This window comes from Gymnogyps californianus, chromosome Z, assembly GCF_018139145.2.
Source record: "Gymnogyps californianus isolate 813 chromosome Z, ASM1813914v2, whole genome shotgun sequence".
Taxonomy (NCBI): domain Eukaryota; kingdom Metazoa; phylum Chordata; class Aves; order Accipitriformes; family Cathartidae; genus Gymnogyps; species Gymnogyps californianus.
In genome coordinates this window covers 882,435-946,719 of record NC_059500.1, presented here as the reverse complement: position 1 = coordinate 946,719, position 64,285 = coordinate 882,435, and the positions used below count along the sequence as shown (strand labels likewise).

At 44.2% G+C, this 64,285-nt stretch overlaps 2 protein-coding genes across 5 annotated transcripts; both read left to right on the top strand.

Annotated features, from left to right (window-relative positions):
• Window positions 1-5,957: 5,957 nt before the first annotated feature.
• RFESD (Rieske Fe-S domain containing) lies at window positions 5,958-10,512 on the top strand. 4 transcript variants are annotated; one of them, XM_050912961.1, is made up of 5 exons: window positions 5,958-6,344; window positions 6,489-6,630; window positions 8,982-9,162; window positions 9,253-9,287; window positions 9,519-10,512. In XM_050912961.1, the coding sequence occupies exons 2-5, from the start codon at window positions 6,607-6,609 to the stop codon at window positions 9,867-9,869; spliced, it is 591 nt and encodes a 196-aa protein (XP_050768918.1). In that variant the 5' UTR covers window positions 5,958-6,344; window positions 6,489-6,606; the 3' UTR covers window positions 9,870-10,512. The 4 variants fall into 4 exon arrangements, with proteins under 4 accessions (XP_050768918.1, XP_050768917.1, XP_050768920.1 ...); XM_050912963.1 differs by lacking the exons at window positions 5,958-6,344; window positions 6,489-6,630 and adding exons at window positions 8,109-8,141; window positions 8,653-8,734; XM_050912960.1 differs by lacking the exons at window positions 5,958-6,344; window positions 6,489-6,630 and adding an exon at window positions 7,946-8,141.
• A 22,693-nt stretch (window positions 10,513-33,205) lies between these two features.
• On the top strand, window positions 33,206-62,980 carry RHOBTB3 (Rho related BTB domain containing 3). Its single transcript, XM_050913582.1, has 12 exons — window positions 33,206-33,213; window positions 33,383-33,599; window positions 42,790-42,982; window positions 45,350-45,501; window positions 47,391-47,502; window positions 48,332-48,700; window positions 51,477-51,589; window positions 53,244-53,355; window positions 56,593-56,766; window positions 57,915-58,084; window positions 58,950-59,046; window positions 62,865-62,980. The coding sequence occupies exons 1-12, from the start codon at window positions 33,206-33,208 to the stop codon at window positions 62,978-62,980; spliced, it is 1,833 nt and encodes a 610-aa protein (XP_050769539.1).
• The last annotated feature ends 1,305 nt before the right edge of the window (window positions 62,981-64,285 follow it).

Here is a 64,285-nt window from a genome sequence, read left to right as displayed (position 1 = left end):
AAGGCAAAAGCCCCCTAATGCCTTCCTGCCTCCGTTTGCAATAAACGATCTACCTGTGTTGGTACAGAACTGAGCTAATTTAAGTCCAAAACAGATACATTTAACAATGTGGTCATATTCAGTTACTCTGTGTTAGTTATGCTAATGCATCTGCATTATTGTAACACAAATCAAATGAGGTTTGCAACATGCAAGGCTGGCCAGCTAACAAAGGAAAAAAATCTGTTTTTCAAACATGCTAAATGAGTTAGGCAGTATTAACATTGAAGAGGCGTTGGGGAGTGAAAGGGAGAAGGGGGCAGGCTGGAATGCTGATGGGTTCAAAGTTATTTATTAGATGTAGCCGGGTCAACATAGCCTCTTGAGATTTACCTGAGACTACTAAGGGCATTGGCCTGATGATTGGCTTCTGAACCTTTCTTTTATCTTCAAGTGCTTAAAAAGGCAGGAGAGGTATCACTGTCCTGATGAACAAAAAAATGGGAATTATTTTTGTAAATAAAAGGTTCCTGTGATCACTGGAGAGGTAAGAGACTGCCACTGTGAATTTGCCAACAAATCACATGAAAATAATCATCTGCTGCCTTTGTCAGGATAACTAGCTTAGTCGGTAAGGAAAAAATCAGTGGGGAGGTCCAGACTTTGAATGCACTTGGGCAGTGGCCTATCTGATCTTACTTTAAGCAAGCTACGGAAATAGAGTCTAGATAAAACGACTGTAAGTTAGGTTCACAACTGGCTAAAATCAAACTTAGTAGTAGATACCAAAAATTAAAAAGTGGGAAGGCTGATCAAATAAGGTCTGCAAGAATTTGATGTGGTACTGTTTGGTACTTTTTTAGTAAGTACTTTGAATGCAGGAGTAGGCGCTTTTTTCTTATTAAACGTGAGAAAATACACCCTGGGAGAGCTATCCGCACTTCTGAGGATAGGCTAAAATTCAAAGTAGTCTTGATTAGCTGGAAAAATGATCTGAAATCAATCATGTAAAATTTATCATGGATTAGTTAAAGGTCAGAATAAAAGGGAAAGGGGAAAATACTGAAATGGTGAAAAACAAACTGTCTAGGCTGCAGTTTTGCAGGAAAAAAAAAAGCTCCACATGCCTGGAGATTTTAGAGAACCAGAAGCAGAGTATGAATCAACAGCATGATGTGGTGATGAAGGAAACAAGTGACGTTTGAGGGTGATTTAAAGGAGTTCTGTATGTAAGACACAAGAGGCAATTATTTTTATTCTTCTTAATACTAGTGAATCCTCAGGGTATTGTCTCTGCTTTGTGGCTTTTGTGTTTTAAGGAGGACATAAACAGATGAGAGGATTCGGAGGAAAATAATATAAATAAGTGACTTGTGAATCATATTAGGTTTATTTCAGCCGTCAGAGAAACCTTGACAAGTCCTCAACTATGAATAAGGCTCATACAAGAGGACGGCAAACGCTGCCACTGAGAGCAGAAAAAGAAATGTCTCTTTTTCAGGCAGGGCTGTTCTGATGAGCTATTTGGAGAAAAAAGAACTATAAATGGTTAAATATTAAAACAGCCTGACTAAAGAAGCCATCTAAACTCTGTCACTGGAATTTATTAAAAATAAGTTGAAAATATTCATCAAGAACGGCCAAGGTATGTGTGATCCTGCAGCAGATCAGGGAGCCAGACCAAATGCCCCCGGGATGCTCTTTACAGCCCCTTTCTGCGTGCTGGGTGGTGATATAGGCTTCACCACTATTTATTTCTTACTGAACAAAGTTTAGTCCCATTTACACAGGACTGTTTCAGCTTTACCCACCTTTGTAATAACCCTTTATCAGCAGCAGTAATTATGAGTAGACATGAATCATTGTAATGAGGTTCTGCAGAAACATCACATGAGGTCGCTGTTTTTGGAGTAATGTCGTCTTCTAAGAAAAGTCACCTTAAGCCTAACTTCCTCGGAGGCGGCTTGTTGAGATTGAGATGCTACAGCCTGCCAGACAGCATCTGGTACCTTTACAAGTAACTCCGGTACAACGCGAGCACCCACCAAGAGACAGTTTTGATACAAGACGTGATACCCATAGAAAAGACTGAGACGTAGAGAAAAAAATCCAAGATTATTGGATAGGTTGGTGAGAGCAAGGATAGAATGAGCCTCAGGTCCTGTGTCGCTGAACCGGTGCTGATTTGTCAGCCAGAATAAGCAAGGAAAAGCCTTGCTGAAGAGCCAGCGAGACCCTGCACGAGTAGGAGCCTTGCCCTGAACTGACCTTCCTCATTCCCCGTGTGAGCAGCGCTAGTGAGAGCCTAAATGCACGCATGCCGCTGCAGACTGTAAGAACTGAAAAGCCCTGCTTCGCAGCTTCCCCTGAAAAAAGCCGTAGCCAGTAAAAATGCTGTGCAGCCGCTGAAACCTGCACAGAGGGCCACGCTGTTCCCCACGCCGGTAGTACCTGCACAGAAACGACAGCCAGGGTCTTCGGGGGAGAAACAGCTTCACACCATCAACAGCGTGAACGCATTTCGGTTCGTGTTGAGCCCCTCGGGCTCCTCGAGGGTGTCAGTCGGACTGGGAATCCACCGCGGCAACCAGATGTGGGGACGCAGGGGTACCTCCCCGCTCTGTCAGGTATCGGTGAGGTCCCTCCCGGGTCCGATGACAGCATCCAACACGGCTGCCGTCCGCAGGAGCGGAGCGCTCGCTGTTACCTGCTCTGGTTTGTCAACGCCTTTCATATGTGTGAGCTATCATCACCACATTGCGGGTATTGATACGCATATGCTACCAGCTATAAACGTGGCACATCATTCGTGCCCAGCCCTACAGAAACAGAGCTCTCATATCGCAGAAAAATGTAGGTTCCGCTTAATTTGTAGTGTCAGCGTGACAAAAAATATTCAGCTGGTGAAGTGGGTGTAATGGAAATCTTATGAATAAAAAGGGAGCTAAATGAGAAGGATACGGTCTCAGAGCAGTATTCCTCCATTGCCCTGCCTTAAAATGTGCTAGGCAGGAATAAATACCACGTTTTAGAAGACTTTTGCCACAAGCTGGGGTGCGTTTTGCACGCGTACACCCCGTTGCAGCGTGCCTGTTACAGCCCCCTGCTCCGTCTGTACAGCTCATTAGTTAACTAATGCCAGGATTACACCAGCCCGCCTGAAAGGAAACGGTCACATCCATACTTTCCTAGGGGATTTAACCAACAACAACAGCAATGACCAAAAAAAAAAAAAAAAAAAAGAATTATTCCTTGGACTGACCGATTTTATTTCTGAATGAGGTATCACGAAATCCACAAATAAATACTCATAAGGCTTTGTAAGGATGACAAGTCAGTCGGGCTCTGAATGGGAACATCGTTCGGGCAGTTTGCATAGCAACAGCCATCCTGCTGGTTTTGCCCTCTTCCGTACGCCTGTTTAACACGAAAACACACCAAAAAAAGTAAAAAAAAACAAAACCAAAGATATCCCCGAAGCTTAGCCATCGCTAAGGTGAAAGCCCGCGGGCACCATGACGCGGCTGCCCAAACGCCCCGCAGCGCACGGTCCCGGCCCGGCCCCTTCTCGGGACGAGAGCTCTGCCGGGACGAGTCTCCGCCGCGGCGCCCACCCGCGCGTGTCCCGGGCCCCTCCGCTCCGCTAACGCCGCGCCTGCGGCGGGGCCGGGCCGGCCGCTGCTGCTGCGGGCGCCGGGGTGCCGGGGGAGCCCGGGGTGCCGGGGGTGCCCGGGTGCCGGGGCAGCCGGGGGAGCCCGGGATAGCGGTGGAGCCGCGGGTGCCGGGGCAGCCGGGAGAGCCCGGGGTGCCTGGGGTGCCCGGGGTGCCGGCGCGGCGGCGGAGCGGGCGGCGGAGCGTGGCCCCGCGTCGCCCCTGGCCGTCGGGGCCGGGGTAGCAGCAGCAGGCGGCGGCGAGCGCCCTCCCGGTGCCGGTCCCGCAGAGGCCCCGGCGGAGGCGGCGCGCCCCGGGCCGGCGGCTGTGGAGCAGCAGGCAGGCGTAGGGGTTGAGGGCGCTGTTGGCCGCCGCCACGATCCCCAGCGCCGCCAGCGCCTCCCGCCGCTCGCCGCCGGGCGCCGAGGCCAGGCCGAGCTCCGTCGCCCAGCGGGGCAGGCGGCAGAGCGCGAAGAGAGCCGCCAGCACCACCGGCAGCGCCAGCGCCCGCGCCCGGCCGCGGGGAGGCCCCCGCCGCCCCCCGCCCCGGGCAGCCCCCCGCCCCGCCGCCGCCGCCGCCGTCGGGCGGCCCCGAGGGCGGCCAGGCTGCGGGCGGAGGCCCAGCAGAGCAGCCCGGCGGGCGCCAGGAAGCCGGTGGCCGCCCCGTAGGCGGCGAAGGCCAGGCCGTGCCAGCGGGGCAGCTCCTCGAAGACGCTGCGGCAGCGGGGCCCGCCGGGGCGCGGGGCCGGGCGGAAGGCGAAGGCCTGGGGCAGGGCGAGGAGCGGCGCCAGCAGCCAGCCCAGGGCGGCCAGGCCGCGGGCGGGCAGCGCCGGCCGGTGCCGCTCCAGCGCCAGCAGCACCAGCCCGTGGGCCGAGGCCAGCGGCCCGCAGCGCTGCAGCAGCGGCAGCAGGCGGCAGGCGGCGGCGCCCGGGGGCCCGGCAGCGCCGTCGCCGCCGCCGCCGCCGCCGCGGAGCTCGGCCGCCAGCCCCGGCAGCAGCGCCAGCCCGCAGCCCGCCAGGTCGGCCAGCGCCAGGTGCCCCACCAGCAGGTCCCTCCGCCGGCGCCGCCGGCCCCCGCACAGCCGCCGCAGCACCAGCCCGTTGCCCACCAGCGCCAGCAGCAGGACGGCGACCGACCAGACCGCCCGCGGGCCGGGCAGGGGCGGGGGGGCGCCGGGGCCGGAGAGGTTGAGGCCGGGGGGGAAGGGGTCTTCCTCCATCGCGCCCGCCCCGCCTGCCGCGGGGCAGCCGCCGCTCGGGCCCCCGAGCTTCCCCGGCGGCGGCGCCGCGCTCCCCGGAGGCATATATAGGGGCTCGCCGTCACTCGGCACCGGGGGGTGGGCTGCGCGCACGCCGGATCGCACGGCCCCCCCCGCCCCCGGCACCGGCGGGCATCTTCCCCCGGCGGTCCTCATCCCCTACGCCGCCCGGGACCGGCGGGCATCCTCCCCCGGCGGTCCTCATCCCCTGCACCGCCCGGGACCGGCGGGCATCTTCCCCCGGCGGGCATCATCCCCTGCACCGCCCGAGACAGGCGGGCATCTTCCCCCGGCGGTCCTCATCCCCTGCACCGCCCGGGACCGGCGGGTATCTTCCCCCGACGGCTCGGTAACCTGCTCCCGCCCGATGCCGGCAGCAACCCCCGGCGGAGCGGGGCCCCTTCCGAGCGGCCCCGCCGCTGCCCGCCCCCGGCACCCCCGGCGGAGCATCCTCCGGAGGACAGCCGGGGCGAGCGGCGGAGGAGTCGGGGAACCGGGGGGGGGGGGGGGGGGGGGGGGGGGGGGGGGGGGGGGGGGCGGGAAACGCGTCGCCGCTTGTTCAGGTCTCCGCACGGGAGCTGTTGGGACCCGGTGCAGCCCCCGACGGCTGCCCGCCCCGACACCCGTGTCTCCGGGGCACGTCGGGCCCACGCCCCGCACGACAGTGATATTTTTTTCCCTTTCCCCAAAGCGGGAGAAGGAGTTAGAGCAGGGTACAGCCATGAATTACTACGACTCGTAAACCCAGCTGTATTTCTAGCTCAAGACGAAACCTTTCGCTGCTCCCAAATCCCTTTGACTGTCGTTCCCACCAAGATGGCACTTGGCTGCAGGGACGCCTCCATCCAGCGCGGTGTGGAGTGACTCAGAAAATGTCGAAGCAGCCAAACTCTCAAGAAAACATGAGGAAAAATCTAGTAGAAAATCAGCTTAAAGTGTGTGTGTGTGTGTGGGGGGGGGGAATAACCTTTTCTCTTTTTGATTGAAGTGTTTTGACTTCCGTTGCTGTGTGCCGCTCTGGTAGCCGGTTGGTAGCTCAGGATTCTGTCGTGGGACCCTGGGGGGGTTTTGTGGGCCGTTGTACTCCATGTCTTCTTTGAATGGATGGTTGTAACATGGTCATCAGCCTGGAAAAAACAGGAGCAAGCAAAACTGGCTATTATTTCACCTTAGAGTGTGATGGGGAGTGCATTTCCCAAGGGGCTGTGAGAGGCCAGGCAGACAAGTGGACATTTTAATGTGCTTTTGATAGGCAGGCGTTGCTCACCGGCTCAGCTGTCTCCTGATCCGCGCTTGACGCCCGTGGCTGTGCTGTTTGCAGCAAGGGAGGAGAAAGCAGGTCTTCGTTTGTCTTTTATAGGTTCCGGCTGTGGAGGCAGCGTGGTCCAGGCGGCACCGAGCCAGGGGCTGCGATGGAAGAGGAGGAGGTGACGTTGGGTGAAAACCACCCCGGAGGTCTGTTGCCCTTCCCTTATGCCGCGTCCCGTCCCAGACTCAGGGGACTCCTCTAGGCAAGGGGGTGCTGCCTCCTCTGGGGCTTTCGCTGCCTCCTGGGCTGCTCCAGGTTGAAATCTCTCATGTTCTGTTCATACTTTGCAGGCATGAACTTACGCCGCTTGGGCCGTGTCGGGTCCACAACATGCTGACAGTCCGAGCCAGGTTTCAGACCGGGGTGCCTGGATAATTTGTGGATACAAAATCCAAGCTGGCTGTAGAAATGTCGTCGCTAAATGAGCTGGAGGTTTGGTGCCAAGTGTTATTTTAATACGATTTTGGACAGACGTGTATATGTGTGTGTGTGTTGATGTATGTAGATATATGTGTGTGTGTCTGTATTTCTGTATGTGTATGTATATAGATATACAATTTTTTAGAGGTGTCTTCATAAGAGTGTTTCTAACGACAGGCTTCTGCGTTTTAAGATTTTGGCCAATTTGGAAAGTTTACAGGCAGAGTCAGCCAAAAGGTGATAGTAAAAAATTGGGGATTGCCTACCCCAGTTCTTGTGACTAGTTTGCTACACGCTATGCTTATTTTCTGAAGAAAATTTTCTGAAGAAAATAAGCATGAATGCCTGATTGGATTGTCCTGTGAGTCTGACAGTGACGTTTCACTTTCTAGGTAAGACTGGGTGGAAGTTCCTGTAAACTGCAAAGCAGAGAGTCGGTCCTTACGATTGATCATGTGTAAATCGGGTAACAACTGGCCTTGAAAATGCCACACCGTTACTGTCGTCGTTTAATCCCAGCCAGCAACCAGTGGGGTGGGGAGGAGGGAAGGAAAAAAAAATGTATAACTTGTGGGTTGAGAGAAGAACAGTTTAATAACTAAAGTAAAAATAAAAATACACTACTAACTAAGAAGAATAATAATTGTACTGAAAAAGAATACAACAAAAAAAAGGAAATAAGAAAAGACAAGTGATGCACAATGCAGTTGCTCACCACCCGCTGACCGATCCCAGAGCCGCGATCCGCCCCTCCCAGCCAGCTCCCCCCAGTTTATATACTGGGCAGGATGTTCCACGGCATGGAATATCCCTTTGGCTAGTTGGGGTCAGCTCTCCTGGCCGTGCTCCCTCCCTCCTTCTTGCAGACCTGCTTGCTGGCAGAGCATGGGGAACTGAAAAGTCCTTGGCTTAAGATAAGCGCTCCTTAGCAACAACTAAACCATCAGAGTGTTATCAACATCATTCTCACACGAAATCCAAAACCCAGCACTGCACCAGCTACTAGGAAGAGAGTTAACTCTATCCCAGCCAAAACCAGGACAGTTATGTATACCAGTCTTGCCAGTGTAACGGTTTATTAGGAAACATGCAGTTGCTGATCCCGAATAACCACGTAATGTAATGCGTGGTTCTGAGCAGGGTTTCGGTTCGGCACGTCCCACTTGGAGGGAGGTGGTGGTGGCACGGGCTCACGGGGAGGACGGCAGCAGGAGGAACCCGGAGCTCTCTTCTGCTGTTATCAGGCCAGCCGCAGCGTGTCCCTGCTCCTTATCAGCCCTGGCAGAGCTGGCTCCTGCCGTGCTGAGCCTCCGTACGTCCTGCCTCTGGTGCTATAGGGGCCAGCCCTGCTGCCTCCGGTTTGCACATAAAGAGGGGCTGCGGCGCACGCCGTTACATATGTGACCGAGGCAGGACAGTTGCGACAGGCACAGCGAAGAGGGGCAATGCTGGACCTCATCATCCTGAGCTTCCATTTCTTCATCTGCTTTCTCATCTTCGTTGTGATCTGGCGTGGACCTAAGGTACGGTGCGGGTCTTCGTGGCTCTGCACCCCCCTGCAGCGGGGATCCCCCCCCAGCCCGCGGTTCCCCTTTGGTCTTGGCGCATACAAAGACCTTTTTTAGCCTGATTTTCTGAGGAAGCAAGGGTCATATGGTTGTGCTGGGGACTCGGAGGGAACTGGAACACAGTAGCTAGTTGTAAGCAAATTTAATAGGAAGGCAGGTTTTGTGATAAAACTACTTACGTCCTCTGCTGGGAGAGGGAGAGGCTATTAGGCATTTGAAATACGTAAGACGAGGAAGGGAAAGGCAGGACACATTTGCTAAAAGGGCCGGGTTGAATACAGCTTCTCAATAAACATTTTTTTTTTTTCCCTTTTGCAGATGAAATTTTTTGTCAACTTATATCAGTTTGTATTTCTAGCCATAATATTATTTAAAGAGTGTTGGATTTACATGTAGACGCTACCCATTGCATAGCTAAATTGTATAGTATTTTACATTTACCATCCTTGTATTTGTTTGCATATAGGTTTTGAGGGGAGGTGGCGATTAAAGTGCAGAGTAAATGAATAGTGATTGAGAATTTATCTTGCCTCAGCCTCAGGAATCAGGTTTGCAACAGCTGGTTTTGCTAGTCCTGGTTCTGTTAGTGAACACGTTGGCTAAACTTTTTATCACCAAATGCCTGTGCTTTGCCTCGTGTGCGTGTTGATAGTCTTTTGCTAAAACTTCTGCTCCTTTCACCTCACGTGTTAAATGGGTCGGGGTTTTCTCTGGGACCGAGACATCCATTCTACACATAGAAATCCAAACGTGAACTGCTTTCTAAGTGGCTTTTTGAATTTTTTGTGTTTTAAGGATGTGGATTTGCACAGCTCAAGCACAGAAACAGTTGAAATGGAGCCAGATGGTCTTATATTAATTGGCAAAGAAGACGACATAAAGAAGTCCCGAAGAATAACAGCCAAAGTCAATGGCAGAGAAATTGTTGTTTTCTACCATGAAGGGAAATTTCATGCTTTGGACTCTCGCTGCTACCGTAAGATATTTGCATATATGATCTCAATGTTGCAACAATTAGGCATAAAATCTGCTGCATAAATTAATACTGTGTTCTACCATGTTTCAGATGAAGGAGGCCCTTTATGTCTTGGAGAAATAGAGGTAGGTAGGCAAAATAAAGATAATGTAGCAGCATAGAGTCATGTGAAAACTCTAATGCATTTTTTGGAATACTTTTATCTGAACATAACATTGAAGGAAATGTTTATATATGTAAAATAACAGGCAGCCATACAGCCAAATCACCAAACATGTCTTTTGTCCTAGAGGTTCTTCCAGGAGAAGAATCGGAGGCTGCTGACTTGCTATTTTTCCTTCTTCTTCTTCTTGCAGGATATCAATGGTCAAGCATGTATTATTTGTCCTTGGCATAAGTATAAAATTACTTTGGAAACAGGAGAAGGATTATATGAAGCAATAAACCCTTTGGAGCCATCACCAACACCACAGTGGCAATCAAAAGGAGTCAAACAAAGGATTCATAATGTCACAATAGACAATGGAAACGTTTATGTGAGTCCTCCAGATTTGTCTGTAAGCTTTGACTCCGATTATTTTGCTGACAAGTACAAAAATAGTGGCGATTTAGCTATGCAAAAACAAAGGAACTCACAAGCAGAAGAGGAAGTCATGGCCAGAAAGCAGAATCCCAGTGAGTGCCCCAACGAAGAACCATTGTCGTGAAATAAAAATGTACTGTGGCCGTGAAGATTGTCTCCAGATTAAGTTCTAGTGTTAATATTATGTTAAAGCATTGAAACACGTGGAATTGAGTAAGATAAGAAGCTCTGCATTGTCAGAAATGTGACTGATCTTGTGCCAATGATTTTTTTTTTGCACTTGCATTTCAAAAAGACTTGTTTACAGCAGAGTGCTTCGTAATATTTGATATTTTAGAAATCCTACTTTGCTAGAATTGTTTTAATTTTTAGCGGGGAATGTAGCATGTTTCTGCTTATAAAACCCACTACATAGTTTAAGGTAAATAGTCAGGTGTAAAGGTTATGTTTATATACTTAACAGTTTATACTTATAATGCCTTCGGTATAAATGACATGGAAATTTTTAACTTTTTAGATATTTGAGCAATCTCTGGATTAAGTGCCACAAAGAGAAGTACAAAACTTGAGCATATTTTAGTGAGCTTTTTTATGCCTATTTGTGTATTACTACCATGAGTCCATAGAAGTACTTATTTTCCTTCTTATCATCGAAATCCTTTTGGTAGTTCATCAATCATGTGACAAGCATTTGTCATATATAGCTTGTTCTTCCTGATTCTGTTGGATAAGGAAGAAGCTGTTGGATATAAAAACCTGATACGTGATGTAGTGGCTCTTGTTTGTTTGTTTTTATTTATTGTAAATACACCTTTATACATTCATTTGAAAAAGTGTGCTTTCGGTGTAGAGCCAAAAGTTAGGTTTCTCTCTGTGCATTCACTGTGTAATATCAGACCTGCCCCAATAACCCCTCCGAGAAAGTTTCCCTCCGAGCTGTGCTGGGTGAGGAGCAGGCTGGGCTCTGGGACGCGCTGGGTTCTCCTGCCCCAGCCCGTGGGGTCCAGAGTGCAGAGATACTGTGCGAATGCTTAGCATCGTCTTGCACAGCTGCAGTTCTTTGGGGTGCATTTTTGGGTGATTTGTTGGCTGTTTGCAAAGTCCGGTCATAATCAGGTTCAGTTTGAAGTTGCCTGGCCTTCGTCTGTAAGTTTCTCTTGCGCATGCAGTGGGTTGTCTTGTATGCGAAGGGTAAGTAGGTCTGTGCCAACACCACTGTTCATATAAATGTATTTAAAAGCAGTGAGGCACAGGGAAGTATCAGAGGAAAACATCTGTGCCCCACTGATCACAATGAAAAAGGCAAAGCACACAATCAATTTATTTCACCGCGTTTAAATCTAGACGTCCACCTCTGATGGTGGTGATGCCTCCTTACGTTGTTTTCGTGGTTGATAGGGAGAAGTGGCACCTTCAAAGTGCTGTTGAGCTGACCTGTTTCAGTTTTGTATTTTATAAGAGCTACAGCACAGAAACGCTTCTCCTCCTCCTCCTCCTCCTCCTTCTCCTCCTCCTCCTCCTCCTCCTCCTCCTCCTCCTCCTTCTCCTCCTTCTCCTCCTCCTCCTCTTCCTCTCGCTGACCAGTCACCCAGCGAGTGCCGATGAGATCAGACGCAAATGCCTGCCTTCTGAATCACATCTCGATCATCTGCTAGAAAATGCTGTTATGTACTGACCAGTTCTGTGGGGTTTGGGGCTTTTTTGTTGGTTTGTTTGTTTGTTAGCTTTTTAAGGGAATACGTAACCTTCTCTTTCCCACTCCTCTTGCGGCCACAGGGTAGATGGCAGGAAGGTGAGGCAGGTGGGGAGGTGATACAGCTGATACTCCAAGGGGCCTGGGGCGCGCATCCCTTCGGGTGGTGCAGAAGGGGATGGAGAATTGCTTCCCTTCCCTCCCTCCTCCCCCAGCTACCTGCACCTGCGGCGAAACTTAGCCGTGGGTGTCAAGTCCTCTTGAAAGACATGGATCATATGAAAGAAAAATATTGCAAGATCTTCAGATATACCCGCACTGACTCATGTGGTTGCTTAGGTAGTATTTGTATTGCTTTTTGTTTTTGAAAGTGCTGCATTAATAGAAATTGACTATTTAAATTAATAAAGAGGCAGTTCAGCTTAAGAAGGTACCAATTATACGTAAGATGCTATTGTCTGTATGACATTTAGTAGAATGTTAGTAGTAGGAAGTTTTACTTTGAAGCTTTATAAACATGTTTGTGTTAGTGGAAGAGTGCTTAGGCTGTTGCAGAATTGAATATTCTGGGTAAAATCCAGCAAAGTGTTTAATCATATGTTTACTGTTAATCATATGAAATCAGTAGAACTGCATGTCCAGGCTTAGGCAAGTCCCTTTTCTTCAGTACTTCTCAAGCATAACAACTATCTGCAAGCTTTTAAGGTGTTTTTGCTTTTACTTTAAACGTGTTCTCATTGTCAGGGAGATCACATTAATTTAATATCTAAAGTTTGTCAGTTAGTTTGCTTTCCCCTCCATTTCCTTGTTGACGATCACAGAAGGAACAGAGAATTATTAACTCAGGTGGCTGTGAACAAAGGAGGGAGAGTTGGCTGGCTGTTAGATTTTCTTTTTCTTTTTTTTTTGTTTTTTTGACAGCAGAGAGCAAAACCTACAGCGTGTTAAAGTTGCCACCTTTGAAAAAACATACGCACTATTCCATTTTATTTGTCTGAGCTTTGAAGTGCTAGATTCACCTAATTTGAAAATACAGTGACCATTTAATGTCCCAGAGTTGGACATTTCTGAGTGTCTTGTCCTGCCAGCCCTTTCTAGGTCTCTAGTTATACTGATATATCGCGTGAAGGCATGGAAAATGCGGGGGCTATCCTGAACGGGAGCCAGTCAGGAGGCTGGTGGGGAGAGATGGAGGGGGGACATGGGGGGGATCTTGGATGTGATGGGAGAGCAGGGATGGCAGGCACCGGAGCGGGGTGAGGAGTGTCAGGACAGGTGAGAAGAGGCGGTGCTGGTACTCATGGGGGAAGGAAACTTCAGTGGGGAAAACCAGAAAAGGCAGCAAAAGGCACTTTTTGGGAGCAAGGGGACTGAAGCAGGGTGGGGGACCGAGAGCCGTCCAGGGAACCGCCGGCGGGGATGGAGGAAGGCAGGGACCTGGCTGTTTGCAATTGGAGACTAATAGCGGGGACAAGGAGGGAGACAAGGAGTGGTTAAGTTAAGGCAGTGAGGCTGAGGTGGCGTTTAAGGGACGATGAAGAGGCAGACGGAATGAGTAGTAATGGGCAAGAGACCAAAAAAGTGACTGGCTGGATAATTAGAGCTTCCTGGAGAGATGTGTTAATGAGAGCAATGTTAAGATCAGCCCTCCAAATCATTCAGGAGGAGTGTTTTGTTGGTGATAGTTTTGGGGGCTTAGTTTAATTTGACAAATGAGCAAACACCATCTGTTTTCCCATCATTAATCAGCCAGGCGAAGAACAAAGAAATATATTTTGTGCTTTGGATTGAAAATTTTCATGATGACTCTGCGAGACATTCAGGCTCTGTAAGCTGCTTTCACAAGCAACTTGAACAGAATAAACAAGTTATATTTATCCTATCATGGAGGCATCTTTTCAAGAAAGACAGGCGAAAACTATGACTGTAGTAGTCTGAACTGCAGCTTGAACCTTGATCTGATGTAGCTGCACCATAAACCTTAATTAGACAGCATTAACTGTAAGGGTGAATGCTGTACGTTTTCCTTCTGCATGTAGTGCCTTGTTCTGCAGTGTCCCCTTGACTTCATTTAGTGCTGCACGTGAAATAAAGGACACCTTCAATGTAAAAAATGTTATAAAGTCAGGATCGAGACATTCATGAACGTACCCCATATGGAGCACATACGTTGGTGAGAGCAGTCTTTGCAGGATAGGAGATCGCACCAGGCAGGGAAAAATATCTAGTCTGTGGGAAAACAGTTTTAAAACCGACCTTTCACTGCTGAAGCCCTTTTCAATAGCTTTGTACAGTTCCTAAATTCATGCTTAATTTTGGAATGAAATCCGGTCTGAAGTTTGCACCTGTGCTTTCCGATACGATTAGGAAAGGTAACTCGCGTTGTTCCCCGGCTGATCCTACAAACGTGGGCAGTGAGAGTCAGCGCTCGCCGATTCCCAAGTGTCCCGTTGCTCTGCCCACTTGGCTTGGCAGATGCTTTCGAAGGTTACTGGGGGAAGCAGGGGATGGGGAATGGAAATAATATTGCTGGAGGGGTACTTGAGCCTCTGGTTGTGTGTGGGGAGAGGGGATGTGTGTGGGGAGACTGGCCTTTGCTGGCAGTGCCGTGGGAGAGCCGGTCCCACAGCAGATCTGACTGGTGGAGGCTTCCCTGCCCCAGCTGCGTCTGAGGCATCCGGGGTAAGTGGTTTTCTGCCGGGGCAGCAAGTTCAGCCAGCTCCGCCAGTGGGTAAATGTGGTGGGTTGACCCTGGCTGGACGCCATGTGCCCACCAAAGCTGCTCTATCACTCCCCCTCCTCAGCTGGACAGGGGAGAGAAAATATAACGAAAGGCTCGTGGGTCGAGGTAAGGGCAGGGAGATCACTCAGCAATTACCGTCACAGGCAAAACAGACTCAGCTCGGGAAAATTAATTTAATTTATCACCAATCAAATCAGAGTAGGATGATGAGAAATAAAACCAAATCTTAAAAACACCTTCCCCTTCACTCTTCCCTTCTTCCCAGGCTTAACTTCACACCCGATTTTCTCTACCTCCTCCCCCAGCAGCGCAGGGGGACGGGGAATGGGGGTTTGGGTCAGTTCATCACACGCTGTCTCTGCCGCTCCTTCCTCCTCAGGGGGAGGACTCCTCACACTCTGCCCCTGCTCCAGCGTGGGGTCCCTCCCACGGGAGACAGTCCTCCACGAGCTTCTCCAACGCGAGTCCTTCCCACGGGCTGCAGTTCTGCCCGAACTGCTCCAGCGTGGGTCCCTTCCACGGGGTGCAGTCCTTCAGGAGCAGACTGCTCCAGCGTGGGTCCCCCGCGGGGTCACAAGCCCTGCCAGCAAACCTGCTCCAGCCTGGGCTCCTCTCTCCACGGGGCCACAGCTCCTGCCAGGAGCCTGCTCCAGTGCGGGCTTCCCACGGGGTCACAGCCTCCCTTGGACACATCCCCCTGCTCTGGCGTGGGGTCCTCCACGGGCTGCAGGTGGAGATCTGCTCCACCGTGGACCTCCATGGGCTGCCGGGGGACAGCCTGCCTCACCGTGGTCTTCCCCACGGGCTGCAGGGGAATCTCTGCTGGGGTGCCTGGAGCACCTCCTCCCCCTCCTTCTTCCCTGACCTTGGTGTCTGCAGAGTTGTTCCTCTCACATCTTCTCACTCCGCTCTCCGGCTGCAATTGCTGCTCCCCATAACTTCTTTTCCCCTTCTTAAATCTGTTATCCCAGAGGCGCTACCACTGTTACTGATGGGCTCGGCCTTGGCCAGCAGCAGGTCCGTCTTGGAGCCGGCTGGCATTGGCTCCATCGGACATGGGGGAAGCTTCTGGCAGTTTCTCACAGAAGCCACCCCTGTAGCCCCCCCGCTACGAAAGCCTTGCCACACAAACCCCATACAGTAGACCGGCACCACGCTGAGGGCATGGGGATGCAGGAGGAGTAGGTGAGGCTTAAGGGGGTGTGATGGGTTGGGTCAGTTCTTTGAACTCTATCCAGCAAACGTTTTTTATGTGGCATTTATTCATGCAAACTACTGATTTTGTTAAGTGGAATTTTTTACTTGAATGAAGAGTTAAGCACAGTTTTCAACATTTGACATCTATACATTACTGAACTAGGCTAAAAGTGAAAGTGCCAATTTTGCTTGTAGGTACACAAACTGGGAAATTGATGCAGATATCCTGATTAGCCCATTAGTGACTCTTCTTCCATGAGATGAAGAGAGTTCCCTGACAAGCCCTGACCGTGATGCTTGACCAGTGGGATTGTTCTGCTAGAAGAGATGTTTGAGAAGTATGGTTTGTTGTTGCAAACCGTAGTAGTTAGAAATCCAAGGCTTATGAAGGAAAGACTACTCCAGAAATAATTATCCTACATGAAAGTTATGGTAAAATGTGTGTTATCTTATTTAAAAAAAAAAAAAGTTATAATTAATTTAACTCTTCAGATTACAATGAACTTTTGCTGAGGCTGTGGTTGACTAAGGACCTAGACAACACCGAGATTACAGGTAAAGGCAATATCTTTTTATTAAGCCAGCCACTGTAGTTGCAAAAACTACTAAAGCTTTTAGTTACACTGAAGTAGGGCCGTAGCACTTGAAGGCTTTTCTGATTTTTTAATGTATGTATGTGAGTTGTTTAATAGGAGGTATCACCTCTGCTCGCAAATGTCCTGCCTTGATTTCGATTAACATCCAAGACACATAGACACATCCCCATTCAAGTAAAAAGTATCATCTTTTTTACTACAGTGTATACCAAACATCCTGAAAAAATTGCACGCTTATTTGGCACAGGTAGCTCCAGGAAAGATTGCATAATTCTGTAGCTGTATTTTGGCCAAGGAAAGCACAGAAGAGCAGTGCAGTGGTTACCTTCCTCTATACTGATTATATGGCCTTGCAGTGTTCCGGGCACCATACCGGCTTGGCACCCAAGAAACCAGCACCATCATCTGAATTTGAAAAGCAATAGATGTTCAGGACGAATAGCACCTCCCCGGAGGCTGTGTCACCTTGCAGTGCTCGTGGTATTTTTCATGAGACTCAGCACTGAAAGAAAACCTAAAGCTCACTATCAGCTTGGAGATGCAGGTGTTCACACGAATTGTCATTATCAGTTTGCATGTGCTAAGCAGAAAGGAGGCTTGATGTTAACTAAATTCATGTACAAGGCCAAGTGCAAGGTCCTGCACCTGAGCCAGGGCAACCGCTGGAACCAGTACAGGCTGGGGGATGAAGGGGTTGAGAGCAGCCCTGCTGAGAAGGACTTGGGGGTACGGGGGGATGAAAAGCTGGTCATGAGCCGGCAATGTGCGCTCATAGCCCAGGAAGCCAACCCTATCCTGGGCTGCATCCAAAGCAGCATGGCCAGCAGGTCGAGGGAGGGGATTCTGCCCTTCTACTCCGCTCTCATGAGACCCCACCTGCAGTACTGTGTCCAGCTCTGGGGTCCTCAGCACAGGGAAGACATGGACCTGCGGGAGCCGGTCCAGAGGAGGGCCACAAAATGATCAGGGGATGGAACACCTCTGCTGTGAGGAAAGGCTGAGAGAGTTGGGGTTGTTCAGCCTGGAGAAGAGAAGGCTCTCTATATTGCAACCTTTCAATATATAATGGAGGCTTATAAAAAAGATGGAGAGAGACTTTTTACCAGGGCCTGTAGTGACAGGACAAGGGGCAATGGTTCTAAACTGAAAAAGGGTAGGTTTAGACTGGGCATAAGGAAGAAATCTTTTATGATGAGGGTGTTGAGACACTGGCACAGGTTGCCCAGAGAGGCTGTGGATGCCCCATCCCTGGAAACATTCAAGGCCAGGTTGGACGGGGCTCTGAGCAACCCGATCTAGTGGAAGATGTCCCTGCCCAAGGCAGAGGGTTGGACTAGATGGTCTGTAAAGGTCCCTTCCAACCCCAACCATGCTGTGATTCTATGGTTTTATGTAATATTGTACTCCTGGTTATTTTTTCCGTTGCTTTTTTAATAACTGATAGCTGATTAACTTTAACTATAGAGACAAAACATACTGGCATTTAAAAATGCATCCTACTTCTGTGTTGATCTCTCATCCCAGTGGGCTTTGCTTCGGTAATTTGGACAATGCCAGCTTTAATGGTAATTATCTGTTCATTCCTATGGACATCTTTTACAAAATTTTTCTTTGCTGTGCAGAATGGAAGAATCTTTTCCGAGAACATTCATAGCAGTAAAATACAGTAAGTCAATAATATTTCCTCATCTAGCCTGCATTTTCAAATTTAATCAGTCAGTTCCTTGGTGAGTAATATTATCCATAATTCATAGCTGTGAAACTGAAGCAGAAATTAACATTTGAAATGTTGCCTAGTTTTGGTATAGCTGAGTATTCCTCTGGAAAAAAGTGTAAGTACTGAAAATGAAACAAAAATAATACTAAACGTGTTTTTGGCATTTGCACAAACACCCTCCCCGTATCTCCCCACTGCAAAATGGAAACAAGAAAGAATCCAAAAGTTCCTTCGGGCTAAAGAAAATAAGCCTGATTTCTTGTCTTTTTAACTTCAGAAGCAACAAAACCAGAGCTGTTCTAAGTCCCCTTCCTGAGATTCCAGATAAGCGACACAGCTTGTGGTTGCTGCCCCTTGCAAAGGGCAGCAGTTATGCTCTTTAACGGTGATGACTAGCTTTTCCATTACTTAAGCAATGACATATTTAGCCATTTCTTACACGTACGAGGCTGCTTCCCAGCAAGCTCCCGAACCCTCCCTGCGCCTGGCTCTGCAGAGCTCACCCCGGAGCTGTGGTCAGGAGCCGAGGGGACGGTGTATTCCTTTACAGACTATCGGGACAGTGTATTCCTTTACAGATTATCGGGACAGTGTATTCCTTTACAGCCTATCACTGACTTCTGATGAAGTCCGTACCTCCGTGAGAGAGAAATGCTGGTTCCTGCTACAGCTGCAATGGTTCGGGCGGTTGCCAGCAAAAGCTAGAAACGCAGGTGGATGGTCTGTGCCCGTTCCTTGGATGACTTTGCTCAGGGTATTTTGCAAGCAGCTGTTGATGGCTGCGTGGCAAAGCCGTGCTGTTTGTGGACCTGCTGCAGGGTAGCTGGGAATTGGTCACCAGGTCGATTGCAGAGGAGGATGGGGTTCCTGCAGGCCCCTCCAAGTCCCTTTATAAAGGCGCTGTGGGTGGGAAGAGTGACAGTGAGAGTATCAGTTTATTTGGCCAGAGTTGTTCCAGGTGAAATAAAAAGTGCAACTTCACCTTGGGACCCCTGACAAACTCCTGGTGTTTAACATAAAACAGGCTTCTGCAACGTCACCTCTGTACCTCAGGAGCAACGTAAATGTTAGTAAAGAATGAATACTGCTCACGAAATCGCTATCAAGGTCTTTCACGTGTCACCCATCTCCAAGTTTCCTTGCAGCCAGGGAAAGGGAACAATGGTGGGCAAGGTGCCCGACAGCCAGCAAACCTCAGGTGTTTATTTCAAAGGGGAGGAACTGAGTTTCCAAAACAAGCAGCCCTCACTCTTTGAAAGGTCTTTTTTAACCCAGCGGCACTTGAGAGCGTACACGTCTGAGAACTGACTGTAGCTGTGTCCTGTCCTGCTGAATGTGAGGCATGCGTGATGCTTACTCTGCTGAGGTGGGCTCTTGGCACAACGCTGCATGGTACCTGGGAATGGTACCTAGTCACTGGTTTCTTTTAATTTGGATTAAGAGGAGCTAAGGTACATGGTTATGCATATATATGCAGATTATATGAACTTCCTCTGTAAATAAAGCTCTAGCTGCTAGGCTATAGCATATGGTGAATGACAAATGAGGTAGCTGTGAGATCATTTCTTCATTCAGACGTTCATCCTTTTCAGAGTTTGATAATCCAGGTTCCAATGCACTAACATAAGCCTTATAATTTAGGGATATTGCAGCAGCTGAAAATCAGTTCTTTTTTATGAGGGCAGGACTTCGCAATACTTTTTGAAATAGTGCCTTCATTTGGCTGTGAAGCACGACCTGAGCTGTGTTAGAATCCCACCGTAGTAACACGCACAGTTCATCCTCTCCGGGCGTGATGCAGTAGAGGAGTCGTGCCTCACACCACCTTTTTTCAAATGCAAAACCATGACAGCCTTGAAGTTAGGGGCAAAACTTCTGGAGCCATAAAAAGACTAGGGGATTTTTACAGAAAGCTCATATACCAAGATATGGGAATCTCATACTTCTCCCTAATTAGTGCTCGCTGATGCAAAGGCAAGTTTAACAAAATCCATTAGGCGAATGAAGACACAGGCACGTGTACTGTTTTGCAGGATTAAAGACCCAATGCCCAGTAATTCACTTCTTTACTTATGTGTTAAATATTCCCTGGCTGTTGAGCTTTGTTTTGCCTTAATTGCTCTGTGTATGTCTCAGGCTGTACCACTGTAATATCCACGTTTTCACTGAAAAACTTTTATCACAATTTTCCAGCAAGATCAAAGGATAATGATCCCCACTATTCCTGGCAAATGAGGCAAAAATTAACATAAAAGATGCTTGTTAACTTCAGGTCCAGTCCCAGATCTCTGAACTGAAATTCTGAAAACCTAGGGTTTTTTTTCTGAGTGCATAATAACATACAGCTCTTTTATGTGAAACAACAGCTTTCTTCAGTGGTGGTTTCAGGTAAGCACTCTGTACTTAAACAAATCATAGCATAAAGTGTCAAGAAAATGAGAAATGTACGGTTAGTCATTGCCCATCAAAATTTGTTTCAAGTGACTTGCCTAAATTTATTTAAGAATTCTAGCATAGAAAAAGATCTTTAAGAGTAACTAGAAATTTTTCACATCTATAATGAACTCATTCACTCAAGCAGTAAGTGACAGCGTACTGCAAAGATTTGAGAAGAGAATCTTTTTAATGCTACCGTGGTCATAGTTGCTATCCCAACCCCATGCTATCACCTTGGTAATGGATTTGAGACTCTACGTCCTCGTCTCCTCTCAATCTGGAATGTAACGAGAGAATTAAAATGCTGCAGAAAAGAGGAGAAGGTGGAAGGTGAATGTTCATGGGAACCCAGGCTGCTTAATGGGAGCTGCGGCACTAAGTGATGACCCAGGTGCCTTCTGATCTCTGAGCATCTCCCAAATCCCGTCGGGAGCAGTCGCGGTTTCTTGGGACCCGAGTTCAGCCTGACACCATCCCTGCGCTCCTCTGGTGCGAGGGCCATGGGGGTACAGATGACATTCCAACTGGAGGTCTGGGGGCGAGAGAGAGAGAGACCGTGTCGGGGGGTGACAGGCGCGGCTTGGATTTGGTGGAGAGACCGCCTGTCCAGGGTGCCCAGAGCTGCTGTCTCCTGGCTGGAAACCCAACAGACCTTAATCAAGGCGTACGATGAACAATTAGTGTACAGTTAACGACAACAGAGCGTATAGCCTCTAAAGAAATTTAATTCCGTCAGCAAAATGTCTTTAACATGCTCAAGTGATTAAGCTTTTATTTTAAAAAACTCTCTTGAAAATATACAGCTGTGGAGGTACAGGGTAGTGTGGCCAAAAAAAAAAAAAAAACCAAACAAACAGGACCATAGGAACAGGCAAATGTACATTAGTTGATTCTAGTAGAACAGAAAGTTTGGAAAAAATCTGGGAAGGCCTAAATTGGTACTGAAAACAAATGAACAAGAAATAACAGCACAAGGTCTATTTAAAACACAGATAGCATTTTAACATCACTCTGCTGATGTTTTCCTCTCTTGTAATTAACTTTTTCACTTGCATTTCCCAATAATAATGTTAATTACAGTATTTTTAATGCTAATTTTTGCCATTATGCTTAATAACCAGAAATTAGCTTAAAAAAAGAGTTTTGCTGTCTTTTATGGCATTACATAAGAGGCCCTCCTAAAACTTAAAAAGGATCATTTAAGCTATATTCAAGACATCTCAGAAAATCGTGTCATTCCTCTAGCCAGTTGCATTACATCCTAACCAGGTGTCTGACACATGATTTCCAATTCCAAACCATCTGATACTACTGGCCAAAATCCACCAAGATAAACTGTAGGACTTTATAATGTCTTACTAGATGAAATGGTAATTATGATCTCTTTTCTGGTAGATGGTGTTGAGAAAGAAATCAGGCATAGATTCACCTCTGGACAACGCAAGATGTTTCAGTGCTAATAAATGGCAATCAAACCCATTGCCTAAAAACAAACAATGCAGAACCTGTTTGAAGGTCTGAGAATTTGTATTATTTCATTAATTATGATGCAATATTGTTCAGAGATTTTCTTTAAGCTTGTTAAAAGCAAATACTGAGGCTAAAATAGCTAGGCATGGTATTTTTACACTTTGTTATTTCCTTTCAGTATACTAGATTAATAAAATACCTTATTAACTTTCAGCATCCTTAGTACTTGTAATGAGATAACTTACATTTGTGATCTTACATCCCTTACTTCAGGCAGCAAGGCTTTTAGCTGTCATCAACGGCAGGTACTTGTTCAACATCAGATACGTGTCGTTTATTTAGGTGCCTAATTTTTACATCCAGTTCCGAAAGTCCAGGTTACGTAACGGGACCGTGAATTTATGTGATCCTTCCCTTTGGCAATTTCCCCGACATGAAGTATTTTCCTCCTCCTTTCCATACGGTGGTCACAAATGAAAGCAAACTGATTTTTCAGGCCAAACTTTTGGACTGATGTTCTGAGAAGACGCAAGCGCAGAGACACACACAAATATTTTATTTTTCTGCCATGTGGGGATCTGGCTAGGAGAGCCAAATAAACTGTTCTGCAGGACCTCCTTCTGGGAGCTATGGTGTTTAATGAGAACGGTTTTGTAAAACAACCGTGGTTTTCCAAATGGATCACTGTCTTGGCATGACTTTATTCTAGACCAGCACTTACCTGAGAAGCTTCTGAGGAACCGCGGTTGTTTAATAACCTGTGAGTATCTGCCGCAGTTAATTTCACAATGTGGGTAGCTCATCACCCAAAGGAAGACAAGAGAAGTGAAACTTCTGCTGATTGCAATCAGAAAAAAATAATGCGATAATCTGGTTGTTTATTTTGACAGAATGAAGCTAATATTTAATTACTTTTAAAGTCACAGAAGTAAAGTTGGATTGGTTTGCCTCCCCTCCCCTTAATATTTTAATAAGAAATAACCTTGTGAACTTGTTTTAATTCTCTCTCAACACTTTATGCTAGTGTTTATACCTTTTAAATTGATATTTTTGAAGTTTCTTACTATCGCGTCATTCTTTGCTGTACTCCATTTGATTTTTTTGCTCGTGCGTCACTGCTGCTCTGTTGTGAAGGCAGAGCATCATACAGTGTGTGCAAGCAGAACCGACCTCAGTCCTAATCCTCACGTAACGTTGTACAAAGAGACCCTAAAAGGGTGATCCATACAGAAACTGAGGGCATTCCTCGGTTATTTTAACTGTCTCAAACTGTTAAATAATGAGTCCAGACTCTGCAGGCTAGTGGGGAGAATTTCTTTTATTGATAACAAAAATTGTGGTCTTACCATCAGAGTGTACGTGGCAACTGACATGAGACCGAGGACAAAGAATAGAAAGATTGGCGATTAGGAATGAGAGGAATTCTTCCTTCGCCTTCAAAGTCTGCCTGATATCAGGTTAGAGATCAATATAAACGAGAAGTCTTTGGATTTAAGTCCCTAGCTTGTTGTGTTAATGTATACATTCTACATATATCCATAGCAACAGTTTTGATGTTTGCCAGGGAATAAGGGTTTGGCATTCTGATGCTCCGTCAGTAAAATCCACCCTCAATAAAGTTCCATTTCAAAGTTTCTGCACAGACCATGAGGCAGCAGCAGGGCACGACCCCCAGTTTTAGAACCCCGCGGTCCTGCAGTTTATCTGCAGCAGCACGGACTGAGGCCTGGCTGCACCGCACCTTGGGAGGGTTTCGAACGCCAAGAGAATTAGGAGACATCGTTGATAAAATTTCGAAGATTCATGGGCGTGGAGCTAACCTAAGGCACCTTCCACTTGCAGTGGAATAGCTGGGTGCCTGGTACGGTTTCTATAAACTTCATTTATAAAACGGAGGACCGGACCTCCATCTCCCCAGCAGTGCTCAAAGTTTACTTGTGCGTGACCATCACCTCCAATAATCAGGCTAAAAGGTTTACCATCCCAAACGAATGGTTTTCATGAAGCTAACAATGAAGAGCTCATTCTCATCCTTGCAAAAAATACTACCTAATCACAGGCAAAACATTGCACTATCCATTTTCTTTTAAGTTTTCTTCATTAGCTGCTTAAAAAAGATGTTTTACTGTTGCCGAGCTATTCCTGTCTTCGGTGGTCAAGTATGAAATTGCAAATTCAGGTCGACCATCTGCCTCTTGCATATCATAAATTAAGTCAGCACAATTTCAGATGGATGCAGAATGCTATCGGCAGAATTCAAAGCATCAAAACCATAAAATGTTCACTTCTCATCACGAGCAAATGTCTTGATCACTCACTTGTGAAACATTCATCTTTGTTTGGTTTAGAAATTCTGGAGCTTCTGAGGAGATGTTTACACTGTGATGTATGTAAATGGATAGGCATTTACCATATATGCTCCATACCACAACACAGGGGTTGCAAGAAGGTGGGTAGGATTTTTGAAGAGCCTACTCTCACTCCACCTGAGGTTTCTGTGGCGTCTATCTGGCTTGAAGTAGTTATTTTTTAGAGAGTTCAGAAATTTTGTGGGTGATAGTATCAGATTTGTTGCTCTTACTGACTGGTTGTTTCAAGCTTCTCTTGGTCAGGAATTAAACTCATAAAAGGACTGGATTTTAAAACAAGAGGTTCTCTAGCAGAGAAGCACATATTAAACCATGGATATACCAAAATAAGGTTAAAACTCAATTATTTTAATCCCATTTAGCAATCTGTAGAAATGTGTCACATAAAATATTTCTATATACTAACTCATTACTTTGCTCACAGCTCAATTTTAAATTAGTACAAACGTTTTGACTGATAGAGAATGGAAAATACTCTTAGAGACCGGAGCTTTTCAAATAAGTTCCATTTATGTTTTTTCTTTTAAATTTTCATGTTTTCATGTAAGGGACAGAAAACAAGAGGTAAGTCCAGCCGTTAAGTAACTCCACTCCTGGACTTAAAGTACGAGTTATTTTCGTTTTAGTCAAAAGTAAACCAAAGAAGAGAATAACACTGTCTTGTAGGGATGTTGTTGAATAAACTACTGTTTGTAAAATCCATGGGAAAGTCTATAAACCTAGGAGATTATAGAAAACCCCTATTGCTATTAAAAAGAAAACGCGATTGGTTTTGTTCTTCATAACTTGTTTTCCACTTTGTTTTACCTTGCTCCCAAATGTTTCGCCCTACTTGGTCTTTTCCGAACATCATGCCCCTACTTTCCTATATTTGTTAGATCAAAAAGCATTGTTAGGCAACGCTGGCAAGATTTCTGGAGATACGAATCTACGTTGAAGACTATAGCTTAAGTTGCTGCCAAATCCGTAACTGACAATCATGATGTAATTTAAGACTCTTCACTGTAGAAAACTGACTGAAGATTACTCATTAATCAAATATAAGAAAAAACAACAACAAAAAACCCAAACTAAGAACTGCCAAGTCTTTTCTTGCAGAAAAAGCCTGTATTTTTTTGTAAATGCTTTCAGAGAAGAAAAAAACATATCAAATGTGTGCCTGAAGTGTTACCTTTTCGTAGTATTTACTGTTTATACTTACCTTGTAAGAATGTCAGAGCATCTTAATTATTTGGAGACTTATCCAGTGTCTCTGAAGCAAAAGTAAGGTAAAAATAGGGCCTTGCAATAAAATTGATGCTATTTGTCATATGCTGTTTCTGTCTTCAGTTTTAAACTAGGAAGTGAGATCTCATCCTTAGCAGGCTATAAACATGATTTTTGAAAACAATAGCAATTTTGTTCTTTTTTACGATTCAGTAGAGAAAAAGTTAACTTCAAGAAAGGAGGAAAAAAGATTTATGAAATTCAAACAAAATTGCATTCTTCTATATTAACAAAGCATGATGTTTTGCTATGAGGTTAATAGAAGAGAAGCAGATGGAAATTTATAATGCATATACTACCGTCAGAAAAGCAAAACACCTGGCATGAAAAGGAAAATACAAGAAGTTAAAAAAGGAAGTTTAGATGATTTACTGGTTGCAGTGTTTGCTAGTCCTTCATAGACACTAAGTGAAAAACAAACCTGACATATAACTTGTATGTGTGTTCTCTTCAGCCAGCTCAACCAACTCTCTTTGCAATTGCTTGCCAGCTCCTTTTTCAAACTGTTTTCAAACTGGCAATTCTTTTAGTTTCTCTGCAGTATCAAGAATAGTATATTGTTATAATATAAGAAAATTCCTCTTCTTGCTTTTTTCTGTAAGTGGTCTTTTTTTGCAAGATGAAAAATTTAGGCCCTTAATGCTAATCTATTTTGATTGTTTCTGAGCAGACCATCTTTCATGCTGACCAGTCTGGCTTTTTGGCCTCATTTTTCTTGCAACTACAATACTGTTAATAAAGCAATAGATACTAAAGCTAGTTACCAGAAAATATCTAGTGCTAATTGGTCAATTTATATCTGTGCAAACTCTAGACCAACAACAAATACAAGGTTTATGGTAAACGTTGGTAAACAAATAAAAGGTAATTTGCGGTTACTTTTACTTACCTCAACTTAAAGAAAGTAAAGCATAAAAGTACAATACTGATTCATGGATTAAATCAAGGTTTCGTTTTCCATTTGGAGAGCTGGCATTCAGAAATGTTAGCTTTTTATTGAAAACTTTTTATGTGAAAACTTACCAAATTTGTCCTGGTCCTCTTCAGTGATTTCAGACGTGAGGTATTTAGTGCAGATGTGCCCTTCAAATTAAAAAAAAAACAAAACCAAAACCCCCAAACAAGAACAAAAAAAAATCCAGGAAACTATTGTGAAAATAAAAAATGACACAGTGCTGTGAATTTCCATCTCCCTCCTCTTCAGAGGGAGCAATTGCCAGCCTGATTTCCAGAGGAAGCAGGGCTTACAGAGTCACGTTGTCCATACCATCCATCTGTCAGACCTTAGTAGTAAACTTTGACTACAGCGGACTGATGGTGGAAAAGCCTTGAAGACACTAGATTCCTATTAGTTTTGTAAAAATGGGCTGTTCAGTAGTGAGACCTCAATTAACACTCCTTTGGAGACAACAGCCAAAACCGGAGCCCTTTTGTGACTATACATGATATACTCAGGGTCTGAGGCAGGGGAATAGTCATTCACTGGCTTCTGTTCTTAAAAATAATCCATTTATACAGACACTTTCATTTATGTCCTTTTTTCACGTGCCATTTCTGACATCACATGTACAGTTATCACCCAGCAAAGGCTCCTGAGCAGCCAAATACCTCTTAAGAGTGGGCTGCCGTTCTGGAATAAGTAATGTAAGAGTGCAGGAGAATGCGAGAGGCTATGAGACTAAAATTAAGTCATTTTCTGTTACAGCGAAAGCAGTAAGGACAACATTCAAATCCGTGAAAAACATTCGGTTACCACACACAGACCATCCTCTCTTGCTGCCTTGATACATGCCTCTGTAGTGAGAGGTATGGGGACAGCAGAGGAGGCTGAGAACTAGGAGCAGTATTAAACAGCAGTGAAATCATAACAGAAGGGAAAATAAGAAAGCAGAAGTCAGGGAAATAAATAAATAAATACTAAAAAAGAAACAGCCGATTTAAAGTCTAGCTCTGAAATGGATCTCTGGATTTTTGGAAACCAAAATTATTTTCTTAGACATGAAATGGCCATCCAATGACCACTTGGAAGATGTTTAACGTCTGTATAAGGAAAGCTAATTAACAATGTGCTCTGTCTTTTAATTCTGGAGAAGTGCAGTTGTATAAAAAGGGTGAGAAGGTAACTTTAAACAGGAAACTTACTCCTGACGAAGTTTTCTTTATGACTCGTTGAGAACTTACAAATTTGATAGGTGGATAACTGTTTTTGTTATGCATATACTATATGTTATATATTTGTATATCTAGGTATAATCTTTGTTTTTTAATTTTCTAATGCACATTAACTCACATGTTTCTGAAATTAGATCATTTTCGTTTACCTGACGTAATGAATGCTATCTGCACTCCTGTGATATGCTTTTCGTAAGAAAAACTAGAAACTTTATACGTTACTGAACAAAACTGTGGGCAGGCAAAGGGCAGAGCTTCTGCAGGAGCACGTTAAGTAGTTTGAGGCACCTCTCCCTGCAGAATTCACGCGCCGGGTCACTCGGTCTTAAGCGCTTATCCAGGGGATCATAAAGCGGATTAAAATAGCCCAGAACTTTCAAAACATGCTGAGCGTATGCCACCCCTTCCCTGCCCCCAAACTACAGCAGCATCTCCGGCCAGGGTGGTCCCACGCCTCTCCGAACACCGTGTGGAAGGGGACGCCCAGGCAGCAGAGACCTGCGGAGCGGGTTGATCAGTACGTCTGGCCGGGCCATCCCAGAAGAGACCTTTCCCCCCGCTCTCTGGTGGGGAGCACCTGCCCCTTCCCCATTCCCCTCGGTGCTTGCTCCATGCCCACCTCTCCCTGCAGCTCAGCCTCAGCACAAGGCCAAGCCAACAAGCCTCGGCAAGGAGAACCAGGGCAGGCTGGGGTTGGGACGGTGCTCCTCTGCGTGGCATGGTGGTCCGTATCCACCTCGGGGCAATGGCTTCTGTTTCTCAAACAGCAGAAATAACATACAAACTACTTTTTTTGATCCTTTGACCTGCGTTCTAATGCAATTAGTAACACTTTTTAAACAATGATATGGGAATTACATGGTGCAGCTGTACATCTACAGCTGGGGATTCTTACCACTGTGAATGGGGTGTCTTCTTCTGCAGCATGTAGTGTTCTCAGCCCTTCATCTCTGCAGCAGGTTGGGGCATGTAGGCTCCAGCTGGGTCCCCTCCTCGTGATACGGGACCTTGTTCCCTTCACCGCCAAAGGCAGCAAGCTTGGAGGGCAGTCCTTGCACTGGACTGCTGCAGCAGCAGAGCTGGCTTCTGGTAATCCACGGCTCTCCCTCACAGTGTTAGCAGCTTTCCACAACTCAGGAGTTGCGTTCACAGTTCTGCTACAAACTGGATCTGGTTTAAATTTTTAAAAAGTGTCATTTTCCTTTCTCCTTCTCCTCCCATCAGAGATGATTTTCCACCCCCTTCATACTTTTGATTCAATATTGGGCTGATACTACATTACTTGATCTGATACAGTAATACTAGAAAAAAATAGTTAAAGTAGATGTTAATAAGTGGCCAGGAGTAGATAACACTTATGAGGGCATTCCTCAGAAGCTCAGATGAGAAACCACAGAACTGGGTCTGGGGTCTGTGTATCATTGGAGGTGCCATCGGACGCTGCCAGTACATTCAAAAAGTGCTTTAGCGGAGTCTGGGGAATGCCGAAGCAATGGAGCCGGCTGCCATTCCTGGTGAGATGATACAGTCTGTGACAGAGAATGAGATCAAGGCACACGTGGGTGAACATAGTCTGTTGGGAAGGTGTTGGAGACTCTCCAGTGAAGTCCAGCATCACTGGCTTTTGGAGGAAGGGCGGTAAGTATGCCGATAAAGGGGGTCGTGTGGGCATAATAATCCTCTTGCATCTTCGAAAAGCCTTTGAGAAGCTTTTTGCAAAGCTTATTAAACTTTGTAAAGAAACTAAGTTGCCACAAGATTGGACGAGGTGTTGGGGTTTGGGTAGAAAGCTGGTCTAAGAAGAGGAAGTGAAGGACAGGGCTTAGCGGTCACTCTCCAGGAGGGAGGGGATTCGTGGAGTCAGGGAATAATTCAGGCCAGAAGGGACTTCTGGAGGTCGTCTAACCCAGCCTCCACTCCAAGCACGTCTGATGAGCTCTGACTGCACAAGGACTTTTCCAGTGAAACCTTGAGTGCCTTCAAGGATGGCAATTCCACAACTTGGTGCAAAAGCCTTGGGATTTGTGATGGGTTTTTTTGATGTCTCTACCAGTGACCTCTAGAAAGTCAGCAGTGAAATCTGTTGGGCTGGAGGGATAGCAAGCTCTGGCCGGGAGCGCCTGTGCCATGTCTGAAATTGGCTCGAGTATTCATGTGGGGGGAAAAAAAAACAACCCCGTGCTGCCAAGCCTGATCAACCCTACAGCATTTTTCTGGCATAGTTGTACTAGAAAATATTAGTGATCCTTAACACTGTCCCGCCATTCATTCCTCGCCTTCCCACATACAGGCGGCTTTTGTTGGTTTGGATGCGGCAGATGGCTACAACAACAGAAAAACTCCCTTTGTTTGCTGGTGCTTTGTCCGTGCAGGAGGTCTCGGCTGGCAGATCTTGCAGCAGCGATCTCTAGTGTGGACGAGCACCAGTAAAGTCAAGCTTATCCCAGGTTATATTTTGCAACATTTGGAAGAAACTTCTCTATTCAGCAAAAAATATTGCTGTTATCCGGAGTCATCTTGGAAAAAATGGAAAAAAATTTTTTTTTCATCTTTTGGAAAAAAAACCCAGAAATTTACCCCTCCTAGAACAACCTAGTTTCTCGTGCACCTGAAGCTGGTCATAACATCAGCAGCAGCTCTGTGCAGCGTGCAGGCTCAGCTAATGATTGGGCTTGGCAACAACTTTGAATCCAAGTGCATTAAATCCCCTCACTGTCCTGAAAATATGGGCCAGTTAGTCATATGTGGATCAGTGCAAGTAAGGCTACAGCCTCCACAAGGAAAAAAAAATCCTCCTTCCTGACTTGGCTGCAGTTATCTCCTTGCCGTGGAAAGTATCATTACCCTTTTGCCAGCAAAGACTGTGTATTTGTTTTCATTGCTTCATCTGAGATACTTGCTGGAAGGATTCAACAGAAATAATTTGAAACAAAATAATAATGTTCCAGTGTAAAATGCACAAGACCAAATATGCCATTGTTTTCTGAACCCTGTCAAAGACTCCCCTTTCTGCAGTTTTGTCTTTGTATGTCAGCAGCAATGGCAAATGCCTGCTGGCTGAAATGTTTGCTGATGATAGGATATTCAACTTCCAGATTGCCAAGCAGGGAACAGTCAAGCAATCCTCTATAATCCTCTTCCCTCAGTTAAACAACCTTTTATGGCTTTCCCTTGCAGTGCCCACGTAACTTGCAGAATGCATCTGAGGCGGGGGTGCCAAGCGACTTCTCCGTTTGTGATGTTTATTACCCTGCAAAAGCAAACTCATTTCCTTTTCTGTTTTTTTTGTTTGTTCGTTTGAAATGTATTATGCAGTCCCTCAGCAATGCAGACGAAAATGGGTTATGGACCTACTTTCACAAAAGAACAGACAGCATTTTCATCCAATTTTGATGCTTGCTTTTCAAATGTTGTTTTAAATCTTCTGATTGCTGAAGTGTTACTAAAACAGTACGGTATTTTAGTCTGTAAGCTTTAAGTGCTGCTCATCAGGTGAGATGAATCCCACATCCACCATCTGCATAATTTGCCAGAATTGATGCTTCTGGCAGTCCTAATTAGTTTCCCAGGTGGTTCAAGGAAGGAGCGAGAGGAAAACAAGTGTTTTCTGCCACCCTCCATCTCTGTTGGCACCCCTGCCCTTCGCACCCTTGGGCAGGGCTCGGTCCGCAGCAATGACTAAGCTATGCTAATTGGAGTTTGGGTTAATTGGGTCACTTCTCACTAGGTCTGCCTTATTTACCAGGCCAGTTTTTCCTGGTGTTACAGCTCTCTATATGTGCATGCCTGCGTGTGTGTGTGTGTGTGTGTGTATATATGTATACATGTATGTAAATATATGTATTTATATGTGTGTGTATATATTTGTGTGTGCATATGTGTGTGCATATGTACGTATTCAGCTACACTAGGTTTTGTTCACTGGTGTTGTAAGGAACTTTTCTCTCAAAGGTTTCCTCATTTTCAGCAACTAGACGACTACAAGTTCAAATGTAAGGATTCCAAGGAATATTTGGTGCCCTTTAGAAAGCACACAAATAGACATGGTTGCAAGAGTGTGATGTCTCTGAGTATGTCGGCTCTCACAAAATGAACTTCATATATCCAGTGTTCGGACAATACTGAGGATTTGGAGGAGGAGGACGATACATCACAGGCTGAGGATCATCTGGGGGAAAAACAGTGACTTCCTTTGATTGCCTACATTTTTTTAACTCACTCCATTTTTTAACTCCATGTTTAAGAAACATGGATTCAAACTTTGGGAGGGGGGGACGGGACACAAAACCAAAACCTCCACCTGACATTTGTCTTTTAGTTTTCTAAGCAAAGCGAGATTGAAAAGCGGAAGAAGCTAGAACGTGATAAAACGTGGGGAAACAAAAATGTTGGTAAATTATCTGTTGTTGTTTTGTTTTGTTTTATCGTGTCTTTTTTTCAGTAGGCCCTGTAGAATTTATAATAAAAATATAAAAAAAAAAAACCTATTTGACTTCATTAACATACAACAGGTATTAATGCTTATGATTTGTAAAAATGGCTGAGCCAATCAATACAAAATTGGTATAAAACTTTGGCAGCGATATCAGTTGTCATCTTCCCACATTTGCCAACAGTAGACTAGTACCTTTCTCAGAGTATGGACTGTTGCAGGCAAAGGTCTGTTAATTATTCTGCTGATAATCTTATCAAGACCTGTGTTGAATGAGTTCTTGCCCGTGGGATTAACAGCAGCATGTGTTCACATAATGGAGGGAGTTTATTCATCATGTAGTGTGCCTAAAATATTTTTACTCTGTTTTTTTCCTCTAATGTGTACAGTGGTATCTGGCAGAGAACATGCCGTTTTAGACTGGATTTGGTTCCAGGTATTTGTGTTTATTTTATTATAATTAGAGATCGTCCTTTTTGAAAACAGTGCTTTAAACATCATACGAACGCTAAAAAATCTACATGGCATTTAAGAAATTATCAGCCTAATATTGAAAAGACAGATACTATTTAACTAAAAAAAAAAGGTTTAAATACTTTAACAGAAGATCTGCACACTGCTCTGTCCTTCAGCTGTGACGGTCCCTTGGTGCTGGTCTCTCCTCTGGTGCGGACGAGCTGTGGCAGCAACCTGTGGTGTCATGATGTTGGTCCTTTTTCTGCAGGGCGGCAGCAGAAGCGTGCCCTGCGAACGGCCCCTGCACAGGGTCGGACGCCGCTCTGCTCCAGCGCCTTCGTCTGCCTTTGCTGACCTGGCTGCACTGCGTTGGCTCTGCAGAAACGTCAGCTCGCTCTGCCCATTGCGCGTGCTGTGCTCCTGCTGACTGACGTCAGGGTACGATGGCCGTGACCGAGCGGCCGGCCGCCCGCCTTGCACCTCGAGTTCACCTACAGCCGCTGAGTAACGCAGCCACCAGTGCCTGGGCTGCTGCTACTGCTGCTACCACTGCTACTGCTACTGCTACTACTGCTACTGCTACTGCTACTGCTGCTACTGCTACTACTGCTACTGCTACCACTGCTGCTACTGCTACCACTGCTGCTACTGCTACCACTGCTGCTGCTGCTGCTGCTGCTGCTGCTGCAGCTCTGGCGTGTGACTGCAGCCCATCGCCCGGAGCAGCCGGCACCAAGTTAGCCAGACTGGCCACAGGCGAGGGAATGCAGCAAGAGCGCCGGAGGTCGTAGCAGCGAGGCTGAGCGTGGACACCGACAAATAAAAAGCCAAGCCAGCTGGGGATTTGTAATGCAAGCAGCGTTTCCAGGTTTCTTTTCGGCTTTGCTCTCATCCTGCTGTTGGATTTGAGATCATGTATGTGTTTTGCTGTTGATAACGGGGGGGGGGGGGGGGGGCGTTAAAATCTAGGGAGGGAAGAGGATTTGGCAGGATTAATATGTTAGTTTTGATTTAAGGGGATTTTTTTTTTCTCTTATCCCTGCCCTTCATCTTTGTTAACACAGCTTTGTCTTTTTTATTTTTATTTTAGGTCAGTTAATATTGTAGCCTTTGGGAATGAAAGAGACGGGTTTTCTGATGACAATCAGCAGCCGAGCCTGATCAGGAGCTATCTCGGGAGAAGTGCTCTCATTTCCCAGATCGACAGCAGCTTGTCTGCCAGTCACGTTGGAAACCCAGTTTTTACCGAGTATCAAGCCTGCGTGTTTGGAAATGTCAGACTGGTGGTACACGACTGTCCTGTCTGGGTAAGAGATTAGTCTCAGTCTTTTTAACCACACTTAACAGTGTAAGTGGTTTTAATCAAATGAAAATATATCCTAATTTTAAATTATTTTTATTACTGTGGGATTTTGTTCAAATTTTAATTATTGCAAATAGTAAAAGCCTATAAAATGTAACCAGGCAAATTCTCGAAGGTGCTGCAGAAAGTTTCTCATTAACAAGCTGCTGCCCACCTCCTCTGTAGGAAGGTGATATTTTCAACTGTGCTGTTTAGTGAAAACTTTATTGAAGGTAATCCAGAGGTAAACAAGAACCCCTTTTTTTGTCACACTGTATCATAAGCACTCTCTCCAAATGTTTATCAACAACAAAACAAAAAGGTATATATTTTTCCTGTAAAAATGAAAAGGCAGTCAATTTTCCAGCTTTGAAAAATGACAGATTATAAGATTTGATATCTTCCAAAATACAGTATATGGAGACTCATTTTACTTCTGTTGTAATGAATAGTCACATATTAACTTTATTTCCTTTAATTTAAGGTAAATAAAAAGGATTTTGGCACTGTTCCAAGCTGTCAGCTCCTTTGTTAGTAAGTGAGATATAACTTAGTTATGAGTATGAGCAGATCAATGATTATGTAAGAAATGATACTGATAATCTAAATTAAAACATATTTAATGACTACTTAGTAGCCTTAAAAAAAATTGAGCTTAGCAGCTTTTAGAAATTAAAACAATAATCAGTTTCAGCTCCACAGTTCTACCCTTCAGTTGATTTTTGCAGTCCTGTAAGGGAAACTTTTTTGGGGATCTGCAGAAATCCTGACAGTTCCAGAAACACATGATCAGAAGTTTGTAATCTTAAAATTAAATGATCCAGTTTAGCTGTCCTTCTGTTCTCTATTCCTCGCGTTTTTTTGTCAGCTGCACTTACGGACGTCGGTTCAGAGGGACTGGGGGGTCCTGTTCTTTTATCTTTGAAGCTGCATGTGACCTGCACGTGCAGTTTGCTGGAGTCATTGGAGCGCAGCAATGAGTAAAAGCTCCTGAATATAAATTAAGGCTGTAGACTTCAAAGAGTGTTTCAGAGGACTGGAGGTTGGTAAGGGAGGTGGGAAGGCAAGCAGGGATAGCTGGAGAAGGGCGAAGAAAGGACCTAGATCGGAGACGCAGTTCATGTGTTTTTATGTTGCTGTATTTGCATTCGCTCTTCTACAAAACAAGGTTCTTCAGTTCTGGAGACCTTATAGTTTTTGCCCTTGAAAAGCTAGCTTGTTATTTTCTGGGCCATTACGTTTCTGAGGCCTTTTGTTTTTTCCTTTCTCAGCTAAAGGAGGCAGGAGATTTATTACTGGGAATGATGAGGAACAATTGGCATTTTTTGCCCGGTAGAAGACATCTCAGATAGCTGGACTGGACTCTGCAGGAGGTTATTTGTTCTGAGTGAAGCTGTCTCCTTGCTCGGGCTAGGCAGAACAGGATTGTTTTCCATAGCCTGGATGCTTGAGGTTTGCTATGTCAGTCACAGTGGTCCTTTCAGGGCTGTTCCTCTGGTAGCCTGGGAAAATGGTACAGGACAATTCAAAACGTTGCCTGATGTTGCCTCAAGTCATATTCTTCGTGGAAAAGGATTCTTGTTGCATGTTACTGAAACATAGAGGTGGTGGTATGGTGAGCTTTGCATTATCTCCACCTCTATGGTCTGAGCATAACATAAAGGCAGCTTTGCATTTTGCCCGAGATTTATATCTCATCTAGATTAAATCCATATGATTAAGGCAAGCCAGTCTTAGACATAAACTTGGCAACTGAGTATGCTGATAGCTGTGCATCTCCAAACTCAAGGGTGCCCAGCTGCTCTTTGTCCTCTACAGCTGTCAGTCTGGAAAAGCAGCGTGGATGCAAGTTTACCAAGTAGAGCTCCCCAGCGCACGGGGGGACCCTTTTGTGAGATGGATAGGTTGTGGTGCAGGGTGAGTTTGCTCGTGTTTCGGTCTGCTGCTGCACGTTTCTTTGTCAGCCCAGGACACTGCTCAACTTTTTGAGTCTGCAGGAGGAGTCAGCAGCTCAAGTGTCTTCGGCTGAACTCTTCCTGATGGTATTATGATATTGGGCATCTTACTATGCACTATATGTCCCTTTGAAAGTGCTGCAGCAAGGTTTTCCAGCAGCTGCTGAAGTGCTTATGCACTGATGGGTTGGAGAACCATGAAAGGACTGGGCCACGCGGTCAACGTTGCCACGGTGTCGTCATCCTGGTGGGCACGTGGCCGGTGAAACAGCAGCAGCGGTGCCATGAGAGCATGGTATTTTATAAGCTGAGGGTGACCGAAGGTGGCTGCCAAACTGCAGAGGTAGGAAGGAAGGCTTCTTGGGCATGATTACCTAAGGCAATACCCATCAAATGCTACAGAGAGATATGGGGGAATGGTGTTTCCAACCTGCCATGGGACCGCTGTTTTCACACAGCGGCTCCGTAAATATTTTAACCGCCTGTGCGGGTACTATATTCTCTGATATTGCTTGGCTTAGAAAATTACAAGGATAAATTCATGTTTGCCAACACATAAAACAGTGACAGCGTGTTGTGAGAAGCTCTCTTTCCCGTGGCAGTTGCAGGGTGCAGGATGGACGTGCTGACTTCGGGGAGGTTGTTACCATTCACACAGACGACACGGGGCTGTAGAGATAGCGGTGGAGCATACTTTTCAAAATCTGGGGGCAAAACGTCACTGTTTCCAAAACCGTGTTGATCTCTGTGTGTCAATCACTGGGTGTATCGCTGTGGCCCGCTGTGTTCTGCGCTGCTTTTGCAAAGCTGCGTGCTGATATCTCCCACGTGCAAGGGACAGATACACGAGTGGGCCGACATCCTTGTGATTCACGTGGCTGGAAAATATTTTTCCAGGATGAGAGGAGATGTAAAGAACTAGGGAAAATGTATATGTGTGCTAACATCCATGCTGAATATTGTGATTTTAATAGCTGATCAGTTGCCAATGCATGCTCAAGTTGTGCTCTCATAAAGCATGTTGAACTAGCATGCCCCAGTTTTTCTAAATTTTTGGGGGGGTAAACCTCAGTATGGGAGCTAGTAACTTACAAGGAGTAATTTGCAAGATGAATTTTAAGATTTACTTTGGAAAAGGTTGCTTTATTTAGCACTCTATATCAGATTTGACAGTCTTCGGGACTGAGTTGCCATTTTATTGGCTTGCGTGCAGTTTGCAACTTCAGTCACTTTACACTGAATTTTATTATGCTTCTGCATATGTACAAGTAAAAACTGCAGAAAAAGTGCAGGCAAAATTTGTAATATCTGATGGCAAGTGATTCTTCCTCAACTTCAGAATGAAGCATAATATAGGATCTGTAATTTGTATTTTGATTCATGTAATTATGATGCTGGAAAAGAAATGGCAGAATGAAAACTTCACTGTGAGTGTCCCCTACATGTGTTACCTCTCTTGTTCTTTGCTCTCTCACTTGGAGCAGTACTATAAGGATACAAGAGTGTTTCAGTCCTGGGCTGGAGATCTCGCCGTCCTTTTAAATTTTTTTCCTCTGTGAGCCACCTGGTTTTGTTTTTTTGGTTTTGATTTTTGTTCTGCTGTGTTCCCCCTCCCTCCCCCCCCCCCAAACAATACCTCCAGAAATTTTCTGTTTTCCTCTAGTTTACAAAAAGTGCCCAGTTTCTAGAAATTCGCTGACATCATCATGTTCCCAGAGGCAGAAATGTTACAAAAGGAGAAAGCAGGGCAGCTGGGTTTTGGGGAGTGCCTTGTGCTGGGTTAGGCACTTGCAGAGGGATGGATGCCGTGCTGTGTCCGTACCTGCTCTGGAGGCTTGCCAGTGCCTGCTCAGAGGCTTGCACAGAGCTGCAGACCTCCATGGGACTCACTACTGCTCAAATATATTAACTGCGATTTTGAGGTGGTGTTCTGTGAATTATTTTTTTCAAATTCTCCCTTTCAACAAGCTCTTTCCATGAGCCTTTTCTTGTTTTTCTGTCTGCTTTTTTTTGCGCCAGCAGTAGTAGTTCCTTGAACCCTGTGAGCTTTCTTACCTCCGTGGTATTATCCATGGTGTAGTTGTCTGAGTTTCTCCCTGCAGCAGCATCCTTGTGCTCCTTGTGCTGGCTAGACTGGCCGGCCCTTAACATGCCTGAAGGTAAAGGAATTTGATCCACTTTTAAATTTTATTTATTACTTCTAGTAATCCAGTCATATTACTGATACAAAACCATAGCTTGCAACTTTTTATTTTTTAGTATATCATCCTTTCTCATTTTTAAGCTTGGCTGTCTGAAGTTGGCAGTTTACAACAAGTGATCACATCCTAGTAAATTATTTTCCCTACTGTGTTCTTTATTTTTGTTTTTTACAAGTATTATTAAATTACTTTTTATGAGAGGGCAACACAGGACAATGCTAGCCTTCATTAATTTTGTTTCTGGGTCAGCTCAACCAGTTAAAGCTGTTTTGGAAAGCCTTGAGTGAAAAACAAATGTGGCATTCTAGCGTTGTGGTCTGAATTCCCCGATCTCTGAAGAAGATACTTCCTTCTATGCTGCATGTTACTTAGGTGAGTAAGTTCAGGGGTCTAGTAAGTTATGGAGAATACACTCGCAAAATTTGTTCTGCTGTGGACCTGAATGAATAGAAATTGCAGAGAAACCTTGAAAAAATGGGGAAGGCTGTGGTATGTGGTGTGGAAAGCATCGCTGGAAAAAAGGCTCTGTTAATGGAGAATGGGTCTGTAAATGGATCCTAGAGAGAGATGAACTTTCCAATATTCCCAATGCAACTCTCTTGGATCTTGGGGAAATCCCAGGGGAACGGTCCTCGGGGTGGCCGGATCCCTTGTCCCCCCAAAGAGCGTTTGCTATTGCTGCTGCCCCAGATCAAGGGCTGGGCTAGGTGGACACGGGGACATTTATGAGCAGCATTTAGAAAGAGTGTGGGCATTGCAAGGGCACAGTGGATTTCACTGCCGTGCCATAAAGGCATTCATAAATTATTTTTAACAGAGCAAGTATTGTCCTCTGAAGGGGTCATGTGATTTTGTAGGAAAATCAGGTCTTCTTTGCCTCTGAAGGCTTTATTTTCAACGTTAATGCTTGAGTAGTATGATTTACTAATGGGAAAAATATATTATGGGATGTGCATAATGGAGACATGCAAGGAAAGAATGAAACTTTTTTCTAATAAGTCCTGAGAGGAATAGCGACAGGAGTATAATTGTATTTAATAAGGTCATATTATAATAACCTTAGCTGCGCAGTTACTTTTCCCTTTTGTCAATGGCTGTCTTGGGAAATGACAAGAGCAGGAATCGCAATGAGGAGTAGCTGCTACATAAATTTCAGAGATGGAGCCTGGAATTAACATTATTCCTGAATGTGAACTGTTTTTCATCATGTAGAGAGATTCCCGCTGTCATTTTTGCATGAAAGCTTCCCTAAAGGTGATAATCAAGGAGGCTGCAGATGCTCTGGCTCAGTGATGCCTTGAGCAAATAACCGTTTGTTGTCGGAGATGTCTTGGGAGGAGTTTCCCAGCAGCAATCTGAGCAGACTGTGCTACGCTTGATGCAAAATGAAAATAATTGCAACAAGACCTCTGGAAACATGTCTTTCTCCTCTGTGTTTTTAAACATAACATCCATCTTCAAGAATGGGCTTTTGGGGTTGTTAAATCAAATACGTGAGGGCGTAGGGAAACTGCACAACAGTAACAGAAATCGGATGTCGTGAGATGTTGGGTTGGCGCATTCACTTCTTGATGTACCCAAGGCTGGCCCTTACCCCGGGAAAGTGGGGTCCATCCCTACCAGAAGTTCATAAACTTTGGTAAAACCTTTCTTGATAGGATTAACAGAGACACACCTTGGTGGCACAGGGCAGTGGCAGAAAGCACAGACCTCCGCAAACCTGCTGCAACGTGCAGCCACACGCACCTGGGGAGCTGTTACAGCCTGCACCACGTTTCCAAAGCGTTTCTTTCCCCTAATAGTTAAACAAAGAGGTGTATTTGCACACCTGTGCGGCTGTTTTCAGTAAGGATTTTGCTAGTTTTCCCCACACCTGCAAATATGGCAAGTTGGGCTAAGTACAAAAAGGGTAGGGGAATCATACAAGGTAATGGTCATATTTTCTTTTTGTTGTTGTTTTGTTTTCCAAAATATAACTACTTTTCTAATTAGTATTTTTTTCATTAGGAAAAAAACACCCTTTATGTGTTTTTGCTGTGTGATATTGACCTCTTAAGCGGCTGTTGTGTTACATGCACGAGCAGGCACATGCAGACAAACAGAAATCTACTTCAACATACGCTGTTGAGATTCCCATCAACAAGAAGAGCATTAGAGCTGCCGCTGGTTGAGGTTAGGGCATGGAGGGTCTTCCAGGCTGGTGTTCTGCTGGACGATCCTCTCCTGGGAGAGCCAGGATGAGGGCTGGGGCCAGAGCAGAGTGCGTGTCTGGGTGTGTATCAGATACCTGGTGTCCTGTCCTCTGCTGCTGGTGGGGCTGGTGTCAGGATGGAGCCATAGCTCGGTACACGTTGGTATCTAGAAGCCCTGTCCTCTGCTGTAGGTCAGGACTAGGTTTACGCTGAAGCTAAGCATGAGAGTCAGAGCTGGTTCTTCCCTTGGGCATGGCTGTGTTCATATTGACCAAAAACTTAGAAATCTTCCCAAAATCTTTCTGTTTTGTAACATGAAATGGTGTCATAATGCACTGGAGATTTAGCTCCGTTGCTGGAGGGAGCTGCAAACCATATACAAACATATCGCTACATGTAAAAAATACATATTACATTCTGTAAGTAGTTTCCATAAACATTTTTTATTATTAACGCTTGAAGTTGTGGCAGAGTTCTTTCATATTTGTGCACCTGTGCTCTCGACCTTGCTGGTGATGCTGCTGGTTATCACTGAGCTCAGAGGTGGGCATGTGCAAACCTGGGCTGAGCTTGAAGATAGGCAGCTAGAAGGAAATTGCAAAGGAACAGGCATGCTTTCTGTCTGCCACCACAGAACAACTAAATATTCTATATTATTTTTTGGTTTGTATTCTATTTTTCCCTTAAACCTTTGTCGTGTTAAATGTATACAACCCTACTAAAAAGTCTCTGTTGAGATCTTCATCAGGTAAAATGTATTAGCTTGAAAATTCCCAATTTTTGCCTGACTATGTGATCAGATTCTGTAAACGCCCATCTAGCTGGCTGTCTCAAAACACTGCAGCTGGTAGTCTTACTGCTAGAGGTGCTAAAGCTGTGTTTATGTGTTAACTTTATATCCTTAACACAGCCTAAATGATTCTGTTAAATGCTGGTGGAGATTTTCTTTAGCCTGGGATTATAATAGTCTATAACTGAGTTGACTGAAAAAACAAATACCAAGACCAGTGCTCTTAAAACTCTTGTCAACATGGTGAATTATAGAACAGCTATTCTTGATAATTTGTTAATTGTCTGTAGTTTTCTTATTACAGAACAAGAACATCTATTAAAGAAATTAATGGGAATGCCTATTATACTTTAAGTTTATTTCCTGACTTACTTCTTTATAAAGATAAGACCTTAGTTGGGTATGATGTGCACTGACAGTCTAGGCGAATATTTGCTTACTGATAGACTTCTGTCACGTTCATGCTACTTCTTGTGCTTAGGAGTATTGCAGCTACCTCGCCACAGATTTGAAACAATGACTCTTTGAAGTGATCAAAAAGAATTATATTGACAATGCAATGTTGATATTGACAATCTTTTATATATTTCTCTGGTTCCCATCTGTAATGCTCTTATTTCTGTGACCTGTTCTTCAAAATCACATTGACCATCCCTGACCTAAACTTTGGGTCCCTTTTGTCACTTCTTCTGTGCTCACTTACTCCTCTCTTCCACACCTTCTTTATTTCATCATTGCTTGTTTCCATTTTTTTCTCAAGATCCCAACTTCTTCTAGCTTTGCCTCGTGTTGTACAGGACTGTTATAGAATCACAGAATGGTTGGGGTTGGAAGGGACCTTCAAAGACCACCTAGTCCAACACCCTGCCATGGGCAGGGACATCTTTCATTAGATCGTGTTGTTCAAAGACCTGTCCAGCCTGACCTTGAACTTTTCCAGAGATGGGGCATCCACAACTTCTCTGAGCAACCTGTTCCACTGTCTCACCACCCTCATAAAAAAAATTTCTTCCTTATATCCAATCTAAACCTACCCTCTTTCAGTCTAAAACCGTTGCCCCTTGTCCTGTCACTACAGGCCCTGGTAAAAAGTCTCTCTCCATCTTTCTTATAAGCCCTTTTTCAGTATTGAAAGGCTGCAATAAGGTCTCTCTGTTCCAAGAGGTCATAGTATTTTAGTTTTTTGAGTTGATTTTCAGTTCTCTGGGCCAGTTCCAGATTTCTGTCAAGAATTTTCAATTGAGGATATGTGCAAAGCCATGGCTTTCATTGGTATTTATACGCTACCTTTAGGTAAAGCAGAAATTGTGAAATTATAGTTCTCATGACAAATATAGAAGTAATAATTGTATATTACATGTGGATACAGCACAGTTGTAAATTAACAGGATACAAAATAATTTTAGAGTGTAAGTCTTACACTTACAGCACAGAACAATGAAAAATTGAATGTGAAGTCAAAAAAGAAAGTTTAGTTATGTGATCAAAGGCCTTATCCTGAAGATATTAGCACTTGTTAAAGCTACATGGAAGCTCTTGTGAAGCAGATAAAAATCACACCCAACTAATGAAGCTTGTATTTAAAGGTTCATAGCATAGCATAGTTCTGTGTAACCCTTTCCCTAAAATGTTGTGATGAATAATGGCTTTGTATGAATTGTTGCAAACCTCTACCACTGAAGCTTTTTATTTCCTTAATGAAAACATTTGAAAGTTAAGTAATTAAACCAGTAAAGTTTCTTCCTGCAAAGTATATTCCTAGATAAACCCTATTTTTTCTTCTTCCTGAAGAATTCCTGAATACAGAAAAGAGATTTATTGTTTATTACAATGAACAACTTGTTCTCCAAACAAGGAAATTACAAAGCATGAATTCTGCTCTTTGTTGCACGTCTTCAAATAGGAGATTAAATTATCAGTTAAAAATACTTTTTTAAGGTTGTGCATTAAGACTGTTGAATAGTTCACCTTTTCCTTTATAGACAGGAAATTTTTGATCAGTGTTTTTTCTGTTTAGGATATATTTGACAGTGACTGGTACACCTCTCGCAGTCTCATTGGAGGAGCTGATATTATTGTGATTAAATACTCTGTCAATGACAAGACTTCATTTCAAGAACTAAAGGACAGTTATGTCCCAATGATAAAAAAAGCATTAAACCACTGTTCAGTTCCAGTAATAATTTCTGCTATTGGTGCAAGAAAAACCGGTATGTATCCAGTCTCCTGTAGTAATAGTTGAAATCTCACTTCGAGTTAGATATGCTGTAATTTCAGTACAAGCTGATTGTTCTTCCAAGTTGCTAACAGAAACAATTAGTCTGTCAGGATGACAGTAATATGTGCATGTATTATGGCTCTGTAGACTGGTGTATTGGCAAGAACATTATGCTTAATTAACCCTGGCAATGAAAGGCATCCTATCCTGCTTTGACCTCTGCAACGACTCTTCTTGTGGAGGCATCACACACGGGGATTAAATCTAGTGCTTTGGATTAAGCAGCATACATTTGAGTGTATGAGATGAACCCTATGGTTATGAGTGCTCTCTGGTCATGTCTCGGGTATAAAATATCTCTAGTGTATGAGATTAAAACTAAGTCTGTCAGCTTGCAGCCACTGGAGAGGGGTAGGAAAAGCCTCGAAGTTCTCTGGGACGTCATCAGATGAACGGACACACCAGCCCTTCGGGTACCACAAAGTGCCACATGCTGCCGCATCAACAGAGCTGACCTTGCGCGGCGGAGTAGCTGTGGTATAGCTATGGTATAGCTTACGTGTTTGCACAACACCCTGTCCAGGCTGACCAGTAGTCTGCTATGAGAACGACGCAAATCGATTTTACATTGGATATTTAGCTAGCACAAAGTTGTTGTTGTTGTTGCTGTCTAATCAATATGAAAATCAAAGTTGCACAACTGTGGAAGGACCGAGTGGACTTACAAGCGTCCAGCAGCCGATGAGGGCAACGCTGGTGAGAACACAGTCACGGTTTGGGTAGACATTAGTAACTCCTGTCTGTTTACAGCAGGGAAATAAAGTTCAGAAAGAGTACCACAGATACCGATAGAGCAAACATACAAACTTCATTCTGCATTTCCAAATGTGTTGCATTGTGCTTTTGTTGATTTTCATAGGGTCTTTTTAGTCATTGGGCCTGATTTTTATTTTTTTTTTCCCCTAAAGCAATGAATGCAAAACCTGAGCCTGTGAGTTGTCTTTTACTTTATCAATTTGACTAAAACAAGTGTTTCTGAGCATCCCTCCTACTATGAGTAAGGGACATGATGGATGTTGATGTAGACATTTGTTTTATAATGTACAAAGAAATATTAAGCTATATGAAGTGTGTCTTCTGTGGATGTAATGCTCAGTTTTGCCAGGGTCTACTTATATATCTTTTTGCTCAGTGACTGAGAAAGGACTGTTAAAGAACTCTATAACAATTAAATCTTTATTTTATTCCCTCTAGCAATTCATTGATAACGATCAAATGTTTTTATGCTCTGATTTATACAGGGGTGATAAATCTGCCATTCTAAAGGCAAGGTCATGCTAAACTAATGTTTGTCTTCTGCAACGCCTTTTCTTACACTTTTTATTTAAGCACACGATACCACCAATCTGAGTGACTCCACGACTGGCATTTTTCTTTTCCATTTCTTTTTTTTCTGTCTTCCTCCCTAAACAATGTGACCGTACGAGAAGTCAGGCTCTCCAGCCACAGTTTCGCCTTGGGACCTGCCAGAGCAGACTGCTGTGCACACCCAGAACCCTTTTGTTTCTAGGGTGTATCTGTGAACACAGCAGTTTGCTCATACAAATTACTAAGATCTTAATCCTCTGTAGTAACAAATGGTGCTGCCAAAAGAAATAAAAAAAAGCTGTGTAATTACATGTTATCCGTAGGTCTGAGCAGAGGAAATTAGCGTAGAGCATGCACGGCACATTTGAAAACACATCCATGGCCAGCAAGTTCTTACCAGCATTAAGCAAAGATGAGCCAGGGTGGCTAACAGATTTTTATCAGTTAACCGATGTAATCTTAAAAATACCCATTTTGGCTTTAAAAAATTCTATGTAAAATACATGTAATTGAATCATATTCCACAGTATTACATACCCATAACAGCCAGGACTGCAGTGGAAATTTTTCCCTTCCGTTACTGTGCATGCTTCAGGCACAGACAGGCCACGATAATTGAACACGTTTAAGGGTGACATTAATGAATGGTAACACCTGCAGGCTAGTACAACAGCTGTACGTATAAGGATACCGCGGCCCTAAGCCAAACCTGACGTCTGGAAGTCCTGCTTGACTTTTCTGCCTTAGCAAAACTGAATGTGAATTAATGCTAATGAAGTGTAAGCTGAGTTTTGTATAGCAGCTAGTATTGTGAACTGATTAATAAGTTGGGGTTTTTGCAGTAATTATAGATTCCTTACTATACAATGACTATGTTTCCATTTGCCTTTTTGTTCTTTTCTAAATAATACATCTTTACAATTATTTAGGAAGCTAAATATTCTGGATTATTTGACAAAAATGGCTTTTTTTGCATGACTTTTTACCCCAGGAGTGCCTTGCACCTGCCCCCTGTGCACTTCGGACAGGAGGAGCTGTGTCACCACCTCCGAGGGAGTTCAGCTTGCCAAGGAACTAGGAGCCACTTACCTCGAATTGCACACTCTTAATGACTTCTACATACAGAAGTACTTTGGAGGAGTGGTGAGTGAGAAACCCCTGGGTTGAAAGCAGGGTGGCACACACGGGAGGTGCACGACCGATATCAGGGCTTCGGAGAGCGAGCGGAGGCACACCACGAGTCCTCCCACCAAGGGCAATTTCCCACCGATGCCAGATTTAGATTAGATATTGGGAAGAAGCTCTTCACGGTGAGGGCGGTGAGGCACTGGCACAGGTTGCCCAGAGAGGTTGTGGATGCCCCATCCCTGGCAGTGTTCAAGGCCAGGTTGGACGGGGCTTTGAGCAACCTGGTCTAGTGGAAGGTGTCTCTGCCCATGGCAGGGGGTTGCAATGAGATGATCTTGAAGGTCCCTTCCAACCCAAACCATTCTATAATTCTATGATTCTAGCCAAATCAGCAGTACCGAGGTTGCTCCGGTTTTAACTACCTTCTAGGAAGTTTTAGGAAAGCCACAGTACACACTGCAAGAGTTTTCATCCCCCTGTTCCTGTCCTTTTATCTTGCTGGGATGGGATAATCAAAACCCAGCTGGACGAGGCACTCGACAACCCCATCCCACTTTGAAGATGAGTCCTGTTTTGAGCAGGTGCCCTGAGTGGGTGACCCCCACAGATCCCTTCCAAGCTGAATTATTCCATAATATTCTGATATTTTTAATTTCAATTGCTCAAACTCTCACAGCTGTTCTACTGGTACCGTGCGACAAGTAAGCTTGTTGAATTGCCTGTTTTTTTAGCATATTCTTGTGATCACTCAGTTCGCAGTCATGACGCAGTTTGCAGTCCTGAGCAGAGCCTGGGGTCAGCCGCAGCGAAGCTGAACAAGGCAGAAGCTGAGAAGCTTGTTAAAATGTCCCACCTCTAATGAGCTCCTTCTTTTTCCCCTCTCCTGAAGACAGGGAAGCCCACTGAGCCGTTTCTAAATACAGTCTTTCAGATTTATTTGTCTTCTCCACAAAATTATTTCACACTGATATTTCATTTTCAGTTTTATGAGGTGTTTTAAGCTCAGCCTTTTTTTGAACCTTTTGGTTACTTTCCCAGTGGCATTTGGGCTTGAACAAAAAAATGCAGTTCTTTCGGCACAGTAATTTCACATGGTCTGCGCTGCTGTTGTCTCTGGTGTGTACGTACAGTGCGTTGCCACGGGATTTGATAGTAACTTGGAATATCTGGCACAACAGTTAGCCAGTTTTTATTGGATCCCTTCATTCCCAATTAAAAACGAGGAAGCCACTCAACATCTGGTCCAGCCAGAGTATTTTTCCAGCTTTTAGAAAGCACTATATGTGCTACAGTATTACCTTGGGTGATAAAAGCGTTTAAGACATGCTAACTCAAACCGAACCACCCTTTGTGCCTCTTCATTCCTGTAAAAGGGATCATTTCCCCTCAGGTACATTTTTATTGCAGTGATGATGCTTGTGGTCTCTCCCAGCGAAACAAACCTTGCCCACAAAGGTCACCCTGTAATGTGACTTTTTCAGAGGACATGGTAGCATTGCGTGGTGCTGGTGGTTAGTGGCAAGCTGGAGAGCTCGTATACGGTTCTGTTACTTCCATCACTTGCAACTGATCGTTATCCATCAAGCCTTATTCTTCTCTGTAACTCTGTAATTAACATCTACAGAAGTTGGTAAATTGAGTATCTTTGTGCCTGTCATTTCTGGGAAGATTCAATATGAGAGAATTAACCACCATCATTTGAATAAACAGCCTTTTAAATTGGGCTAATTCCAACTGCCTTTGGTACCTGCTCCTGGTGAAGGGGTGCTGGGACTCTCCTGGATGACTGTTCATAGTGGCAGTAGCCTCAGTCCTGCATAGAGTACCCGCTCGTTCTCCTTAGTTTGATGTCTAGGTTGTTCTTAAATAACTAGCATTTTTTAAAAATACATTTCATGTTTTAGCTGGAATATTTTATGATCCAAAGTTTGAATCAGAAGTCATCTGAAACAATGAAGAAAAGGAAAAAGACGCAGAAGTGCCATCGAGTTCAACCACCTCAGCTTGAACAGCCAGGTGCTCGCTGATGTCTGGTCTCTAGTATCGTTTGTTATGTGTGTCATGTTCTTTGCGCAATTAATATTCTGTAATCATTACTGTGAGCTGTGCTATCCGTCATCAGCTATTCTGATTATGTTGCTCTAGTGTCATCACCTTTTAGTGATGGTTTAATTTGGGAAGAATTGTGAGGCAATATGTAACATTGCAATGGACTTCTAATTTATTTTAGACAGAAATGATAGGAGTGGTTTTCCGGTGCACTTGATGAAATAATGCAAAGGTGAATTAATAAAAGCTTTTCATAAAAGCTTTACAGACAAATTATAAAAGAAAGTTACTACATCATTCTTTATTATTCCACAGTATCATCAAGTAATATTTTTATTTGCTGCAAATAAAACAAGGGAGAGGTGTATGCCCCTGCACATGATTTCCTGCATGTGATTTCTGAGCATCTGATGCATTTATTCAGTGAAATAATTACTGACAAGTAGTTACCTCTAAATATGTAGTTGTCTCTTCTCACACGTACTAGAAATTCACTCAGATCCCTTAGGTTTGGGTTTCACAGGCAAGGTTTCTTTCAAATGTAAGTGCCTAAAGAGGTTTTGTAAAAGGATGGACACTTTTTACTAAACTAAGTATTTCTTATATTATTTCACTATACTAAGTATTTCCGTTTTTAGGGTACTTTACTAAACATATGCAAATGGCATATAAGAAATTTTCTTACTGAATACTTCGTTCAAAAATTGTCCTTCATTTGATCAGGTCTCTGGGAACAGAGTTCTCCTGCGGTTAATACTTGCTTCAGTTCTACAGCCCGACTCGTTATCTTTCGCAGAAAAAATGCCCATCTTAAAGGGCGAAGCCTCGCACTACGACGCGGACCTGCACAACCTGCTCTGCTGCTGCCAGTGCGCGGACGTGGCGTTCTACCCCGAAGACCTGAGCACGGTGGTGGAGGCTCACAAGGTCATCCTCTGCTCCGTCAGCCACCTCTTCATGCTGCTGTTCGAGGTGAAGAGCCCCGCCGACATCCGCGACCCCTCCATCGTGCGGGCGGCGCAGAGCCTCTTCGCGGTGGAAGCGGGGGCCGCCTTCCCCCCGGCACCCCGTGGCGTCCCGCCCTGCACCCCGCCGGTGAGGGTGGTGGTGAAGGACTCCGTCTTCTGCTCTTGTCTCCCAGACATCCTCCACTTCATTTATTCAGGTAACCGCCCGGGAACGGGTCCGGCTACTCGTTTCTCGTACAGCTGATGTCTCGTGACGGAGCACGTGCATCACCCTAAGGAACATGCCTTTGCTGGTGGGAGATGGTGTTCTGCCATGTTGCTACATCTATTTTATCCCTTGTGATTATTGCGAATGATGTCTATATGGAAAAAGCCCTTTGCCTAGATTTAATAAAAATTAAATTAGTTGTCGTTCCAGATCTAATGAACACAAATGAAGCGCAACATTGTACTGAACAAAGTCCGTAAGCTAACATCAATAATATTGAAAAGCTTTGCCAAAAAAATCTAGAGTTTGAGACAGTTTCAGATTTCGGGCTTTTAAAATATTTAAAATGGTTGCATGTTCTAACTACATTGACCAGAGCGCAGGGTTACTTAAGAAAATTGAAGTGATTTCTCCCCTGGGTATGGTGCTGCTGAAGAGAAAGCAGTGATAACTGGTTGGAGTGCAGGGGACTCCCGTAAGTTGCATGTGTTTTGCTGCCAATTCAGTACAGGCAGTGACCTCACCTCCCTAATCCCAGCTGCCTATTAAAATGGCACTGATGTTTTTCTATCTTTTTAAATGTTGCTTAGGAATCCTCAGGTGAAAGAGAATTTTTTTTTTTTCTGCAAGTACCTGATACCCATTTGTTCTTTATAAAACATTTTGCAAGCTGTCAGTACATAAGAATATGTATTTTATATTTGTTGAAAGAATTAGATGGCTTGTTAATGATGCCTTCTGATTTTAACTGTAATAAAAAAAAAAAGCCCCAAATAATTATATTGTTAGAGCTGCATCCATAAAGAAGCTTAGTCAATCTCTGTAGACTGATACCTGCCTGACTTGTGGAAAAGGATTTCTGCCTTAGTAGCTGAGATGAACACTGGCTTGTGAAGACACAAGGGAGACTCACTCAGCTTTCAATTAGAGTCTGTCATTGAAAACATCCCTTTCAGTCCTTTCCAAAGCGGTGTCAAACATAAAGAACAGATGCGGAAGTTTTTCAGTGTGAACGGATTGATTTTTTTATTTATTGGCGATGTGAACAGGGGATCAAACCCGGAATTTCAGCAGGTGAAAGATAAGCACGTCTGCTGCCTTCTGTGTGTTAATTTCACTTTTGCTTATGTCAGCCGAGGAGGTGGGAAACTTTGCACAGCAGCAGACTGTTAAACTCTGCTCTAAGTCACAGCTCCCAGCCTGAAGGGCATTGCCAAAAGTCATTGCACGGTTTGGTACCTTTGAGAGGTGACGAGGTCTTTCGGAGGCACTCGAGGCACGGACTGAGAAGAGATCAGATCATGAGGCAGTGTCTTTGTTTTCAGCCTGTCAGGACCACGACATTATGTCCGTGAGGTTATAAACACTTACCATCCATATGGTATACATAGGAGCTGATAGATGCTGTGTGCTGTATGTGCCATCTCAGCCTTTTCTGCAGCAGGGTGCCTTCAGGGCTGTGCTGACTTCTGCTTTACCCTGAGCTTTATCTGCCTCTGACTCTTCCTTGCGGCACGGCCCTGGGGATCAGAGCTGAAAGTTACCAAAAAGCCCCATGGTGTCTTTGAGACTTACTCCAGTAAAGTGTATAAGGATAAACTGTGTTTAACGCCTGCCAACACTTTTAGATGTTCCAAGAAAGCTATTGAGAGACCTAAGAGAACATCATGGTTTTGACTCCGAAAACAAGAAAAAAAAAGAAATTCCACTGCAAACTTTGTGCTGTTTTTAGCTACCAGTATTTGGAATGTTAACTGCACATGAAACTTTTCTGGTTCAGACACCCACAAAGCAAAGCAACCGGCAGTATGAGCAGAAGCTAAAGAACTTCCATAAATATTGAAACATGCAGGATTTTTTTCTGAACATCTACCTGCAATATGTAGTGATTGAACTGGGAGGAATCCAGAAATTGATTTTGAAAGCAGGGGAGATGCCTTGATCTCTCTGTACTTGGTTGCATTCTTGTAAAAACACTATGGAAGTTTTATTGTGCAAGAATTGCATCTTGCCCTTTCTAAGCACAAAGATCTGGCTGATTTTTGTGCAAAATAATATAGTTTCTGCAGCGTCTGTTTGGCATTGTGTCCTGGTTTCGGCTGGGATAGAGTTATTTTTCTTCTTAGTAGCTGGTGCAGTGCTGTGTTTTGGATTTAGGGTGAGAATGATGTTGATAACACAACTTAGTTGTTGCTAAGTAGCGCTTATCTTAAGCCAAGGACTTTTCAGTTTCCCATGCTCTGCCAGCAAGCAGGTGTGCAAGGAGCTGGGAGGGAGCATGGCCAGGGCAGCTGACCCCAACTAGCCCAAGGGCTATTCCATACCATGGAACCTCATGCCCAGTATATAAACTGGGGGGAGTTGGCCAGGAGGGGTGGATCGCTTCTGGGGCATCGGTCAGCGGGTGGTGAGCAACTGCATTGTGCATCACTGGGTTTTTTTCCTTTTTTTCCCCCTCTTCTTTTTTTGTTATATTCCTTTTCATTGCTATTATTATTATTATTAATATATTTCATTATTATTATTGTTAGCATTATATTTTTCTTCAGTTATTAAAGTGTTCTTATCTCAACCCATGAGTTCTACCTTCTTTCCTGATTCTCCTCCCCATCCCACTGGGAGCAGGGGGGAAGTGAAGGAGCGGCTGCGTGGTGCTTGGCTGCTGGCTGGGGTTAAACCATGACACATGGATACCATCTTTTCTCTGCCTGCTGAGGCCTGTGCTGTGTTGATTTATAATCCAGCTTTACCTGATCTTGTGACAGGTGCTTTCCAGTGGGAACGATTAGAAGAGGATCTAAAAAAGAAGTTGAAGGATCCGGAAAAAACTGAACATGTGCTTGAGAAAGTTAAATGTATCCTGAAAACTCCGGGGAAGGTAGTTCTAACTCTCTTGGGGTAACTGTTAGTATTAGTTACTTAAGTTCTTGGGAAACTTTTTTGTAGACAGGGTTTCCTTGTCCATCTTTGTTTTAAACTCACTGTGGCTTACACAGCTTTTATCACTTTATCAGTGGGTTGTTCGCAGGCATGTACAAAACAGAAGCACGGAGATGCTGATGTAATGTGCAGAATTAATGTAATCAGTAAAAAGCACACAAGTAGGTATCCTAAAAGGATTACTTGTATTCACAGCTTTGCATGTTGTCTAACAATATGATTATGTGTTGCTAATTCTCATGTAATAGAGGCTGCCCAGGAAAGCTTTGCTTTCCTGAATATGTGCCAAAAGTTGTGCTTCTGCAGCAGATCAGGAGAGGTGGTTTCTCTATAAATGTTGTGATGTGGAAAGCTGTCTATAACTCAATACACTTATTTCAGCAGACAACTTCACAGTAAAATGTAATTTATGTCACATTATTACGTTAATAAAAAGTTGCAATATAGAATTATTTTTAACAGCCATTTGCTGGTAGAGCTTATACAGTCGTTGATACTATAGAATTTGCACAAAGTATTTCTGTCAATTTAAATGGGAAATCATCTCGGACTGTCTTGAGATAACGTAATATAAAGATCAAAAATTGATTTAGCTGTTTTAAGCTTCTGATTGCTCGATTGCAGGCTTGCCAGTCCTAAGTGTCCACAGCTGAAACATTCATAGGGTTGGACTTCGAAAGTCCTGAAAACTTTAAAGATAATAAGCCTGAGTTGTTGTTGTTTCTTTTGGATTATTTTTAAGACTTTGTGGTACTTTTATTTCACATTTAAAAGTTTTTCTTCAAAGGCATAGAAATGAATCATGATTTTTCTTGATAAAACTAAAAATTAATTAATAAACTAGATAAGCTTTTAACCATAAATTCAACCTCATCTGAATTTCACTTATCACAATCTAGCAGTATGATTTTGATGTCGTTCCTTTTTGTAGCTTTAGATTCCATTTTTAAAGTAAGAGAAACCAAATTGAAAACTGACTGGAAGTACTGGGTTTTGGAGGGTCTTGACGCTAGCGTGCCCAGATTATTGCAAGAGAAGTCTGTGCTTCAGCCTGTGAGCTCCCTCTGCCTCTGTGGAGGCAATATCAGGGCAAAATCAAGAAACACACAACGTTTAGCTGCCTTGCGTCTGTACACGGCATCACGTGGGGCGGGGGGTGGATGTGTGTCCCATCGGTGCTCCCCCCAGAGCCCTCAGACCTTGTGTTTCTGCAGCCTTGGCTCCAAACAGGGCATGGATGAAAAAGTGTGGAGTCCAGAAAATTCGTGATGCAGTCAAACCTGCCCGGAGGTGCTGGCTGAGGGAGTTTTGTCACAGGTCAGGGAGGACCACGGCGAGAGCTGGGCTGTGACTGTAGGGGACAGAGACGCCTTGGAGCCGCTGCACTGTGCGAAATAATAGGAAAATAAACGATAAAGATGATTGCAGAGGATTGCACGTGCGAGAGGCACGGCTGAGTAGCATTAGCAGAAGAACATAAAGTAGAAAGCAAAAGGCTGTTGTTTAGTTTCCCCATATAAACGATGTCTTCAAATCTTTTATTCTGTGGACAACTACACATGACAGTGTTTTATTAATAATTTATTTTGCAGCTAAACACTGTAAAGGACTGCAGATCTCACCAGATAAAACGGCTGTATAATACTTCTCTCAGGCTGTTCTTTAATACGCCTGTCCTAGCTGATGTCATCTTCAAAATACAAGGTACGGTACCTCTGCTCCTGTTGACATGGGCACCCCCGTGCCTCCAGCATTTATCCTGTCTGCAGGAGAGTGGGAAATGGAGGTGACTCTATTTTCTGTTGCATCAAAACTAAGAAAATGTATATGCTTTGTTATCACTGTGGAAAGCAGTTTTTGCTTAGAACTAGTGCTTGACCCTATGGATGCTTTACAGCCGTGTCCACTCTCAACGTGGTTTATCAGGGCTGAGCCTGTATGGATGCCCTCTGCCTGTCATGGCAGAATTTGTGCCTCCCCAGTTCACACACAGCCCTCACAGGCTTAGCGAAACAAGGGATGTGCTGCAGGAGAGGCTCCTGCAATGGCACAGCGCCAAGGTAGCAAGGCTAAACCAGGTATTGCATCACAGGGGACGGTGACCTTATTTTACAACTTATTTATCTCGCTCACGTTCCCACCTGCACAAGCACCGAGACATATCCAAGGGCTCTTCCCAGCATCAAACCTGGGAGAGGCATGGACTCTGGTGGCCACGTCTACGCTCGTTGCCCTCGGCGAAAAGACCAGAGATGCTGGTTATTGACTCCCGACTGCCTTCCCTCTGTCCGTCTCAGGCTGGTGCTGGCTGTGGATGTGCCTTTCTCTACCCTCCAGAAGCTGACAGGGACTTACGTCCTGCTCCTGTGCCTCCTTAGCCTTTATTCACTGCCCTTCTTCCCCCAACATCCCCAGAAATGCCCGCAGAGGTGCTGGGGTTTTGATGACCTGCTAATCCAGGTGCCATCAACACCTGCTGTGTTTTACCACCCTTCTAGGTGCTCCTGTACCGATCCTCATGTTTCTGTCACAGATCCCTGCAGCTTCCGTGTGATAGGTGACTCCTTATGAAAGCAATCTTCAGCCTTGCAGGCGCCTAGGTTAGACCTGCCTATTGCTTAACCCTACAAGTGTGAAAAGAAACATCTAAATTATTGTTGTTGTTTTTTTTTTTAAAAAAAAAGCAGTCTCTTGAGATGATGGCAATTACCTAGTCCTCGTTGTGGCCAGGATTAAAAAGATGTGGGGGACCAGAGGCTGGCTTTCCATGCTGACTTGTCCGTAACAGACTGTTAAGTTACAAAGGTCGTTGGTGGGGTCACATAGGTCTGCTTACAAAGATGCCAAGCGCTCCTCGGCAAAGGCGCAGGCCGGTAAAACCATCTTCTGTTCCCATTTTGTCCGCAAAGAACGTGCTTGGGTGCACCAATATGCTGCAGTGTCACGGGTGATTTTTTCTGGAAATGAAATGCGTTCACCCTTAAAAATTATGATACAGGGGGGGAAAAATTGTCGCATGCCTTTGTGAGAATAAGAATGAGATGGTTTTTAAATGCTAATGATTTTCTCGATTTGTCCACACCCACCCTTCGTGCAGAAATGGTGTGTTAGGATTAGACAATTGTTTCATTATTTTCAGCTTTAAATCTCAGAGCCAAATATGAAGCATTAATCCCTCAAAAGTAAGCACCATGAGGACAAGCAGATTCTTTCTAGATGTTCTGTGTAATATGCAGAAAAAACAAAAAGATCTTTGAAAATGAGAACAAAATTCTGATGCTGAGTTAGTGACATGAACAATTCCCCTCAGTGTCCCACTCCTGAGGGAGGCTTTGTGGGAAGTTGATGAAACCATACCACCACTATGTATTTCACAGAAAAAAAGTTACTGTCGAATGAGTTGACATGTATTTTTAAAAAAAGTGTGCTTATCCACTAACAAAGTGTGAACTGTTTTTCCTAATGCTTGATAAATCTTCCAAGCCTTTTTCCCTAATTCATTGGCCACAATAATTGTGTTAAAATTAAATAATTACTAAGAGAAACTGAAGGCTTTAGACTTGATTGGGCAAATACATTTGTAAGTCTTCAACTAATTCCTTGAATACTGGGAGTTGCTTTGAGCTTTCTAGCCTACAAAAGTACTTGGGGACATTGAAAATGGGAGCCCATTATGTCTGTGTAGACTCATGATGTGACCGAACCTCCTAATTAGTAGGTAAATATCCAATTGCATGCACATACAAAACTGCATGCATATCTTACATCACGTCTGCATCATTTATTGCTCATGTTACGTCTGTAAATGTATAACACAATTTACGTGTGTTCTCTCTATATAGAAGTATATACATTTTGTGTGCAGTTTAGACAATTTGGAAGTAGAAGCACAGGTGAATAGAAATAGAACAAAAATGAAAAAGTGCCAGATGTCTTCAAGGAATTAGGTAGGTGGCAGGGTTGTGGTGAAGGAGGAAATTAGGACAGTAACTTCTATGTAAGTATTTACAGTGTATTTATCTGGCATGTCAGTTGGTCTGTTCATTACAATTTTGATTAAGTCGATTACATCCGGCTGTGGGCTCTCACTCTGTCTTTGGTTGCTGTTCTGTCTGGCACTTGTTTGGCACTTTCTTGCACACAGGACTGTCGAGTTCAGCCGGACGCTGCACAAGTGCGAGTGTCAAGGCTGGCAGCCCGGGCTGGCAGCATTTTCATTAAGAGCCGGTAAGACCTCTGCCACCCTGGGCTGTTAACCTTACTAGGTCTTCCAAATGCTGCAGTAAAGTAGGTGATTCACTTGCAGATATCACAAAATGGAAAAATTTCTGGAAAGGTTTATCGGCATTATTTTCATACGACAACCACCAGGAAATTCACTTAGGCAAAATACTTAATCTGGTTAAATTCATACTTACTTAATGGATTTAATGGAATTTCATCTGGGGTAATTGCCGTTCTCTGTTTTGTGTGGTTCTGTGAAAGTTTGACTTCTGGAACATACATTCATTACCAATGGGATTACTGATGAACACAAATTACTCATTTGCATAATAATTCACAGCACTGCATATTTATGGAACGGGCCAGAGGTTCAGTTAGTGTAAACTGGTGTAACTCCAGTGGTGTCAGATTTTATACTAGTTGAAAGCCTGTTCCTGACTGAGAACCGTTTGCCCCATTTGGAGCCGCTGGTGTTGGGAGCAGGTTGTCGTAATAAATTTGGTATTTCTTTTTGTTTGCTGGTGGCGACTAGGCAGATGTAAACATCTTGACTGGTATAAAGTGAGAGTGTTACCAGTTATCTATTGGATATTGTTAATTTTAAACACTTTAATCATGTTCAGTGAAGTGAAGGCCTCCTAAGAAAACAGGAGCTTTAAAATCAAGATCTTTCTGTGTATATAAAATCATCATAGATTTTTGTCTCACATCCTGCAGGTGCAACTGTACCAGCCCACAGAGCAGTTCTGGTAGCTCGCTGTGAGGTAATGGCAGCTATGTTTAATGGTAATTATCTAGAAGCAAATAGTATTCTGGTTCCAGTGTATGGGGTTTCCAAAGACACTTTCCTCTCCTTTCTAGAGTATCTTTATACCGACTCCTGCTGCCCAGGTAAGAAAATTTAAAAATACACGTATATCGGTTACTCATTTTTCCACAGCGGGGCATTGATAGAGAGTCATGTAGCAGCATTTATTTAATTGAAAAATGCCAATATGCTAATGTATAATGTCTCAAGAAAGGCAACTTGTTCATATTGTGCAATAAAAAAAGAAATCAGTCTTATTCAAGTAAAATCAACTGCAGGCAGAACAAATATCACTAATAAAATGCTGTATTTGTTTTGTGCTTACACAGCAAGACTCAGAAAACTGTGAAATTTCATTTCTGGTCCACTACAATACTTGGAATTTTCTTTCTACATCACAATAATACTGCTTTCTAATCTTAATTCTGGGTTTTATTTCAAAATTGTCATTTTGTTTAGCATATATTTTATTAATTTTAATATAAACAAAGTTAAATTGCAAGAATACCTTATTTATACACATGGATATCTTATTTGTACATAAAACCAGAAAAAAAAGTATGTCAGCTGGAGTATTTGGCAAGAAAAATTGAGCTAGAGAAATCTTTGTCTTAACATTTATCTTTTTTAATGAAAAGAAAATCTACATACTAAATAGGAAATATGATTTAAATACAGATAATTTTCCTTTGATATGATGAATGAATGAATGATGTCGTGATATGTATTTTTGCTTTTGTGTTCTTTTCAAATAACTCTACCTTATTCTTAGGTTTTCCGTATGTTTCTCTTTCCAGTCCGTCTAACATTTCCTTGTCCATCAGTTTAAATATGCAACCACCGTACCATATTTTTTTAACATACGGTTGCTCCGTTTTCTTTTTGGCCTTTCTACTATATTTTCTTGTACATGTGTCGTAGAGGTTCTTTTTTGAAAGAGAAGTTAGAAAGCTAAATCCTCTTGTTAATCATCACTTACTTTAAATAGACGAGCAGCACTTGACTCAGCATGTTCAAGATACAGGATATTGGCAACAATTTATTACACTAAGAAGTACTAACTACTCTTTTCCTGTTAATTAAACCGTTTATCTGGAAAAAGAGAGTGATCAACAGCCGTTTGATTTTGTGTTCATTGTTAGGTTTTTAAAAGATGACTCGGTGAAAAGTGGCTTTGATCATCTTGTCAAAAAGGTAAAATACATGTAACTTATGTTTTCTTGTTTTTCAGCCAGTATTCTCCAAGCTATGTCTCTCTTGATCTGTGCAGAGATGTACCAAGTAATGAGACTTCAGCATATTTGTGAGCTTTACATTATCACCCAGCTTCAGAGCATGCCTAGCAGGGAACTGGCATCCACAAGTCTCAGTATTGTTAGCTTGCTCAAAAAGCTAAGGTATGCGTTGTACATATCAAACAAGAATATATTTATTGACTCTAATTAGTGGGGAGTCCATGCCCAAGGACAGATATTGATATACAGTCTGTTGACTAGGGATATCTGGTGGCACAAGGCTGGCTAAAATAAGGCCTTCAGCCTTTTATTGCAGAATGTGCAGTCATACCATAATCTGTGTGATTTCCTTCATCAAGGACACACTGCAGTAATTCAGCTTAATTGCAGCTTCTGCCAGAAAAGATGTGTTTTAGGCAAGTGAAGATGCACTACTTCCTCTTCTAGTCAAAAAGAAAATTGTATGATGTGCAAGTGGCAAAGGAGATCTAACCTGATAGAATATTGAGTGAAATACATAAAAAGCGTGAAAAGAAAAGATTAGAGGCTGAAAAAAGCGAGAGCGACAGTAAAGAAAAAATCGGAAAACAGAAGAGGAAAATAAAAACTGAAGTGTTTCCAAGTCTCAGGCAGGATATTGTCTTAAATGAGCAGGATTTCGTGGAGAAAGAGGAGACAACAAAACCAACATGCCACGCTCCTTACCTTCCTTTTTCTCAAGCTCTGCTTCTGGGCAGAAGACAAAAGTTTCCAAGATTCATGAGCAAAGGAGCTCCAGGGGTTAGGTCACACCTCTGAGGGAGGGAGTTTTATCGTTCGTTCTTGGGTCTCCATATGTTTACGTATTTCCATCAATGACTTTTCCTTTGTTATCTCCTACAGTCAAAACTTTATTTAGTAAACTGCTATGTTGACAGTGGAAATCTGAAATATTTCGACATCAAGACGTGGTTGTGTTTTACATCATGCATTTTACATCATGTTTTACATCGTAGCATTAAGTGTTGTTTGTGTTTCCTTTCTTCTCACAGTTTCACAATTCTGACTGCCTTTCAACTTGGCTTCTTCATTTTATTGCCACCAACTACCTCATCTTCAGTCAAAAGCCTGAGTTTCAAGATCTTTCAGGTAATTTATCAACTGCTTTTACAGGAAATGTTTTTCAGTTCTGCTTAGATCAGAAGCGAGGTACTGGACGATACTACTTCTGCATGAGAAGATGTTTAGGACTTCTTTAGGCTATACAGTCTAGTCCAGTCCAGAGTCTGTTTGAGCTGAATGGTTCACCACCCTACTGTGGGACCAGCATGCGACACATGAAGAGCAGCAGAGCCAGCAACGGCATCCCCTTGTCTTTTGGTTCCTGTACTGGTGGCCAGGTTCCCACCCATAACTGAATTGACTGGGACAGTTTGGTCATCTTATGTCAACCCCTCCACCTTATGTATATAATTTTGTTTAGTTTGTACCTTTGAATCAAGGTAATGAGTCACGTCCAATACGTCCTCTTTAAGGGTTGGGGTTTTCTTTGAAGAAAATAGGATTCTTACAGGACTCTCCAGCAGATCTCATGAAATCAAATAACTAATGTCCATTCAAGTAAATAAACGCAGGTTCTTCCAGGGAACTGATATTTATTTTCCCAAGCAGTATATTTATTTCTTGATATGTAACTCTACAAAGTTTTGCTCATGGCCTACGGGATTTTTCATCACCCTGATGAAGGTGATTTTGACGGGTGCATCTCTTTGACTCGTGGTTTGTATTCAGACCGTTGGTATGGGGCCAGTGTATTCCAGAAAGGGATTTTTTTTATCAGTGAGCCGAAGGTCTGTTTGGTCCAAAGTACATTAAAGGTCCTCTTTCCTCATTTGCAAGGCTCGTATATGTATGTGTGATGACGGACAACTTTGTAATCGTTATGAGCAAGGGAAGGAGAGCTAGGTCCTCCCTGCTTTATTTGGGCCTGGAATTTGTCTTCCAGCAGCCCATCTGCGCATCTTCTGAAATGTTCATTTTGTATAGCCAGATCTGGATTAAACATGGGAGAGCAGGGCACCTGTGCTGGCAAGTGTCACCCACCAGTGGGTTCGGTCCACAGTAGACTTGCTTTCCTTCCCTTCCTGCTGGTTCAGGTGACAGGGTGTGTTTGAAAGCACTTTGTGGCGTCTTCCTTGCTACAGGGCTTCCGTCTCAACCACCCTGAGGTTCTCCTGAAGCTGCAGGAATCAGGTTGTCGTCTCCGTTTGGTGAAGGTGGGAGCTGCCTCTGGCTTCCCCTTGGTGAGGCAGGAGAGCACAGAGATAGCGGAGTAGCAACTTCATCCACCAGTTCCCTCAAGACCCACAGATGCATCTCATCAGGTCCCATGGACTTGTGCACCTTCAAGTTCCTTAGATGGTCTCAAACCTGATCTTCTCCTATGGCGGGTGGTTCTTCATTCTCCCAGTCCCTGCCTTTGCCTTCTGCAACTTGGGCGGTGTGGCTGGAGCACTTGCCAGTGAAGACTGAGGCAAAAAAGTTGTTGAGTACCTCAGCCTTCTCCATGTCCCGGGTAACCAGGTCTCCCCTTTCCTTCTGGAGAGGGCCCACATTTTCCCTAGTCTTCCTTTTATCACCGACATACCTGTAGAAGCTTTTCTTGTTGCCCCTGAAGTCCCTGGCCAGATTTAATTCTATCAGGGCTTTAGCTTTCCTAACCTGACCCCTGGCTGCTTGGACAATTTCTCTGTATTCGTCCCAGGCTACCTGTCCTTGCTTCCATCCACTGTAGGCTTCCTTTTAGTGTTTGAGTTTGTCCAGGAGCTCCTTGTTCATCCACGCAGGCCTCCTGGCACTTTTGCCTGACATCCTCTTTGTTGGGATGCATTGCTCCTGAGCTTGGAGGAGGTGATCCTTGAATATTAACCAGCTTTCTTGGGCCCCTCTTCCCTCCAGGGCTGTATCCCATGGTACTCTACCAAGCAGATCCCTGAAGAGGCCAAAGTCTGCTCTCCTGAGGTCCAGGGTAGTGAGCTTGCTGTGCACCCTTCTTGCTGCCCTAAGGGTCTTGAACCTCGACCCTAAGGGTCGAGCTTCGCATTCCCCACCAGCCCCTCCTTGTTGGTGAGAACAAGGTTCAGCATAGCACCTCTCCTCGTTGGCTCCTCCATCACTTGGAGAAGGAATTTATCACCAATGCACTCCAGGAACCTCCTGGATTGCTTATGCCCTGCTGTGTTGTCCCTCCAACAGACATCGGGGTGGTTGAAGTCCCCCCATGAGGACCAAGGCTTGTGAACGTGAGGCTGATCCTCTCTGACTATAGAGGGCCTCCTCCGCTCGGTCTTCCTGGTCGGGTGGGCTGTAGCAGTCCCTTCCACATGATTCACTGAGGGGTTGACACGCTCTGCTGCATCAAACTTGCATGGAGCCAGCCGGTGGAAAGAAACAGGAGCACATAAGTAAGTATAGGATGGGGTGAAACCGTTCTGTCCCAGCTTGCCACGGCGCAAGCACTCTCAGGCACCTTCTGATGGGGAGCATGCTTCCCGGACAGCAGCAGTTACGGGTGGCTGAGCTTTCTTACTCACGACACCATGACACAGCATCACCTCAAGGTTCAGGGAGAGCAAAGCAGCACGAGGCAGTGGCTCTCTAGCGACTTTCCGACAGCTGAACTCTTCAGAAGCAGCCCTGCGTTTTGCACAAGGCAAGTGGGAAGGCGCTGCCTGCTGCCCATTATTAATGCAACTTCCCTGACCTTGTTGTCCCAAAAATCAGGATTCTTTCACGCCGCGTGCAAAAAAGCCGGTTAACACGCAGAGTCGAGATATTTGTTTATTATTTCATGTCTGCGCAGAGATGGGCGCTAGGCGGTAACTCCACAAGGCTAGCACACCCGCTTAACGCACGGTAAAGCATTTTATACCTTTCGAGCAACAGTTATCAGTATTTTTACAGTGTCACTTAGTTACTCTCGTTCCTATTGGTTCTCGCAAGTCTCATCCCCACTTAAAGTCGCAGCATCCTCTTTTTGTTACTGCGCATGTTCTGTGAGGAAGGGGCTTCTGTTGGTCGGGGGCTCTCCCTGCCTAAGGGTGGGTTTTCTAGTATGTTAATTAGGATAGGTCACTCAAAGTTCAAGTAGCTCTTTGGTTGCCCCTGCGCTTATCTTGGTATTTCTTTACCCACTGACTTATGGTGTCATCATATTTCTCTTCTCAAGGTCACGCCTCGTTAACTAAGTAGCATCCTTTGGTTTTGTTTCTCACATATCTCCAACAGCCTCAGCCCTCCGCAAGCAGCAGGTCTCTCTGCTGTGCATTGGTCTCTGTCCGGCTTGGTCTGAGCCCCTCAAAAAGGACCGGGCAACTGCTGCTGCAGGCTGACTCAGGAAAATCTGGGGTAGGGGGAGGAAAATGCGTATCTCTGCAAAGGCAAAGGGGGTTCATCTAAATAATATGGCTAAAAACTCTCTTGCCTGATTTTGTCAGTGACAAAACCCACATGCAATAAAAGATAAAAGTCTTGCTGAATTCTTAATTGCTCTCCTCACCTTGCTTTTTGTAATGATCCTGAGACAAACTGTTGGCACAGGGATTGAAATACCCTCCTTCATAGTGTTGCGGCATAGAATAATCCTCGCAGTTGATTATCACATCTGGTTATCTTCTAAGAATAAAAAATATTCATCTTTAGGATAGTCTCTCTGCTCTCTTTAATGAGTATTATATTTATTTTATTATGTAACTTACTTATTGCTAACTTAATAGCAAGGGAACATTGTGTGGTAACTCTTATGTCTGTACTATAGTACGATCTAGGCAAAACAGACAGCACTCTACTTTTTTAGTTGTATTTGTATCCTTAATGGTTTTGAACCTATTTTAAAAGACTTTTTGCAGCCTGTGCACTTGTGCTGTATGTTTGGATGTTACATTTGATTCCATTATTGCTTTGTTTAGTGGAGGAGCGCAATTTTGTAGAGATGCACAGATGGCCTTCCAATTTGTACCTGAAGCAGCTTGCTGATTACAGGAACTACGTCCACTCTCAGAAATGCCATTGCACAGTAATGTAAGAAGACTGAACGTACGCAAAGCGCATCTCAACTGGGAAATCTCAGACCGGGAATTAGACAGAGTATAAAAATCATGTCAAGAGCAAAACGAGATACTGATCTCCCCTGGAACACTGTATGCCATGCTGTAGCGCACTCACTAATGTTCCTTGCTTTGATAATAAACCACTCTGCTTTTTTCCTTAAAGCATTGAGAAACGTATCATGCAGATTTCTTTCAAGCACAAGGATGTCACACTCATGGGGATTAAATGTAGTACGGGACAGAGTCATGACTGTCATCTGTTCCCCCTTCTAATTTCTTTATCGGTTATTTTACTGGTTTTCATGGTTATTTTTGGCTGCTAAACCAGCATCTGTTGAAAACAGATTTTTTTGTAAACCTGTGTACAATAGGAACACAGTAACAGTGCAGGGAAGCTGGGAAGCCAACTCATAAGTTCTTTGAATATTTCAGAATGCAAAAATTTACTGCAGCATCCGTTGGTTTGCAAAATAAAGGGCAGGCTTCATAAGCACTTTAGTTACTATTAATTTTCTACTACAAGTTAAATCTGTAGTTCCTTTTACTAAGACTCTGACAGTCGTATGAGTAGAGATTTTCATTCCAGGGGAATGCCTGTGCATCACTATATTCTCCAGTGCCTCCCAAATGTCTAAAAACTGAAATAATTTTTCCTCCCAGTAAACAGGAGAAGAAAGTCTGTTTTAATAATCTGTCGAACACCTTTGTTAGTGCGGTCATATTGTATTCTTCCCCATGAGGAAAAAAGTCAGGGAGAACTAAGTCTGCTCAGAGCATATCCATATGGTACTGGTAGGGACTGGGAGGAAAGGGAAGGAGATTGACAGCCATTCATAGGTTTTGTGGGAGAAAACTCACTGGCGCTAGTGGCTTTTTTGGGAAAAGCGGGTCTCGTAGTCCCTAGGTGCCCACTGGTAGCTGACAGCATAAAAGTTAGATGTGCTGGTCGTGGAGGGAGGTGACCCTCACGGGTATGCCAGGGACGTCAGCTTTTGTGACGGAACTTTGAGCTCGACCCTCCCTGGTGGGGACTCAGTTTGAGTTGAATTATCATCGTGTGCTCATAAGCTACACCGTGTGAGACAAACCTGATTATCTTTTCTGGCTGCACAGATTCTTTCTCAGATATAACAGATAAATCCTGAACATTATGACGAGGACAACCCTTGCAGACACTACTGAGAGTTTTCTTGACCTAAACCATTCATTTCTCGTGCCACTAACTTATATGTATGTAGTAATATTAATGACAAGATGAACCCAACCTTTACATAAGGGCA

What these genes read in the sequence shown, in the direction of transcription:
- RFESD (XM_050912960.1), top strand. Translation starts at nt 8,064, where the DNA reads ATGCTGGACCTCATCATCCTGAGCTTCCATTTCTTCATCTGCTTTCTC. An exon ending in TGATCTGGCGTGGACCTAAG is followed by an intron (nt 8,142 to 8,981) that starts GTACGGTGCGGG and finishes TTGTGTTTTAAG; the next exon opens with GATGTGGATTTGCACAGCTC. An exon ending in TATGTCTTGGAGAAATAGAG is followed by an intron (nt 9,288 to 9,518) that starts GTAGGTAGGCAA and finishes TTCTTCTTGCAG; the next exon opens with GATATCAATGGTCAAGCATG.
- RHOBTB3 (XM_050913582.1), top strand. An exon ending in TACACGACTGTCCTGTCTGG is followed by an intron (nt 33,600 to 42,789) that starts GTAAGAGATTAG and finishes TTTTCTGTTTAG; the next exon opens with GATATATTTGACAGTGACTG. An exon ending in TCCTGAAAACTCCGGGGAAG is followed by an intron (nt 51,590 to 53,243) that starts GTAGTTCTAACT and finishes TTTATTTTGCAG; the next exon opens with CTAAACACTGTAAAGGACTG.